This window comes from Ananas comosus, linkage group 2, assembly GCF_001540865.1.
Source record: "Ananas comosus cultivar F153 linkage group 2, ASM154086v1, whole genome shotgun sequence".
Lineage (NCBI taxonomy): Eukaryota > Viridiplantae > Streptophyta > Magnoliopsida > Poales > Bromeliaceae > Ananas > Ananas comosus.
Window position 1 is genome coordinate 3153986 of NC_033622.1, and position 51185 is coordinate 3205170.

Here is a 51185-nt window from a genome sequence, read left to right on the forward strand (position 1 = left end):
GAATGCTGGGGCTACCACCGACACTTAGGCGGCACAAGCTGGACTACTATAATGTAGGGCCTAAGACATGATTGAACAATGACATTAAACCGGGAAGGGACAATCACTACTAGATAGGCCTAGTAGTTGGATTTACTTTGACATGCTCATGACATAGCATTGGGACATATAGTATACTTGTTTGATTTCATTTATTACATCGTAGTATACTCGGTTGCTTCGGTAGAGCTTATTCCTTATGTATTGACATATTGGACTATGACATTTACTTGTTGCCATTGGACATACTTCCTATGATAGAATAGATGTACAACATATTGACATCATGTTTACTTGAGACATAGTAGTATAGCACTTTAATTATACTTTCATAAATGCAATTTATTTACTATCATTATTGCTTTTTGGACTTACCCTTTTCTTTTGGGGCCTAGTGGTGTATAGAGCTGAGGTCAGTAATTGTCCACTGGGAACTATAAATTATAGTTCTCACGCCCTCGTTTTCTTGATGCTTTCAGAGTCTTCCACGCCGGGAGAGGCTAGGGACTGCGGGAAGGGAGTTGCTTCCAGCTAGCTTCCTTCGAGAACGATTCGATAAGTGGTCTACCTCTCGTTGTTTTATTTTGTGAGAGGTCGAGAGTTGTACCCGTATATGTATAGAGACCACCATTTTTGTACTAGAGACAGATATTGTACTATTTTACGTCTTACTTTTACTGTTTTTGTTATGTTTCTTTTACTGTTTAGTTGTATCCTCTTTCTTTCGTTGGAGATGATAGAATCATACTGCTCTGATATCATTAGTTGTAATTCTTTCCTTTCGCTATATTTCTTACTTTACTTCCGCTTTTATTGTAGACACTTTATATGTGCAGACATATGGCGGGTCTGGGCGCGCTACCGGGAGGGCCTCCGCCGGTCCCGGGGCGTGACACGGAGAAGGACCACCAGCTAGCATAGTATTCTGGTAGAACACTGTATATTGGGACTGGGATGACCGGGGCTTTTTATATGTATTTATGTTTTTAGAGTTGTGGTTGTATGGATGTATGTACCGTGATCGTTTGATTGGTTTAACTTACTTTCGCTATGATAGCTGTTAGTTGTAAACTCTTAATATTTGTTTTAGTTGTGGACTTCCAATATTGTTGTGTGCTAAAAGATTTTTTTTGGACACTTTGTGTGCACGGGATGTGTTCTCTCACACGCATCAGATCTGTTCATGCTCCTGGGGGTTTTTGCTGTGCACCCGAGGTGTAACAGATAAGGAGTTTATCATATATATACCTAGTAAATGTGCGGATTGGGCAAACCACGGATGGGTTATTTTACTAGCGAGTTATCTATGCATAGGTCCAAAAGCAAAATGTGTACATAATTTTTAAAAGATCATAACATAACTAATATTTAAAATATCACAAAATATAAAAAATAATATAAAGTCTTAGAACACATTAATTATATAATGCAAATATATTTTATAATCCCAATTTTTGTGATACAAAATTAATATAATTTTCATTTATGAAGACCGTAAATTAGCACGCTGTGGTCCAATGCAGGCCGGGCAGCCAAAGGATAGTAAAACAATACGGCGGGAGAGGCGGCACTCAGAAAAGGTGGCCACAGCAAAATAAAAATGTGGAGACATTCGGATTAGAGTTTTAGGATTGGATAAACAAAAAAAAAAATTATATATATATATATATATATTTAAAATTATATGCAGGTACTCGTCGGTACTTGCGGGTTGCCCAAATTACCCACAAGTTAACCAATATCCACCTCTTTTATTTATAAATTTTTGGTAAGAAAAGCTACTACCTATACCTGTAAGTTTGAGAATAACCTGCGGGTATGGATAGAAATTTCCATGCCTACATATGCCCATTTTAGATAAAAACGTCCAGAACTTACTGAACTATGCGAAAATAAATGTGGAGACAATTGGATTAGAGTTTTAGGAATGGATAAACAAAAAATATACATATTTTTTAATTCAAAATTATATGTGGGTACTCGTAGATACCCGCGGGTTGCCCAAAATACCCACAAGTTAATCGATATCCATCTATTTTATTCATAAATTTTTGGTAAGAAAAGCTACTACCTATACCTGTAAGTTCGAGAATAACCTGCGGTTATGGATAGAAATTTCTATACCTACATATGCCTATTTTTGATAAAAATGTTCATAACTTACTGAACTATGAACCATTCTTAATCGGCTAGATTTGAGTCACTCAACGATATTTTGACTTCAAAATTTAAACTAATAAAAGAGAGTTTCCATCACATCATAGAGCTGTAACGACCCGACCCGCTAGCAATAATAACTCGATAGGCCTAAACCACCGGCCCAAAATTTTAAGCCCTGTTATTATTACTATGATGGAGTCCTCTTATAAACCCAATGACAATCTCATTCCCATCCGATGTGGGACTATTGGAATATTACAGACTCCCCCCATTTAGGGCTAACGCCCTGACGTCCTCGTCAGCCCTAAACACACATAACCCAAGATCACCATGCGATGCGAGACTTATCTCGTCAGCCTTTATCATTCCGACCCTGACTTAGCCTAACAATCACCAACCCTGACTTAATCTGTCATTTCGACCCTGGCTCAGCCAAACTCATCTCACACTTCTGGCTGGTGAAGTGATTCTGATACTAAATATAACAACCCGACCCGCTAGCAATAATAACTCATTGGACCCAAACCACCGGCCCAAAATGATAAAGTTCAATTATTATTATTAGAATGGAATTATTTTATAAATCCAATGACAAACTCATTCCCATCCCATGTGAAACTATTGGAGTGTCACAAGAGTATAAAGCATGAAGGCGACACATATCCTCCACATTCTCCCATATTCACTTCAAAAAAAATTGCGTGCACCTGATCTACAATAATAAAGCACGTACCAAAATTTTTTTCTTAATTTAAAATCAAATTATAATTTAATAAATATAATCTACAATATATAAAAAAAATAATTAGTCTACATATGAAATAGTATAGAGTTTAAATTCAATATTATAGAGTTTAGATTCCAAATATAGTGATTAACCAATACGGTGTTTAAGGCATAATATACGCTCAATTTATGGAATGATTCTCCTCCCAATCCATTCCTCATCTATAAACAAATTGCCTACACCCAATCTATTAATATTACATACAACAGCACCAATTTTAAATAACTAATATTATTAAATAAAAATATAATTTCATAAATGTGATCTATACTATGTAAGAAGTCTTTATATACAAAATTCTAAGGATTTAAATTTTTATATTGAGTTTTTAAAATTTACTTATACACCGGATGCACCAAATAGTGTATCCTTCCTTTTAATGTAGGTAAAAATATGTAGATGCCCCTCAACTATAATTTTTTAAATTAAAACCCGCTCAAGTTCTATTTTTTATTTTAACTTTTATATTTAAATTAAAATGATCAAAGATAATTAAAATTATTAAATCTGGTGTACCTACTAATGAATTTAATAAATTTCTAAAATTTTTGATAAAATTACTTTATTATAAAAAATTAAAAGTTTAGAAAGTCTATATACATTTTCACCATAAAAAATTTTGGTAAAGAAAGTGCAGAGATCCCTAAACTATTAAATGCTTTGAAATAGACAACTCAAAGTTATTTCTTTAAATGATTTTTTATAATTTTTTAATTTCTTGTGATTAATTTTTGTTAATTAAATAAAATATTTATTAAAATTTACATAAATTAAAATATTTAAGTTAGTTGACCCTATACTAGTTTTAATCAATATAAAGTTGTGAGAATAAAATAAAATATACTAGCTAAATATGTAAAAATAAACAACACACATTTGGTCTTCAAAATATGAAGCGGGTGATACTTTGGTTCTCAAACTTTAATTTATTATAATTTCTGACTCGAACTTTCAGGATTGTTGATATTAAATTCCACAACTTAATTTATTGACTAAATATTGACGTATTATTGAAATAAAGATAATATAACATCTTAATTTTTAGCGTATTATTAATCACAACGTTGCTATATTATTTTCCACATTAGCACCATATAAATACTTAGCCAGTTATTTTTAGTTATGAAATTTAATTACAATAATTAAAACAATTAAATAAAAAATTATAGTAAATTAAAATTGAGAGCCAAAATGTCATCCTCCTCGTATCTTAAACTCTGAGCATTAAATTTTAAAAGGTAAACTTCAAATACCACGACTAAGGTTTCGTACTATCATGTAGTTTAAAGCGTATCAAATTAGTATCCTCTAGTTTCATTTTTATCTTTTCGTTAATTTTTTTTTAATATTTTATTAAATTATAAACAAAAAACTTCAAATACTCACTTATGTTTATCAAATATTAACTTTAGTACCCTTTAGTTTTAACTTTGTCACTAATTTAACGAAAAAAATTAGTAAAATCGATAATAAAAAAATAAAAAAAAAGAAAAACTTCAAACCCCGCCCCCCTAGTTTCGTAGTTTCTTACTTTGCCCCTATGTAATTTAAAATGTATCAATTCGCCCCCACGTGGTTTCTTTTTTTTCTTTTTCTTATCAATTTCATTACTTTTTTTTCTTAAATCAGTGATAAAGTTAAAATTAAAGAGTACTAAAGTGAATATTTGATAAATCTAGATGAGTATCTGAAATTTTTTGTATATAATTTAATGAAATATTAATGAAAAAGCTATCGAAAAGATAAAAACGAAATCATTAGAGAACAAATTGATACATTTTAAACCACAGGAGGGCAAAATGAGAAACTACGAAACCACAGCGGGATTTTTAAAGTTTTTCCAAAAAAAAATTATAGAATACTTAATTAATACAGTTTAAATTTTAATGAAAAAGTATGAAACCATTAGAATGGTATTGAAAGTTTTTTCGATTTTAAATTTAATACTTTAAAATATTAGATAAGCAGCGCATAAATTTTGTACATTTTTGACCCGATTTATGGCACAGCGAGATCCCTGTGACATAACTCTGCCGTCAGAATGGCATGTGATGGACCCCCACAGAAGATGTGGGTCCCACTTGTCACTCAGAGCACGCTTGTGGGCCCCACGTGTCAGTAGTATAACACAGAACCGCCGCACAACAAATGTTTATGCGGCCCGAGGTTTCGCTTTCTTCATTTTCGGTGCTCTTCTTCTTCACACTCCCGCTTCCGTGAATGGGAAAAGAAAGGTCGAGTTTGGTTAGTTTGGTAGAGGGTACACGTCACCTAACGCAGACTCCTCAACCAATTTGATTGTAATTTACAATTTTACCCTTCAATCTCTACTTGAAATTTAAAATTTTCTCTCCGCTTCAAAGATTTGAATTCAAATTTTCAAATTTGAAAAAATAAAATAAAAATTTAAATCCACGAGATTCACTTTGTTTACTGATGAGAGTTTCATTTAATTTTTGCCCCCCCGGAAAATTAAATTTCACGAGGTGGTCCGATCAATGTTAATAATAATAATGTCCTCCACCACTGCGCGGACCCGCAATTCGAGGTGCGCGAAATATCAAAGTCCACGTAAATATTCCACCGCACAATGTCCACTATGCCGTTGGATTCTCCTGTTCATTTATTAAATACCGTATTAACTCAATTCAATAATTTTCGTTTTAATTATCAAATTAATTATGCACTGAATTTGTCCTTGCTCCGGAAATTGCGAAAGAGGCCAGTCCATCTCCATCTCCATCCCCTCGCGATTTACTCCCGAAATTAACTCATTTTAATTAAATAAAAGATTTAAATTTTTCCATTTTATATATGACTCCTTTAATCTTACTTTAATAATTACTTATTAATTATTTAATAATTTTCAATTTAATTTGTCCACCGTAAGAAACCGAAACTGAGTCCACAACGGCTGTTTCTCCTTTTGCTTGCTTTGATTGATTCCACGCCACCGCCATACCTGTAACACAAACAAAGAATAATAATAAACAACATAAAATAATAAATAAATACAAATAATAAAATAAAATAAATATATAAAATAAATAAATATAAATAAATGGAACGGGTTTACCACGAAGAAAACGCAACGCGTACACGGCGGCGACGGAGTTAACGGAACGGCGAACGGGAGGCAAACGGCAGTTAACGCGACGCCCCACACGATGACGGAGACGGCGAACGCAACGGCGGAAACACCTCGCACAAATCCACGAAACAATCACGGATCAATTAAACACATCCCAAGTCCAGAATTAATTATGAATTAGTTGTTGATTAATTAATTAAGGAATTACTGAATTAATGAATTAATTAATGATTTTGAGTTTTTTTTTTTCTTGTGGGGTGTTCCAGAGTCCTCGAGTTCTGAAGAATCGTCAAAATCTCCTTCGATAGCCATATCAAACGGCTGTCACAAAAAGATATGTACAATCGGACGGTTCTGATTCCGTCCTCACAGCCTCCCTCTTCGATGATACAAAAAAAAGGGGAAAAAATGAATAAAATCCGAGCGTAGAGTTCTCCGAGATTCGATTCGGACGGCGTTGTTGAGGCCGATGTCGAGAGAAGATGAAGGAGGAGTAGAGTAGAAGTATAGAAGAGGGGCTTGGTTTTTGCCTTTTTCTTTTTTGCTTTTTTTCTTTTTTCTACGAACCTGCGTCGTCGAGATCTAAGGGGATGATGGGACGGACGGTGGAGATCATAGATCGGGGTCGCCGGCTTTGGACATGACGGAGAGGCGGCTCGGGCGGGGTTGGAACGCGGAGCGGCGGCGTTGGTGGTGGGAGGAGGGGCGGATGAGGGCGGCGAGGGCGAGGGTGGTGGTGTTGGTGGTGGTGGTGGCTAGGTGGAGGGGGCCGGCTAGGAAGAGGCACAGGCTGGTCTAGGGCAGCGCGGCGGGGCAGGGGCCGCCGCCGCCTAGGAGGCCGCCGCGCCGCGGCCCCGCCTCCTGCACGTACACGAGCGGGTGCTGCGTGGGGCCTAGCAAGGCTACGTCGGAGGTGTTCCCGAAGGTGTCGCCGTCGGGGGTGGTGGCGAGGAGAAGGGGGGTGCGGCGCCGCAGGAGAGGGAGCTTGGCGGAGTTGCGCGCGGCAGAGGCGGGACTACGCGAGCGAGCAGGCGTAGCCGTGGCAGCGCCCACTNGGACGGACGGTGGAGATCATAGATCGGGGTCGCCGGCTTTGGACATGACGGAGAGGCGGCTCGGGCGGGGTTGGAACGCGGAGCGGCGGCGTTGGTGGTGGGAGGAGGGGCGGATGAGGGCGGCGAGGGCGCGCTTCACGAGGTCACCCTCGACGGTGCCGATGCGGACGAGCGAGTTCGTCATGGCGGAGCGGCGCGCGTTGAGGCGGTTCGAGGGAGAGGACGCCGCGGCGTGGGGGGAAGAGGAGCGGTGGTGGGGGCTGCCGCTGTGGAAGCCCTTGTGGAGGCTGCATCGGAACGATCCGGGGTGCGTCGTGGGCGAGCACATGCACGTCCTCCGCCCCGGCGCCGCGCCGCCGGAGGATCCGCCGCCGCCGGGGACGGGGCGGCGCGACGGGATCTGGTCGGACACGGAGAAGGATCGGCCGGGGGAGGTGGATCGGTGGTGGTGGTGGTTGTGGTGGTGGGAGTAATAGTAGTGGGGATGGAGCGGTGGAGATAGTACAAGCACTAGTGCTAATGCTAGTACTAGTGCTATTAGCCATTACTGCTGATAGCAATAAAAATAAAAACAGAAATAACAACAATATATTAACAACAAATAAAAATACAATAATAACTACAGTATTATTAGTAAGATACTACGAGCTTCCAGCAACAATANGCGGCGGCGGCGGAGGAGGAGAAGCGGCCCGAGGGGGAGATCGATCGCTGGAACGCGCTCGAGATCGGGAGCACCGGGCCACTCGATCTCCTCGATGAGCTCGCCATTGCTAAACCTCCAATGGAGAAGGGATAGGGGTAGAGAGAGAGAGAGAGAAAAAAACCCTAGAAGAGAGAAGAGGAGGAGAGAGAGGAAAAGAGGCGGCTTAGGTCGCTATTTTGCCAAACTTTGCTTGACTCCGGGGTGGTATTTATAGCGAAACCGAATTAGGGCAACGAGGGTAGGGTTCGTAAATAAGGGGAGTTTCGAGGGGGTTTGCGAAACCATGACCGGCTGTTTGGGAATGCCGGGGTTAGGTTAACTCTAACTCAACCGCGGTTAGGGGCTTTTCGGGGGATCCAAAGCAGTGGGCGCGGCGTTGGAGCGGAGTCGGCGAGCGGTGGGGCCCACCGCGTGGAAAAACGACACGTGGCGGTTCGGTTAAACGATTGACGAGAGAGTTTCGGCGGGGAATCTTTAGTTGACGAGAATGCCCTCCGGAATACCGACGCGTGGCGGTCACCGACGGGTAAGGTTACCGCACCCGTGCTTACTTTTTTAAATTTTAATTTTAATTTATTTATTATTGAATTAGTGTGGAAGTGCGTGTCGTGGGGGAGGCTTTATCCTTTCTTGCAGAAAAAGGAAGCAAAACTGTGGCTTCAACGGTAAGCTCTCCAGTTTTTTTTTGGAGGTTTCTAACGCGCTCTTTCTAAGCCTGTGGGACAGAGACTCGTTGGGTCGGATCGGGTTACGATGATTTTATTCGTAACCCAAACAAACTCTTATTAACGAATTGAGGTGAGGTTGCTTAATCTGTATCCGATCCATCAAGTAAAACAACTTGTGTTGCGGGCGAGGACTTTTCTAAACTGAAACCGCCCTGCTAAAAGCTACTGCAATTCTCTACCTGAATTTGGAAAATCAAATATGACTATTTATAGTAAAGTAAATCACTAATATACATTACTTATTTACATAAGTATCATAAAATAATTTTATTTAAATATAACATATTTTTACACGAATTTAGCTTCGGTTGGTGTTTGAACAACAATAATAACAAAAATTATAACCATCAGATATTAGATTTTTATTCTTGTACCCAAAACAATCCTCATTAAGTTGTGATTAAAGATCTCTCGATCAGGTGTTATACCTAATAACGGGAGGTTAAGTTTGGCCAAATTATTTTCAAAATGACGGAAGGCAAAATTAAGCAGAGTCATATTCAAAGTACGAAAAGTTGGTTAGGTCGAGCCATAAGCCACAATCGCGATTCCGAGCGCTGTATTTATATGTTTTAAATGAGCTAGTTATTTTTAATAATTTAAATTTTTAAAATTAATGAATAGTGGTGTCAATAGATACAACACATTCGTGTCAAGTTTTCTATTATATGCTTCCAATAATATAATCATAATAAGAAAATATAGAATAAAAATGTAAAAAAATCTCTAAATAGATTTTTTTAGTAACTACTCCATCATAGCTTTCTTAAAAGTCAAATTTGCGTGTCACTGTACCACCGAAGAAAACCGTATGTCCACTTAATTTTTTATATCAACTTTATATATACTATACTTTATATTATTATTATTATTATTATTATTATTATATACTATACTGCGTATAACTACGACGTGGTATGGGCATATGGAATGCGTTGGAGTGATGTGGCATTATGTACGGAAATACTTTTGCGTTACATTATATGCAACATTGGGGAATCCGTTTAAATTTCAAAAAAAACTTCAAATATCATTTATGTGGTTTGATATTTGTTCACTTAAGTATTCTGTAATTTAAAATATATTAATTTTGTATTATATTATTTTATTTTTATTTTTTTATTATCAATTCAATTATTTTTTTTTGTTAAATTAGTGATAAAGTTAAAATTAAAGAGTATTAAAGTGAATATTCAATAAACCTAGATGGAATATCTGAAGTTTTTTTTTCATATAATTTAACGAAATATTAACGAAAAAACTGACGATAAGATAAAAATGAAACCATATGACACTAATTTGATACACTTTAAACTATAGGATACTAAAGTAAGAATGTACGAAACTACGGGGGTGGTATTTGAAGTTTACCCTTAATTAAATAAGCAACCACCAGTGATATTTAAGCTTTATTGAATTAAACATGGAGTTGTGATTATAGACAATTTTGAAGTAGACCCCTCAACTTTGTTTTTTTCCGCTTGAGACCTTTTCAAATATTTTTTTTTATTTAAAGTTTATTATTTACATGAACTCTAATTGCAAATTAGTTTAGTTTTATTTGCCAAAAATTAATAAAAGTCATCGAATTTTGTAATTTTAGAAGTTGAGGGATCTCAATCAAACAAGTTGAGTGTCAATTCCAAAATGTCTCTATAGTTGAGGGGTCTCCACAAAATTTTACCAACAATTAATAAAGTTTTTTTTTTGAAAAAAAAAAACCTCCAATTCCAAAGCCCACTATCATAGGTACACATGGACCTAATACTGAGATACAACTAGAACTTAGCTGTCATATTTCTTTAATTAATTAATTAATTATTTTAAGGTTAATTGCGCCATTAGTTTCCAACTTTTACCGAGTTTTTATTTGGTCCCTGATATTTATCCAGCTCTCTCACTGCAAATTCAATCTCATTATTCTCAATATCGTTTTTTTGCTACGACCACTTCGATCTGGAACCAAAGGATCGTAACTCTCATCTATATAATTTTGCATGATTTTTACTAGAGTTGATGTTGTCTATTTAGTCAAAATTATTGAGAATTTGTACAGTGAAAAATTCTTAAAATAAAATACAAATATTAGAAATCAAATTGAGAAAAAAAAAGGGGGTTAAAAAAGAAAAGGCAAAAGTTAGGGCCCGCTGGGGCAATTTAACTTTTCCTTTCATTATGGCCCTCAATTTATTTATTTATATATTTATTAAAGTGCATTGCTAGTTGTCTCTTAACAATAGGATGCGCACGCATAACAATGCCTTAAAATTGTTTCCCTCTTGTGTAGGCGGAATTCTACAATATCACACTTGCACCGCGGCATCAATAATAAGTCGATAATATTTTGACTTTTCAAACAAAAGCACAATAAAAATATTTTTTCATAATCATGATGGGACATATACCCTAAAAGGAGATATTTGATTGATTTGTTACGCCACGTCACCAACATACCCATTCCATTCTAGAATTTTTCCTTGTGTAGATACTCATTAATGTTATATAATAATAAAAAAAGTTATATTCATACATATTCTTGCAAATATAGTGAATGACAAATATATTTGTATAAAGTTTAACTTTTATATGTTATTTTCATGAAAGTTCTAATGTTTTTAAATATGTTCCTCTGGCTTGTCACCGTCAGAGAACCGTTTATATTTTGAATTTTGCCATCGCAATATATTCCTCAAAAGACATACTAGTATAATATAAAGGAGTAAAAATGTCAAAACTAACTAGAATTTTAAGTATTTAACCTATGGTTAACTAACTTTTTCTAACGGATTCTAATGGTAGGGACATATTTAAAAATATCTGAATTTTTGCAGGAACAACATACGAAAGTTAAACTTTATAGAGATATATATTTGCTATTCGCTTTGTTTGTAGGAACATGTATAAAATTAACCCTAATAAAAATCTTATTGTATCATCACATATCTCTTATGCACGCGACAATTTGTTTTCATATAGTTGTAAATACAATCTAATTAAAAATATAGTAGTTATATTTATATCTAGTCGTGATATATACAGTTGAAAATATAATAGTTATATTAATATTTAAATCTGTTTGGTATTGAGACTAATCTAGTTATATTGGATAAAAATGAGTTATAGCTAAATTATAGAGAGATATATTTTTTTCGTTTTTTAGTGGCCTCATAGAAATTATATATTAACTAAATTGTTGTGATCTTTTTTCTTTTTTTTTTTTCGTCACACTTCTCACTGTACATAACGTATTCTCTTTGTAATCCCAAATAGAGCCTTTAGTCTATTTGACAATTTGTTGCTGTAAAAGTAATGTAATTACAAAATTCTGTGCTAGGTTGCTTGGAGGTGAAAGATGCATTTGATGAATTTCATTATTTTCTTAGATTACCTTAAGAATAATAAAAAAACAAAAAAATTTACTCAGGAGGCAAAAATTAGTAGGTAAATTTACTCTCTTCAATTTCCATATAAATCAAAATGCAGTGGTAGGATTTTCGACTGCTGATCTGACTGTGGTATGTAAATACAATTACAACAAACCAAATAGAAACTTTGGATTTGACCATATAATTACTTTAGGGGGATCAAGCGGTTCGGGTTGCGGAACAAGTTTAGTCTGTGGTTTGTTGAACCGTTTGAGATCCTCGAGCACGTTGGCCCAGTGGGTACAAGTTGGCTCTTCCTCGGAATATTGCTCGGGTGCACAATGTGTTCCACGTATTCATACTTCCGAAGTATATTTCAGATCTGTCCCCCGTGATCGGCCCTACGACTATTCAATTGCGGGAGGGTATGAGTTATGATGAGGGTCCGAAGCAGATTAGCATATGAGGTGAAGCAATCGTAGAACTGGAACATTGCATATGCGAAGGTTCTATAGGAAAAAGACAAGGAGTGCGAGGCTACATGGGAGCTTGAGACTGATATGTAGGAGCGGTGCCTATAGTTATTTGCAAAGGCTATTTAATTAAATTTCAAGGGCGAAAGTTTTTGCACGGGGAGTGATGTAATAACTGTAAAATCAAAGTCGAAAATAAATTAATTTCTTTAAATTCAAATATTGAATTTGAATTTATATTAAAATATTAGAGGAATGAGAGAGAAAAGGTAAATGCGCAAATTAGAAACGTTCCTAACAAAGTGAAATGAACATTTTAATGGTTTGGCAGTGCCGGAGGTCCTAGTGATGTCTGTTTTCGGATTCGATGCGCTAAAAGCATAAAAAAGCACGAAAATCAACGAAAGACCAAAATAAAAATTTGGGTATTAGGGGAAAAGTTTCAATATTTTATGCATTGTTTTGCGTGAAATCCTGAGTAGAGGGGCCTCTATGCAATTTACATCTGCTATAGAGGATTTGACTAACATTAACAATGTTTGAGGGCTCTTTGTACAATTTTACATGATGTATATTATATATATAGGTATAGGGTTTGATACTGTAGCACCCTTCCCCTCTTTCTTTCGAAACCCTAATAGTCACAGGGATCTCCCCTACTGCACGACCGCCAGCCCTCGACCGCGGTGACCTCTCCCCGACTGCTAAAATCTGATAATCAAGTCCCAACCACCTCTCTCACTCTTTTTCTCTTTCCCCCTCAACTAATCTAACTCAAGATCTCCTCTCCTTGGCTGCACCGTCCAAACCACCACCGTTGGCACCCCAGGGGTTCGATAACCTTCCTCCAGCGGTCCTAACACTGTCAGATCGCCTTCGAGCCCGAGGACCACCTCTCTTCCTGATCCTTAAAGGATTGGGCCATAACTTTGCTGTGGGCCTCGCCGCCGCTTTTCGTTGTCTCCGCCGATGCCAGAGGCCTCCAAAGCACTCCCCGGCGCCGCCCTGACACCACTTTGGCATTCCTTATTGCTGGACCTCACCTCTGAACAAGAGATCAGAAGGGTTGGCCGTAGGCTTCTTGAGCATCGCTGCCATGCTAACCCTGCCGATCCTCCATCATTGGCGGCAACCTCTCTCAGTCGATGCGAGCTGCCCTAGGCCACCGGAACCCTAGTTGAGTTCTCCTTGCTCCAGTTTAGCCCGAGCTAGAGTTCTTTTTGGTTGGCTTCACAATTCTGGTCAAACTCTGGTGACCCTCCAGAAGGTGAGCACAATCCTCCAAAAGGCCTAAGGACATTTGGGCTCACCTTTATTGCAACCTGAGAAGCCTCGGTTTGCGAATTTAGATGTGTTACTCCTAGTGACCTTGGAAACTACGGTTCACGTAGCCTCAATGCGCTCGTCGACCATCCTTCACTCTCCGGACAGTGAGCGCGTGCTTTGACACTCCGAGACGTATCGGCCTACGGTGCTGGTTGTTTCGAAACACACGAAATTAGGTAACAAGTCAAAATTCTAACTTTTCACATAAATTAATGCTAATAGAATGTAGATTAGCTTTTCATATATATAAATGCTAATAGAATGCAGGTTAGGAGTTTTTATGTAATTAAGCCTTGTGGATTGCCTCGGGCAGTGTGAACCCACAGTGTGTAATCTTTGGGCTGATCATCCAAGGTCAAAGGCCTTTGTGAGGTATAATTAGGGTTTAAGTGCTTTTATCGATAAAATCACCGATTGAAGGCGGTTTGGGTTTGGGTTTCATGTTTGATCAATGTGAATACCGCATATTTGCCGCTGATCGATTGCCCTAACTATCTTATGTGTCTAGAGATAGCAGGTGAGCGGCAAAGGGTTTCAAAGTCAAAATCGTCATTTTCGAAAACCTGATACTACCTAGTTTTGATTAAACGCATTTGTTAGCGTTATCCTAGTGTGTTGCTGTCGGGACACCTAAGTCAGTGTGTTTTAGGGCATCAAATTATTTATAATGTGAATTAATAATTTTTGGGACACTTTTGGGTTTTGAAAGTGTTCCGGTGAGTTCCTAAAAAATTCTACCAGGTTTAAGCAAATGGTAAAAGGAATCGTTTTCCCGATTGTTTTTGAAATTGTGTGACTAGTGACTTTGGGTCACTTACGTTTTAGTCCTTCTAGTGGAGTGGTTTGTAACTCCATGAATCTTCCGTAGGTCCATTGATAGAGCACCTTGCAAGTTAGGTGTCTCGTCTGTTACAGGTGGGTGCTCGATCCGAAATCGATATTATGGAGTTAGCTCAGTGACAGTCTCTCATCTCTTTCCTTTCTTTAATTACACACGCATTGCATGTTGAACACTTCACCACTAGACTTCACTTTTTATTGCTCTACTTTTACTCGTATATATAAGTTAATCATGATTTAGGAATAGAGCGGTACTCTATAGATGCCATTGCATGACTTATTATTTGATAGACCTGATTGGTCGGTGATTAGTTGATATCTGTGAGATATGTGCGACTTGGATTGGTCAAGTGATTGTTGGTGGATTTGATCTCAACTATTTGCTAATTGTTGGCTATTGAGCATATTGCATCGATCGTCACAGCTCATATGTATCTTGCGTACACCAGCGGTTTGGCCACTGCAATGGTATTCTTTTCTGAAAGAGTGGTCGTATTTCCGATCCATGAGCCTTAAGCATAGGGATGGCGCATGAGATGCGGTGTAGCTAGTGAGCTTTGGAGGTACCATGCATATTCATTGATTGGCTACAGTTATTCTATTATTTACCTCTTTATGATTATCATTAATAAGTTAGACTTTGTCATGGTTCAATTAAGTGAATATTTGTTAAGTTGAATGTTTATTTTGGGATAATTGAACTACGGATTTGTAATTTTACGACTATGGTACGGTTTGTGGTTTTATGACAAAGATATTTTCTACCTCTTGTGGTAGTCAGTTTTCAAAATAATGAGTTCCCATGTGAGAATGAGTTTCCATGTGAGAAACGGTTTTCAAAATAATTTTTCGGTTTTATCGTATATTTTAGATTTAAAAATAAAATTTTCGAATGAAAATATTTTCAAATGATAGAATGATTAATGTATTGTGCTTCGCATCATCACGCTTAAGAAATGCTTAGATGAATGTGCAAGATATGCATCATATTTGCTAAGAACTAGTTAGCTGTATGAGTATCCGCATACTATACTTGTTGGTTGTGTAAGTGGATATTGTGACTTATGGTATTTTAGCAGATGGTACACCGTACAAATATAGAGAAAATTCTGTTTGTGTGGTCAGAGAAATTACTGTGTTTGTGGCGGATTTGTTTATCTCGTAAGCAAGGTAGTTTAAAAAGAAAAATTGGCATTTTTTTGCTGACTTTGTTTCCAAATTTTATATTTTTTTTAAAAAAGAAACTTTACAAAAATAGCCTCGAGGCGCGACAATTTGAGTAGAGTTCAAACTGTTTTAGTTAGGCATCTTATGCAATTTCAACTGCAACAGTTAGGTTTAAATGTATAGAACTAAATATCGAATTTGGCTTTGTATGTACTTACAATTGCACTGCAATTATAATTATATGCAACCGAACAGCGCCTAAATTTAAGCTTATGCTTCAAAATCATCGGTATCTTCATCAAACCCTGAAGTACTTAACCATGAACGAACTTGTATTAAGCTTCAAACTTAAAACCTCAGATACCAAACATCAAACCTTGAGCCACTTGCGCTAGGAACGGATCCATCCATCTTTGCTGATCCATGGACCGGTTTAAAACCAATAGTAATAAACTTTGGAGACTATAGGTAGTTATAGTTGCCAAAACAATAATAAAATCAAAATGAAGGTAAGAATTTCAATTCATAATTAGCAAAAAACTATTAGATTGTGTTTGGTTCGGAGTTAAAGGGAGGCGGGGAGGGGGCGATAATTACCCCCCCGGCCCGAGGGGTGGGATTAAGTTAATCCTATCCCAATTTAATTTTTAAATATAAATTTTAAAATTTAATTTTAATTTATAAATTTTAAAAATTTATAATTTGTAACCTTAAAATTAATATTAATATTTTAATTTTTAAATTTTAAATTTAAAATTTAAAATTTTATTTTTAATTATTTGAATTTAAATTTGACATTTTATATTTGAAATTTTAAAAATGATTAATTTGTAATCTTAAAAATAATATTTTTATTTTTAAATTTTTAATTTTTAATTTTTAATTTTAAATTGTTATTTTTAACTATTTAAATTTTATATTTTAAATTTTATATTTGTTAGATTTGATTTAAAATTTATAACTTTAATTTTTAAATTTGAGATTTAAAAATATAGATTTTAATTTTTAATTTTTAATTTTAAAAGTTATCTATTTAAATTTAAAATTTTAAATATAAAATAAAAAATTTAAATTCAAATATAAAAATTAGGGTAAAATCATTATTTTCTATTTATAACTATCGAGTTCGGCTACTATGCTATCAATAGCACCAAGCACTTGGTGCTATCAAGTTTTCCGCCGTTAGATTAATCCCTTTGATTATTTTTACCCGTTAGATTATACTATTCAACCAACCATCCACTCAACTCTAAAGGGCTCATATCATCCTAACCACACATTTCTCAATCTACGGGCTAAAAAATCAATAGCACCAATAATTTGGTGCTATTGATAGCATTCCAGCCCAGTTCTATAATACCCACTATTTTTTTTAGTCCATCTTATTTATCAAAACGTTATTTTTCTTAATCCCGGAAACAACTCAATTTTCATCCAAGTGCAAAATTGGTCTATTCCAGGCTTAATTTTGAACTTAACTTTGTCCCTGAAATAACTAGTTCTTACTTAAACCCGAACCAAACGAAGCCTTAGACTACGTTTGGTAACAGAGTACCAAAGCGATTAAACATTTTATCCCATATATTCTACCAAACACGGGCAAATTGGATAGAAATAGTTTATTCTAGTCAAACTTGAGTTATTCCAAATATTCTGAAATAATCTGTATTAAGGTTTTCCTATTCTTTGCTTTATTCCAAAGTTAGGAGATTGGAATTTGTTCTTTTCCTTTGCCTAATTCTCCTTGCCACACTTTATTCTCACTTACTATTTCACCTTGTTCTTTCTGCCATATATTTTTTTAACTATTCTGTACTAGTCTTAAAAAAAATCACCAAATATAATTTTTGTTATCATAAAGTATAAAATATTGTCAAATCAAATATAAAATTTTTTTAATTCCTCTCTATTTTAAAATATTAAAAAATTTAATATTAAAATTATTTATCATCAATTTAAACAGTATGTCATTATCAAGTGTTGTCTCAGTGCTTCTTGAAAAGCTATTATTATTATTATTTTAATTAAACATCACTTTTTGTACAATAATTTCCACTTGTCCAAACACACTCACAGCTCACCAGATGATTAAAGGTGCTCTTTCGAAATTGGGTGATCCCTTTGGAGCAGTACATGATTACTTTCTGATACTTCTTTGGAAGTAGTCAGTGTTTGAAAAGATAAAAGTGGCCTGGATATATGCCCAAATCAACACCAAATGAGTAAGTTGTTTTTTTTTTTAGAGATATATAGTATGTTTGTTATCCGTTTCGTTTATTTCATTTAGAAATAAATTTAGTTAGAAATATAAATCAACTAAAATTCGAATTTTGAATCTCGGATACCAACCATCAAGCTATTTATCACTTACGCTAGGGACGGTCGGTAAGTGAGTAAGTTGTTGGGAGGTATTATCAGTTGAGGAGTTGGTGAGAAATTTCATGGGATTCACAGTGTTCTTGTTTGTGTGTGTGTGTGTGTGTGTGTGTGTGTGTGTGTGTGTGTGTGTGTGTGTGAGAGAGAGAGAGAGAGAGAGAGAGAGAGAGAGAGAGAGAGAGAGAGAGAGAGATTTATGTGGTGAAGGGAGGCCAACAACCCACATGGTTGGCAGTTGGCCAAAGAAGATGGAAGGTATGGAGAAGTTGGGCCAAACACTCACATTACAAGGCAAGCTAGGCTAATTTTGGAATAACTTTTTGTCTCCTTTGCACATAAATTAAGCATCCTCATATTTATTTTTGGATAAACTTCAAATGCCATCCATGTGGTTTCGCATTTTCTCACTTTAGTACCCTATGATTTAAAGTGCATTATCAAGTTATTGTCCTGTAATTTCATTTCTATCTTTTCGTTAGCTTCTCCGTTAATATTTCGTTAAATTATATACAAAAAACTTCAGATACTCCATAAAGATTTATCGAATATTCACTTTAGTATCCTTCAGTTTTAACTTTGTCACTGATTTAACAAAAAAAATTAGTGGAATCGACAATAAAAAGATTGAAATGAAACCACAGGACACTAAATTGATACACTTTAAACCATAGGATACCAAAGTGAGAAAGTATAAAACCACAGGAGTGGTATTTGAAGTTTTTCCTTTATTTTTCCTCCTGCTGTTTCAAGAAGTGAGTTATTTTTAAATTTGAAATACAGACTAGCATATTTTGAAAAGACAAATAATAGAAATCAAAATATCACTTACATATGTTGTTCATATATTGACACCTATAAAATGGAGGCTTTTGCGTTTGTAATTTAAAACTGTCATATTGATTTACTAACACATTAAGATAAATTTTTGAAAGACTCAAATTATTTTTCTTTGAGAAATCTTTAATACAGTAATTTATGTGGTTTCCACAAGATTATTTATTTGTAAAAATATTAAAATTTGCAAGTGAAATATTGAGGTGACAGGTTTGAGCACCAATAAAAAGCCATTTAGCATTCCGTACTTGGGCCATTTGGTCTAGGAATGCCAACAGGTCGGATTCTGGATGAATTTTCAAAAGTTCAAATTCGATCCTGACTTCAAACTCCAAAACTAAACCCGGCAGATTTTAAAAATCTATATCCAAACTCGAACCCGACCAAAAATCCGAACCCTGACCCGAACTCGAACCCGAACCCGAAATAATTATTTCTCTTTTCAATATTTTAAAATATATTATATTAAATATAAATTTTTAAAATACAAATTCAAATATAACATCAAATTTTTATATACATATTATATATAATGTAAAATAAATTCGGGTTCGGATCGGGTTCGGATTCGAGTCGGATACAGTCAAAATCCATCCGAATCAATATCCATCAGGATTTTATTTTTGATATCCATATCCGAAAATATATCTGTTTAGCATCGGATAAACCCGCTTCGTTCGGATTCGGGTTCAGATAAAATTCCGGATATCCGTACCCATTGACATCCCTAATTAAGTCCTAACACTTAAAAGGAAAATATTATAAATGGTTTTTGAGGTTTTAACCTTCAAAAACAGTGATTACTTATAGGATGGACAACTTCAAAATAGAAAAAAAAAGAAAAAAAGATTTAAGTTCAAATTTTGTTTTCTTTTTCTGAAAGAAATTATATTAGGAGCATCTATGTTAAAATTCCAATTTAGGTATTTTTATCAGTACATGGCCCATGTGCACTGTCCTGTGTTTTGTTCCAATTGTAGGAATGGTATTTTTTGCATGATTTATTAGATTACTTGTCTAATTTGCTTCCTCACAAGCTTAAGACTAAGATGCACAAAGAATACTTGGTCTAATTTCACTAAGTCAACTCATTTGCTTTTAGCCAATATGGTTGACCTTCAAATCTATTTTGGAGAACAAGAAGTTAGATAGTTGGCGAATAAGAAAATTAGTATTCTGCTCAAATTAAAATAAGGTTTTGCATCCAAAAGCAAAAAATCTAATCAGTAGCGCCTGACTTGTAACCAAAGTTCCACTTGAGCCTCTATGCTTTAAAAGTGAACTTAATTCGCCCTAATTTTCTCGTAATATGTCAAATCAGTCGATTCGATTATCAAATGTTAAGTTTGTTGATTGAAAGATGATGTATGGACCCTAAGTCAATATTTTTTTGACAACAAATTTGACATTAGAATGTTTCTTTTCATCGAAAAAAGAATAACTGCTGTTAAAATAAACACTGGTGCTTTCATTTCAAAATAAAAGTTAAAAGAAGGAAAGTTTAGAAGACAGTAGATATTGACTAAATTCTAATGCATTAAAGTACTTCAATTTCTTAACTTTTACATATAATATATTTTAAATTTCTAACCATTAAAAATTTTTATTTTTATTTTTATTTTTTTATGTAATGGCTACTTCTGTTCGATCTAAGCAAAGATGAAACAAGCTATTTATGGTGAAAAATCAAAATTTTTCTTACTGTTCAGAAATTAAGGTACAATATATGTTAAAATGCAGAAATTAAAGTGTGTAAATTTCCAGTGCAGGGACCTATATGTACTGTTGGAATAGTACAGGGACTATTTCATACATTTTACCCAAACTTTAAAAGAGAAACAAGGATTAGTCCACTGCATTACATGCTAATTAAGTAATTAACACAACCAAGTTTTCTAATCTTATTTGTTAAGAAATTATGGAGGAGCATGAATCCATGTGCTATGAGTTGAATGGAGGAGGTGGACTTGGTAGTTGTTTTAGTGGTTTTCTTTTTCTTTTCTTTTTTCTTAATTTCTTATTTTTTTATTGTATCTTTTTTTTTTTTTGTTGGTGGTTTTAACCTCCAATCTTTAGGTTTCTTGGCACTTTCTTGGGCCCCAGATGACACCACCAAGTGCCCATTTTTGTCCAATGATATAATAAGGCTAAATTACAAAAAAAAAAAAAAATTCTTATAAATATTCTCTCTAACCGTCAAAAATCTACATTTTATCCCTCAATATTTCAAGTTGTTGCATTTAGCTCTCTCTCTATCAAAGTTTTATTTTTATTTCGCTCATTTCTTATAATTTATACCAGAAACGCCACTCAAAATGATAGATATATATTAAATAATTATTTCTTATAAAAAAAAAAGGGATAATTTGATCATTTTGTACTCTTCATTAGCACCGTATCTTTTAAAAAACATTTTTGAAATTTTAAAGAGAAAAAATATAGATTTTTAAAANAAAGAAAATTGCATTCGAAAATAAAACGAGATTTATTTTTTGCATCAAATGCTAATTGTTAACAACTTAGAATTCTTAACCTCTGTCTCTGTCTCTTTGTTTGTGTCTATATATGTATCTATCTATATCTCTAGTCTAAGATTTTAGGTTTTGATATGATATTTCAATTGTTTGTGTTGTTTTCTTATTTGGCTAAATTATAGAAAACCTCCCTGTTAAATTTTGTTTTTTCACTTTCTCTCCATGTTATTTAAAATCCTACACTTTGCCCCCTTGTAAAATGAAAAATGTGCACTTCACCCCCGCTGTTAGGGTTCCGTTACGGTTCCGTTATAAAATTTTTTTATGCCAAAAATGCCCCTCCGCTCCTCTTCCCTGTTGCTTCAACGGCTTCCGGGACAGCGCCCTCGCCGGCCTTGCCCTCCTCTAGGAGCTCAACCTCAGCAACAACCGCTTCGTCCGAGCGTCGTCCTCAACCTCCCCACCTTCCGCTACCTCGACCTCTGCTTCAACGTGTTCGAGGGTCCCATCCCCGCCGCCCTCTTCGACCGCCCCCTCGACGCCATCTTCTTCAACTCCAACCGCCTCCGCCGCCCCATCCCTGCCAACCTCGGCGACTCCCCGGCCTCCATCATTGTCCTCGCCCACAACCAACTCAACGGCTGCATCCCGCCCTCCATCGCTTCAACCTCCTCTAGGGGCCCCTCCCGTCCTCCCTCTCCGACGCCGCCGACCTCCAGCAACTCGACGTCGCGCACAACCACCTCACGGCCACAGTCCCGAAGCCCGTCTGCGCGTTGCCCTCTTCCCTATTGCTATGCCCTCTATGGAGTGCGCAGATGAGGAGGATGAGGGAGAAGTCGAAAATGGCGAAGGGCAAAATGGATATTTTGTCACACCATACCCCCCTGTGCACATTTTTCATTTTACAAGCGAGCAAAGTGTAGGGTTCTAAATGACAGGGGGGCAAGTGAAAAAGCGGGTTTTGACAGAGGAATTTTCTGTAATTTAGCCTTCCATACATTTTACCCAAACTTTAAAAGAGAAACAAGGATTAGTCCACTGCATTACATGCTAATTAAGTAATTAACACAACCAAGTTTTCTAATCTTATTTGTTAATTAATTATGGAGGAGCGTGAATCCATGTGCTATGAGTTGAATGGAGGAGGTGGACTTGGTAGTTGTTTTAGTGGTTTTCTTTTTCTTTTTTTTTCTATTTCTTTTTTTTTATTGTACATTTTTTTTTGGTGGTTTTAACCTCCAAATCTTTAGGTTTCTTGCCACTTTCTTGGGCCCCAGATGACACCACCAAGTGCCCATTTTTGTCCAATAATATAATAAGGCTAAATTATAAAAAAATTCTTATAAATATTCTCTCTAACCGTCAAAAATCTACATTTTATCCCTCAATATTTCAAGTTGTTGCATTTAGCTCTCTCTCCATCAAGGTTTCATTTTTATTTCGCTCATTTTTTATAATTTATCCCAGAAACACCACTCAAAATGATAGATATATATTAAAGAATTATTTTTTATAGAAAAAATAGGGATAATTTGATCATTTTGTACTCTTCATTAGCACCGTACCTTTTAAAAAATATTTATGAAATTTTAAAGACAAAAAATATAGATTTTAAAAGTCAGAAGAAAAAATGACAAATAAATATTTATAGAAAATTTTCTATAATTTAACCATATAATCTATCTATTTCTATTCTACTACATTAAAGGAGGGTTTGGGGGACCAAAAGGTGATGCGTGTCCCCCCCCCCCCTTTACTCTCTCTCTCTTCCTCTATATATNTCTGAATTTCAATTTTAACTTATAATATTTATTTTCAAATTTTAAACTTCAAAATTTAAAATTTTAAATCTCTAAATTCTATAAAATTAATTAATTAATTTTATTAATAATACACCTGATAAATCGCATAATAAAATCTAACCTGATAGATACAATTTAAATTACATAAAATATCGTTGTATAAAAAAATACAGAATTTAAATTTCAGGACTAAAATTTTAAAAATATGGTATATATGTGTATATATATAATTAATTTTATTAAACAATTTCTTCTACAATTTTATTTTCCTTCTACTTATTGATTTTTTTAAAATTATTTTGATAGATTTATCTCAAATTCTTTTCATATAAATTTTTATAAAATAAATTATTGTATAAATTTACTTTGCGTATATACCAATTTTAATGACTTTTATTTAAATAGATTTAACTATTAAATTATTTTTATATAATTTTTATTTAATTAATAATTAGACTTATAAAACTATATAAAAATATTAAAAAAATAAAATTTATTATAAAATATTTTTATATCCGCAGCATCGCGCGGATATTTCACTAGTATAGTAATAATGAGGGGGTTACCAATTCAAAGGACTCAAAGTAGTTGATTAAAATGGGCCCCAATAAATGCAACAAATTTGAACACTTCTTCATGAATTCTATATATGGAAAAGGTCAATTGGACCACTTAAGCATGTGTTGTGGTCCTTTTCTTTTCTTTTTCTTTTTTTTCTCTCTCTTAATTAAGTTGGATTTGGCCTTTAATGGTTTCAGATTCCCACCTTCCAGATAATGGTTTGCAGATCCGCCAACCTGTTAGCGCAAACCGGTTTGGTAGTTTTTGGATTCGGGTTTGGGACTTGTTATGATTCGCCCAATACCAGATTACTTTATTGGATTTGATTTCTAAACCCTAAACCCTAAAATCCTATTCTAATCTACTTATGAATTGATTGCCACATCCTTCGTGTCAGAAGTTGAAAATGAACTTATGAACTTCAAAGAGCTTCCTTTTTTTTGTTTTCACACTGGTCTTATTAATTTTTTATTTTAATTTTTTTTTTGAGAGAGAAAGGTAACACGCTATCCGCTTTATTTATTTAGCAGATGAATTTAGCTACAAGGGTTGAGGCAACGCGACCTCCTAAAACATTGAAGGCAATCAAAACAAATAAGACAAATAAAAACTAAAATTAAAAAACTATGAAAACTTGATACTTGTACTCCTCACTTAAAACCCCTCACTCAAAACCAAAACACTAAGAGCTGCAAAACTCAGTCCATTCTCTACTCACGATCCGTATTCGTCTAACAGTCAAAAAAGGGTCAAATGATTAGCTTCTAAAAATAATATTATTTCTTTCTCGCCAGATCATCCACCAACAGGTTACGACCCTAATAAGATCTCTCGCAGCTGCCCCTTGGCGGCGGTCTCCAGCCAGAAGCTTCTAAACACTCCTGACCTCAATCCCAGACCCTGGAATGTGCCTACCTTCTAGGATGTTGTACATAAAAAAATCTGCTGATTACTCATCCAACCAGCAGATGATCAATAGTCTTTAAATCATTGCCGCACGTCACGCACTGTTGATTCCCTGACCAACCTCTTTTGAGTAAGTTGTCAACCGTAGGTAGGCGTTTTTTAAGTGCTAACCAAATAAAAATTCTAACTTTAGATGGTATTTTCAACTCCCAAATCTTTATTTAGCGTAAGAAAATTTCAAAATTCCTCTTCTCGGATCTGTATACATCGACTTAACGGTGAAATATCTTCTTGCATTCCATCTCCATCAAATTTCATCAGGCCTGTTTAAAACATGAAAACTTGAAAGGAAATTATTGAATTCTTTGATTCTGTAGTCACCCCTCTCGACCCCAGCTCTCGTAAGATTTTTCTCCACCTCCAACTTTGTAGTGAGCGACACTCCTTCATTAGAAGTCCTTTCATAGCTACTTTCTCATAAATGTCCAATAAAAAGATCTTCAGAGGAGCGTCGTCATATCACTTATGAGACTAAGGGCTTGTTTGATTCAATGGTGGAATTGGAATGGATAATAGAATGAGAATGAATTGGAATGGTAATTGGAATGACCCACTCTCCCAAGTCGTTTGGTTTATTTATGGATTTGGAATTGGAATGAGTTATTCACAGCTCATTGTTTGGTTCATATAAATTAAAAAAATTATAGAATACTATAATACTAATTTTACTTTCAAATATAAATTTATATTATTTAAAATTTATGAAAAATATAATACTATTCTCTAATAAGTTTTTCAAAAAAAAATATCAAATTTATTTTTAAAAATTTTTATTGATGTGGGTTAGGGATAGGTTTTGAGAGAGGATAGGTTTTTTTTTTTTTTTTGATGAGAAAGGAGTGGAGAGAAGGAGGGTGAGATGGTCACATTGGCTTTGAGAATTTAGTGGGCTTCCGGAATGAAATCTCAATCCGGACTAGAAGACCAGAATCAAGTTGAAGGCTAATGGGTCATTCCCATTTCAGTCCGAGAATCCCAAACCGATTCATGCGAACCAAACAAAATTAACCGGATTTGATCAAACCGATTCCCATTCCATACCCAAAATAGATGAACCAAACAAGCCCTGAAAGTCAATAGACAATCCGTCACTGAGATCAAAGCATACGCCACTTTTAAAGGTATCTTTAGTAGAAAGCACACTCTTCCACCATTGTGAAGCAGGTTGAAACGTCCTTCCTTCACTTAAAGGTTTTCTCTTTTTATAATATAAAGTTCTAATAAGAATGCTCCACTATGATCCCTGTTCAGAGATAAACGCCACCACCATTTAGAAAGTAGTTAAAACTTGAAAAGGTGTGTTGAATTCTTAAAAAAGGAGGTTGTACAATTTAGAACCACTTTTTTAATATACAAATAGCATTTATTTATTTATATTATTGTGAGAGAAAGATAACATACTAGTTCTCTTCTTTTTTTTTTTAACATTTCTCTACTTCAAAAGATATGGCAATACATAAGAGCTTCTACTTTTGATCTCAAGAGAAATAAATAAATGAATCTAAAATTGAGCGCAAGTTTTTGCCGTACTTCTGCTTCTATTTTTTCCTTCAACTATAGCAGTTTATATGGCATTTAGCAATTTAGAAAGTAGAGATACAAATTACGGTCGGGCCTAATTTTTGTACATAATGTGACAGATTTTTCCGTCTATCCAGTTTAAGCTTTTGAGTTAAGCTTGAGTGATTCACACTCCACTTCTGAATAAATTGTAATATAGTGCTTTTTCACTATGACATATAACATCATATAATATCATAAAAAAAAATCTACGATCAAAAGCGCCGGTACCAATTACAGACCACAAATAAGAATGACGACTATTGAACTCGAAATCTCGCCCTACGTACTCGACTAGCACTTCTCCAGAAGGTCCAGCTAAGCAAAGAATAAGCCCTCAGTCGACACATCTTCAAACAATTAATTTTTTCCCCAACCATGCTTGTTATTTTCTCTTGGTAGGCACTAGTTGATTCAAGTCATCATCAAATGAGCTGTAACTATATGGAAAAAAAAAAAAAAAAAAAAGAAGAAAAAAGCAATGAAACTTATGAAAGGGTCATGGTTTGGAAAAGATCAAATTACGCGTGTGTGAATATATATGCTTTAGTCAACTATATGCCCTCTTCTAGATCTCTTTTACTGCATTAACTTTGGGAGATGCTAACTGATGGAAACATTTTTGTCTTTGGAAGGAGAAAAGGGATAGCAATATATGGTTCTTGATTCTATTCACATTTGGTCAAGTTCAAATCCGAGTATGAGCCAATTATTACAATTGCGACACCCCTACAATTTAAGATAGTCTTATATATGAGATATAACAGGACTAAGCTTCTTAACTTAGTCATAATATTTTGGATGGTGATTAGACGCAAGAAGCTAAAAGGATTAAGCGTGCTAGAGATAGAGTTGTTTTAGAATAACTGACCCAATAGTTGACAACTGTTGTGGGCGGAGCACGACTACCCACAATATCAGCTAAAGCTAGCGAGACGAGCCTCATATCATCCTGATAGTTGTGAGTGTGCTTAAGTCTGACAATAACGTCAGAGCCTAGAAAAGGAAAGAAATGTGACACTGCTAGAATTTAAAAATAATTTTATATATGAAATATAATATAACTAAATTTCTTAATCCGATCGGATATAACATTTTAGGCGATGGGTAGATGACCTTAAAAGAGTTAAGTGTGTTAGGATTAGAGTAGTCCTACAATGAATGATCTCTTGGGAAATGGGACGTCACAACTAGACCTGGCAAACGGGCGAGTTGGATAACCCGCCGGTGGGTCATTGTACTCGCGGATTACTTGGGTATTGGTAAAATTTACCTGTAATTTTTTGGGTAGCCAACATCTTTACCCATACTAGCCCGCGGATGGGTTGGTGGGTATGTCGGCTACCCGCATTTTTTTTTTCTTTTTTGTTCTCTCTCTCTCACACACACACATCAATACAAATAATGAAAGCCGAGTATGTACGGCGCCCTCCCCGCATTTCGCGGGGGCTTCCGCGCTCACGAGGAAGAGAAAAAGAGAGAGAGAGAGAGGAGAGAGAGAGCAGACAAAGAGAGAGAGGGAGAGAGAGGGAGAGAGAGCAGACAGAGAGAGAGAGAGAGAGAGGGAGAGAGAGAGCAGACAGAGAGAGAGGGAGAGAGAGATAGAGAGAGCAGATAGAGAGAGAGAGAGGTAGAGAGAGAGGGGGGGACACGGGGGCCCCAAGGGCCCGCGTGTAGAGAGAGAGGGGGGACACGGCGGGCCCAGGGTACCCGACCCGCGCCCCCCGCGCGCGGGGGCGCGCGGGAGAGAGAGAGAGAGAGAGAGAGGGGACACAGGGGGGACCAAGGGGCCCGCGCGCGCGGGAGAGAGAGTCTCTCTCTCTCCCGCCACCTCTTTACCTCTCCCTCACCCTCTGCTCTCTCCCTCTCCCACCACGACCCCCCTTTCTCCTCTGCTCTCTCCCTCTCTCTCCCCCCCTCTCTTCCCCTCTTTTCCTCCCCCCCCTCTCTCTCTCTCTCTCTCTCTGCCCCTCTCCCCAGTGCGGGCGGGCGGGCGGCGGCGGGGGAGGAAGCGCGGGCGCGTGGCAGCGGGAGGCAGGGGCGCGGGCGCGGGCAGGCGGCAGCGGGAGGCGGAGGAGCGGGCGAGGGCGCGGGGCCGCGCCGACGCTAACGCGGGCGCGGACCGAGGGCCTCCCTGCGGGCGCGGCGCGGGGCGCCGGCGCCGGCGCGGGGTGGCAGGCAGGACGGGCTCGAGGGGGCTGGCACGGGCGCGGGGCGCGGGGCGCAGGGAGGTGCTTGCGCGCGGGGCAGGGCGCGGCTCGGGGGTGCGGGGAGCTGGCGGTGCGGGCGAGCCGGGCGGGGCGCGGCGCGGGCATGCGGGGCGCGGGCACGGCGCGAGCACCGGGTTGGGGGGGGCGCGTTGGGGAGAGGGGCTGAGGGAGAGAGGGGAAGAGAGAGAGAAAGAGAGACGCTGGGAGAGAGAAAGGGAGGGAGAGAGAGAGCAGAGAGAGAGAGCCAGGTGGAGAATGACAGAGAGGGAGACTGGGAGAGAAAGGGAGAGAGGAGAGAGAGATTTTAAAATTTTAATTTCTGAATTTTATATTTTTATATTTAAATTTGAAATTTAACTGTTAGTATACAATATTTTTTCTAATTTTTAAATTTTAAAGTTTAAAATTTTTAATTTCTAAACTCTATAAATTTAATTAATTAATTAAATTTATCAATAATGTTATATAATATATAATTATTAATAATTATATATTAATTATATATTAATAATATATAATTATAATTATTAATAATTATTAATAATTTTTTAAACTAATCCTCGCCCGCGACGGCGCGCTCAAGCTCTCCGACTTCGGGCTCGCCGCCCTCGCGGAGCGGTCGCCGCCCTCGCGGAGCAGCGCGGCCGCGACGGGCGCCTATGTACTGCGTGCGGGGCCTCGGCCTACGCGGTACTGTTTATTAATGGCTCTGAGACTTTCTCTTGGGTGTGTTAGATGCCATAGGAGCTTTAATTTCATTTATTTATTGTAAGGGCCCATAGGATTAGTTTGTTTTAATTGTACGAACATATATTTTTTCTACGGCATTTCATCCTCTCTCTCAGCTTCATTTTTTTTTTAATTTCTTTTGAGATGCTCTTTGTATGCAAGATAGTAATTAGTGCTCATTTTGTGAAAACGGAGTTGCTTTTCCAAGATAAATTATGTGAGATTTGGACTATGTTTGTAGAATTTATTAGTGTGCAGCGAAAGAAGTTAACTTGAAAATGAGTTTTTATTCCCCCTTATTTGTGTTAGTCCCCTGGATTATTTATCTGAGTATCAAATTGTAAAATGAAGTGAATCGTACACTTCTAGGCTTTTTCAAGCATGCGGTAAATTTCTGGGTTTCACTTCTACTGCTACGGGTACGACGGGGCACGCGCCGAAGCGTGGTCGTGCGGGGTCATCCTCTTCGTGCTCCTCGCGGGACAGCTCCCCTTCGACGGCGCCAACATCCCACTCATATATCGGAGGATCCACCGGCGCGACTGCGCGTTCCCGCCCTGGGTCTCCCCCCTTCTGCAACCACCTCATCTCCCTCTACGCGCGATGCCGCCTTCCCGTCGCCGCCCGTAAGGTGTTCGACGAAATCCCCCCATTATAAATTTATATATATATATATATATATATATATAGAGAGAGAGAGAGAGAGAGAGAGAGAGAGAGAGATAGAATATATATTCTCTCATTCTCTTCTTTTTTTTTTTTTCCCTTTCCCAAATTTTTTTTAGTATTGTGATTCACATACAAAAAAATAAAAATTTAAATTTAAACTTTAAATTTAAATACAACAATTAAAATTTGAATATTATATAAATATATATATATATATANCCACCTACCACCATCATTTCAACCTCACATCTCTCCATCCAATGGCTAAAAACTCAAAAGCACCACTCACATAATACTTTTACAAGTATTCTAGCTCAACTCTATATATATATATATATATATATATATATATAATTATAAATTGAATTTTAAAAATCTAAATATTAAATTCTAAATATTGAAATTTTAATTTGATATATTAAAATTTAAATTTTAAGCTTCAACATTTTATATTCTAAATTTAAATTTAAATTTTGAATAATAAAATATTTTAAAATTTAAATATTTAATTATTTATTTTGATTTTTTTTCGTATATTTCCCGCTGCGAAGCGCGGGTCTTCACTCGTATATATAAAACGTAACATAACTCATTACTTAAAATATCATAATATACAATAAAAATATTTAAAAAAATTCATAATATAAAATCCACTTGATAAGAAATTAGGGTTAGAATTTTTTGGATGGGTAAATCAAAATATATTTTTTTAATTAAAAAATAATTTTAATTAAAAAATATATGTGCAGGTATTCGTGGATTACCCAAAATACCCACAACTTAATAGGTATCCACCCGTTTTATCCGTAATTTTTTTTGAGAGATAAAATTAGCTAGAAATGATCAGTCCTTTGCCACTTGCGCTAGGGACAGTCGGTGCTTTATTTGTAACTTTTTGGGTTACAATAGTTGGTACACATACTCGTAAATTTCCGGATAACCAACGGGCATAGGTTGAGACTACCAGGTCTAGTCACAGCAACACCAGTGGCGAATCCACGCTCTACGCTAGACAGATAAAATATTTATAAAACAATTATATATATTATTTTATAGTTTATAAATTTATAACTGGTTAATTTTGCATAACTGTATAGATAGAAATTGCATTTTATATGTTATAAATGCCTAATCCTTACATGACCAATACCAAATAGTTTGCATACGATATTCAGAAAAAGCAAATTCTGTTAGCACTTTTTATAAGGCTGTAAGTGTAAGACTTTTCTGCAGCAACATATATAAAAAAAAGTTGCATATAATAGAAACAACAAATTTAAATAGTGACTTTTATAGAGCAATAATAGTGTAAGACTTTTTTACAGTAGGAAATATACAAATACATTTTATTAAGTATTTATATAAAATTTTAGGTAAACTAAATAAATAAATTTAGAGTGTTATAACCGTAAAATTCTTCTTAATATCATACACAACATATTTTTTTTCATCATATATACAGGCAAATATTTAACGTAATTAAATAGCATTTTATAGATGTTACAATGTAAAACAACTTTTTAATTAACATACTATTGATGGAGTTCTATGTATACAAACATTTTTATGAAGAAGCATTCACAATTTTTAAAATTTCTAAAAGTTCAATAAACTTACATGTAAATAGTGTGTAAATACAAAAATTTATAAATACTTATATGTAAATACTAATTTTAAAGAATTTTTATTTGTAACAGCAATGCTACAAATACACTGTAAAACATAGTTAGTTAATTCTGATTTCGGCAAAAATTCAGTACGAGTATAATTTGAATAAAATTCGTATCTTAATTTCGAAAATCGTTGAAAATACGGTTTAAAAAAGAGTTCGCCAATTATTCGGATACACGATTTATACGAAAATTATACATTCACCAATTGAAAATTCAGGAGGATAAAAAATTCGGCTATTAAACTAAGCTTTTTTCTCTACATTTATGCTACTAGCATATATAGTTATAAATTTTTAAGAATATAAAAATAAAAAGGTACAAAATAAAGTAGATTAAGTAAAGAAAGCAATAGCAAAATTTATTGTCGTTTCTATCTTCATTTCTTTTCATGATGTACATATTCCGGAAGTTTATAAAATATTTCAATAATTCGTGAATAATTCGTAAATAATTCGGCAATAATTCGCGAATAATTCAAAAAGGAATTTTATTAAAAAATTTTGCACTTTTTTTTGGTCGAATAATTCGACATATGCGAATTGTTCGCAAATAATAAATCTAACCCAAAAATCCACGTTTTATTCCGATTTTTTGAAAATAAATTGTATATGAACTGTTTTATTCGGATTTTTAATAATTCATAAATAATTCCCGAATAATTCGCGAATTAACTAACTATGCTCTAAAGTGAGGTGTACATCTTACACCCACTCCATCTCAAGACGATTAATATTTTTTACTTGTCACATTAATTTTTTTTATTTTTATTAAAAATTATTTGAATTTTTATTAACACTAGGATAGAGGATGTAAGTTCTATACTCTTTTTTTTAAGTATTTTCCGAGGACAAAAGAGCAATGCTCTTTATATATGGATGGATAAATATACCGTCAAATTTAAAATTTTGGCATATTTGGTATCGGCTTTATTTTTTATTTTTTTAATAAAAATTTCGTATAAACAGTGCAACAATGAGTAATGAATTGCTCGTAATTCTTATATTTAAAGTTTTTATTTAGAACAAATATAAAAATGCAAACATGCTTCTCATTTAAAAGTTTTTTAACAAATATTATGAGCTATTACTTAGCCCGAATGCATTACAAATTAATCAATCATGATAACAACCATAAAATAAATACGAACATATTAAATTACTAGCTGAGTGTACGTGCAAATGTATTTAACAATTAAAAAAAAATTAAGAATGATTTGAAATTTAAAAATAACTTACATCTCTATTGGCTCCCCTTCCTAATTTCTTAAAAATAAATAGAGAATATGGACAATATGCATTGTGCAAAAAAAAAAAAGAATGATTCAACTGTCGATCCATATTTATTTATAATTAACTTAAATTTTAAAGTTAAAGGTTGAATAACCTATTTAAAATTATTTATAGTGTAAATAAATTTTGTACGTTATATTATTTTGTTATAAACCATCTCATTGGATTCTGCTAGGGAAAAACCATACTAAAAATTCAATTGTGATTAATTATCTCACTAATTTTATAATAAAGATAAAATCAAATTTACAAATAAATGCTAAAATTCAAATAAATTATTTGATTGATTCGGAAGCGTGTGTTGCACTGCCCTAAGGCCTATTCCCATCCTCCGAATTCCCGTCCTCCGCGCGGGATTAACAAAAACACCGCCCCAGGGTACAACCGGAACTCCTCTTTTGAGCACGAGGGCATGTTTGTTTCAACGTAAGTAGACTTGGGGTGAAAGTGAACTTTGGGTTGAAGTGGAGTTTAGGTGAAAATTAATTTACTTCCGCTGTTTGTTTCTAACTGTGGAAGTGCTGTTTTGTGAGTTCTGTTGTTTGTTTGGTAGGAAGTAGAAAGTGTAGCTCTCCATCTCCGGTATACTTACCTCCGAAGTGATATTATTGTCTATTTTGTAACTTAGTGAATACTAAATTATAATAAATAAAAATTAATATAATTATATATGTATATAATTATATATATGTATAATTATAAAATAAAATTTTTAAAAATTATATTATTTGTTTGCATATAAATTATAATAATGCAACAAATAAAATTCTAAAGTTAAAAAATTATTAACATTTAACAAATTCATTTTTTATCATTTTCTAAATATACAAATTAGACAAAAAATATATTAAAACTTACCTAACCAAATTTGATCACATTACCTAACCAAATTTAACAAGCTCCTTTGCCTCTTTGCACTTCACCGAAATTGAGTTCGCCCCGTGGGAGGGCGAAGTCAATTATTCTATTTTGGATGAACTCGACTTTCGGCCGTAATAAAATTAATTACGGCAAAACAAACAACGGAAGTGATAGTTTACGGCGTAAATAACTTCCCTCTTCTCCACTTTTCCCTCACTTTCACCCAAACAAACACACTCCGAACGCAGATGAGGTTAACGGTGAAACTTTCAACACCCGACGATGAAGAGATAAAAAAAAAAAAAAAATAGAATTGAAATTGAAATAAAAAGAAAGTTCTTTTCCACTCACTTTTATTTTTCTCACTTAATCTCTACACAGCGTTCATATCTATGAACAGTAGAGAATCAAGTATAAGAAAAGGTTGCCCATAAATGCCATAAGCTCCATCAATTTATGAAAATAAATATTAATAAATATTAATAAATAAGAATAAAATAATAACAAAAATAAAATAATAATAATAATAATAATTAGAAAATTTTCTCCAATTCTTCATAAATGGCATGTTACCTAACATGTGCTGTCGACGGATTGCTAACCATTCATTAAAGTCCAAATTGGTTTGCAAATTAATAAAGTACGTTAGTTAGCATGTCACTAGGTTCATTATTATATTAAAATTATGAAAAATAATTTTTCGTAAAAGAAATTTTCAGTGGAAAAAAATGTTACATTTGTAATGTTTGGTTTATAGAAAAAAAAAATAATTTTTCATGAAAATTTATTTGGTTGAAAGCAAAAAAATATATATTTTTGTTTGCTTCGGTGAAAAAAATGAATGAAAATAATTTCGCATAGCTTGAATTTTTGTTTTCCATCAAAAACTGCGAAAAAATGAAAACTTTGATATTTTTTCAAATCCATAAAAATATTTTTATGAAAAAAAATAATTTTACTTAGAACCCAACAAGCGTAACCTAAAATATGGTAGTGAATGAAAATATCTGCTTCGTAACAATTATAATACCAACCGTCCCTAGAGTAAGTGGCAAAGGGCTTGGTGGTTGGTATTCGAGACCCAAATTCGAATTCTAGTTGATTCACATTTCTAACTAAGTTTATTTCTAAATGAAATAAACGAAGCAGGTAGTACCTATCTGTCAAGAAAAAAAAAAAAAAAAAAAAAAAAAAAACAGGAATTGAAGCTTACTGTGGTCGCTTGCTCTATGAAGGATCCCATCATACACGCCCTTTTTCTTATTTATACCAATATATTCTTCCACCTGTAGTTACTAGGAGATTCTTATTGCAGAGATTTTTTAGCCATGTCCCTATTTCTCCGGATTATATTTCGGCTGATATTTTACTCGTCAAGGAACTCTTCCTCCACGTCTCTAACCGTCCCTATCTAAACCGCTCTTCTGTTTTGGCGTTCTTCTCCTCGGCTCCTCGTGTACCATATATCACCTTTTGTTTGTTTTCGCTGTTTGATCATATGGCCCGAACGCTTATCATGTGGTACTATTTTTCAAGCGCCAAGAAGACCAAATTAATTTGGAATCTTGTTTAAATGCATGAATATTTAGTTCCCTCTCTCTCTCTCTCATCTCTCTCTCTCTATATATATATATATATATTCTTTTATTTAAGAAGCTCACAATATTAATTAGCAGATTAGAAGACTATGATCAAATGTCTAGGAAGGCATATTATATTTATTTTTCAATTCATTTTCTCATAATCAAATAAATCGTTTCGTAGATAAAATGTACTGTGCGATTGAATTACATACGGATACAAAGACCATCTCATAGGAGTTAAATCAAACTCTTGCCTTCCAATCTCGGAAGGAATTTTCTGTATACTATTTGGATGTCAAAATATTTAGTTATCTAGTGCTATTGTGTTTGATATAAAGATTTTTTTATTTATGATTTGACGTTAGGGGTTTGATTTTTGAAGGCTGAATATGTTTTTTTTCGAGAGATAGGTAGCACGCTATTCGTTTCGTTTATTTTATTTAGAAATAAACTTAGCTGAAAATGTGAATTAACTAGGATTTGAACTTGGATCTCAGATACCAACCACCAAGTCCTTTGCCACTTGCTCTAGGGACGGCTGAATATGTTAATTAAGTTAATGTACTAGACATTTTATCATATTCTTCATTTATGAAAGAGGAAGTTTTGCTGAAAGCATAAAAAATATTTGTTGAGTGAGATGATTATGCCTCCAAACACTACAATAATTTGTTTTTCGATATCGGAATAGATGATAATTTATTTCATATGAAAATTTTTACTTATGCCTTTGGTTCGAATATAAGTAAGAATTGTTTATTTCAGAAATAGATACAAGTTCACGTACAAGCAAGAATTAGACCAATTTTGTATTTAGATGAAAATTGGATTGTTCCTAGAAATAAAGTAAATAGTGTTTGAATAGTTAGATTGAAATAAAGAAAATAAGAGTTTATAATTTTAAATTAAAATTATTTTATCTAATTAATTAACTTCAAAATATTACTTAAAAATAATTTATTAATTAGTAAATTTATTAGCTATGAATATTGTATAAGATAATAAAAATATATTAATTAATTAATTAAATATAAAACATAATTTAACTTTTTAATTAGTTAATAAATTATTTTAGCTAGATAACTAGCAAAAAAATTTAATTAAATTAATATAAATATTAATGGTTGATCAATATAAATATTAGTTTATGGATAAATAAATTAAATTATTAATAATTAATTATAAATAATAAACTAATTAATTATTTTATTGTTTAAGTAATAAATAATAATTTAAATATATTAATTAGATTAACTAATGATTTAATACCATAATTAAAACTAAATTTAGATTTTAATTAACTTCGTTTCCACCTGGGAACAAACTTGTTCCAAGGAAAAGGGAGGAACGGCAGTTCCAGCCTTATACCAGTTTATTCCAGAAATCTAAGAACTACTGTTCTCTGGTACCAAACACAGCGTTTGAAAATAAAGAGGGGAACAAGAACTTATTCTTTCCCTTGTTTTCAAACCAAACACTGCCTAAGGTCCCGTCTGAATGTTGGAATAAGTTATTCAATGATAACTTGTCTAACATAAGAAGTTTCTTGTGTAATTAAAGCAAACAGTTTAATTTTTGGAAGCAAAGAGCTTTTGCTTTGTAAAAGATATTGGCCAATTTGCATAAAAAATTCACTTATTTTGGGCTTTTGCAAAACTGGGCCACATTTTTCATTTTTGCAGATTCGGTCCGCTTTTTCAGCAAACTGACAAAAATACCCTTATACCTTTTTCTCTCTCCTCTTTTTTTCTCTCGTTCTTTTTTTCTTTCTCTTCCTAGAGAGCGGCGAAGGCGAAGGAGGCGGCTTGTCCGGCGCATCCTTACCCTCGCCCGCATACCCTCGCACCTTCCCCGCCTCCGATCCCCTGATCGATTTTTGCTGCTGATCATATATACCAGCACCTTTTTTTTTTTTTTTTTCTTCCGCTCTCCTGACTGCTCCTCCGCTATTCCGATCAGACGACGCTCGATTTGCTACTTGCATGAGTCCACAATGCACTACGCAACCGCGTCCTTCCTTTTCGCTTGCGTCTCTCATTTTCCCCTCATTAGTTCTCATCTATTCCAATTCCTTTTCCCTCCACCCCTCGACTGCATTTTCTTCACTCCTCTGCCTCGCACGGGGCCTCCTCCCTCCTTGGCACTCCGATGGAGACGTCCAGACGCATCTTCGAACCGGCAGCCCTGGCCTTTCTGGACCCTTCCCCCATCCATTTCATCATTTTGTACCTATTACCCTTGGATCTTTATCCGGTCGACACTCTGCTCCTTCGCTCTCACATACAGCATTACTTGTGCATACTCCCCTGGGCCACCTTCTCACCGCTCTGGCGATCCATTGCGAGCCTCGGCTTGGTGATCCGGGATGTCAAGTGCCCTTACGTTTCTAACCATCTCTGATTGTATATTCTTTTTTCCCCTTACGCACTTCTCCTACTGTCACTCGTTTCCAGAACCGACGACGTCTCTAGGGTCTCTTTCGTGCCCATTGTTCCATTTCATTAATATTACCGTTTTTCACATCAATTGATTGGGAGTGCCGGCGGTTCCTTTCCTCCATATCACATCTAATTATTGGCCCGCTTCCGTGCCTTCTACAGCCACCTCCAGCTCTCCCTCTAACTCATGGTTTAATCTCGTCCCCTTCCGCGCTTTGCCCGACCCTACACTGACCCCCCCCCTTTCCATATTCATACCACTCTGAACGCATATGCTATCACTTCCTCAAGTGTCATTGGTTCAATCTCCATCTTTTCCTCATACCATCTGCTCATGTTTTCCTCATCTACTTTCGCCTACACTTTCTATCTCGTTTTCTTTAACTTCCCGCGTCAATATCACCTGCAGGTTTCTTCGAATATTGACACTTGATTATCCTCTCAGATATCCACTTGAATTTCTCCACTTCCTTTACTCTCATAGGCCATAATCGGTCTAATCCAACATGCACGAAAGTAACCTCTTTCTAACTTTGTGACCTTCTTGGCTCTCTACTCTCACGAATTGGCTAATAACCTCGTACTGTTCATTTTTCATTTTTCTTGGCTAAATACACCCAAATTTTCTCGCAGCCGAAATGTATAATATTCGCGTTTGCTTAGGAGCAATAAAATGAGGAATTTGATAAATATTCCTATAACTCAAAGCTTCTGTTTCGTAAAAATTCTCGTCCTTTTAGCGAACAATGATAAACGCCTATCAACACCATTGAATACTACAGTTTACCTCCCGCAAATTCAATATAATCCCTCCGTGCCCCCTCGTAAACTTAACCTCTATTTTCACCCAGAGTCCAAACTTCGCAACTCCTTATTATTTGCCTGTATCTTGAATGTCATCCATTTCTCCTAATCAAAGTTCGCACCTTCCGGCCGCATCTTATGTTTTCCAATTGTTGATCCCATTGACATTAAAAAAATCTAAAAATTATATAAACTCCAAAGGCACCTTTTAAGGATCATCTTTTAATTATTTTCATCTCTCCAAAGGTGAGCTTTAGATCAATCCAATTTGCTTGTTTGGAATTTAAAGCTATTCACGATAAACTCAACCCTGCCGATAAACATAAAAATAAAATTATTATTTTTGATAAACTGCATTTTTCAAGCCGAACTGGCATAACATCAAAGACTATCGAGAGATCGAGTACACTTGCGCCCGCGGCCAGCCTAAAAGCCGGTTGTAGCTAACACAATGCATAACCTTGAATGCGGGGGTCCTTAGGCGCCATCATCAATGAAATTCGAGACCCACCACAATTCCTGAAGACATTCATTACCGGCGCCAGCTGAATACTACATATCGGTTATGGAGAGGGAATGTTAGGCCAAATTACAATTAATTGTTGATATAAAAACTAAAGCAATTAAATAAATAATAACGTAATAGAAACATTATAGAGTAGGTTATCATTCTTTTTTCGTATAACATTAAAATACAACACATAAAAAAAAAGATGGAAGATAAAATTCATCGTTAACTGCACAGAAAAACACTATACAGTTGGCAGCTATAAAGAATCTGTGGAAATCTTCCTAGATGGCAGCTTAAGATGTAAAATTTTTCTATAAACTTTCTTTTTAAACTGAGAAACTCTATACACCTCAACTACACCTCGTTGAATATGATATTTAGTCACTAAGTTTCCTTTAACAAACCCTTCTCTTATAGCATCGCCTCTTCACAGCATGTTACACATTACTCATATTCTCACCACTCCACAGAATAAACAATTTACAACTTCTTTTTAATTACATCGAAAATGTACACTGTTTCTCCTCTTGTTGCACTATTTCTTCTCTTATTACACTATTTTTTTCTTAAACTGCACCCATTTAAGAGATATTTATACTGTTTCTCCTTTTGTTGCACTGTTTTTTCTCTTGTTGCACTATTTCTCCTCTTGTTATACTGTTTCTCCTCTTAAAGGATGCAGTTTAAGATAAAAATAGTATAATAAGAGGAAAAATAGTGCAACAAGAGGAGAAACAGTGCAGCAAGAGGAGAAACAGTATAAATATCTCTTAAATGGGTGCAGTTTAAGATAAAAAATAGTATAACAAGAGGAGAAATGGTGCAATAAGAGGAGAAACAGTGCAACTTTCGTTTAAAGAATATAATTTTCATCTTAGTGGGTGCAGTTTATAGGAGAAACAGTGTAACAAGAGGAGAAATAGTATAACAAGAGAAGAAATAGTCCAACAAGAGGAGAAACAGTGCAACAAGAGGAGAAACAGTATAAATATCTCTTAAATGGGTGCAATTTAAGATAAAAAAATAGTGTAATAAGAGGAGAAATGGTGCAACAAGAGAAGAAACAGTGCAACTTTCGTTTGAAGAGTGTAACTTTCATCTTAATGGATGCAGTTTACATCTGAAAGAGTGCAATAAGAGGAGAAACAGTGTAAATATCTCCCAAAGAGTGTAATTTTTATTTAAAGAGTGTAATTTTCATCTTAAAGCTGCAGTTCACATTTTAAGTAATGCAACTTATAATTTTTTTTTCAGTTAACGATGCAATTTCATCTTCATCCTTCTTTTTCTATAATTTTTTATCTTTATTTTTTTTTTTGCTTTTTTTATAATTTTTTTGGTCACCCCTCTCCACAACGCCGGCGACGATGCCGCTAAGGACCCCCCGCTCCGAGGCTACAGCGCCGCNGTGCAGGGGTGTGTAGGCGAGGGTAAGGATGCACCGGCATATTGTCAGCGCCAGCGAAGATGCGTCATCCTCGGAGACAGCAGAGGAGGAAGGAGAGGGAGAGGACAAGAAGGGCGGGGAAGGGCGAGAGAGGCGTCGTCGTCGGAAACGGTGGAGGAGAGTCAAAGAGGAAAAAAAAAAAGTCGCGGTGCGGCCTCGGCAGGGTCGGAAGCGAGGAAGGTGGGGGTGTGTGGGCGAGAGTCCTCTCTCTCTCCGCCGCTCTCTGGGAAGAGAAAGAAAAAAAGAACGAGAGAAAAAAAAAAAGGAGAGAAAAAAATGTTTAAGGGTATTTTGGTCAATTTGCTGGAAAAACGGACCGAATCTGAAAAAATGAAAAAGGTGGTTTGGTTTTGCAAGTCCAAAATAAGTGGATTTTTTATGCAAATTGGCCAAAGATATTCGTCTCCTTGTTTTAGCAGAATCTTATATTTCACATGTTTGGTGATTTATCATATTCTGAAAAATATTTGAGGGCAAATATGCTATTTTATACTAAATTATTTGTCCATACTTTTATTTATCAAATACTTCAATTAGTTTAAGCAATGCTATTTATACAGCCCAATTGGGATGCACAAGTAGCATTTTTCATAGTGGAAATTGCTATTTGGACACCTACATAAATGTGTAAATGTTACACCCATTCATCTAAGGATTTAAAAGTTTTTATCAGTTTGTATAAATTTTAAAAAAATAATAAGGTAGTGAAAAACATAGTCATCTTTAGATGAGTAGAAGTACAAAAATTTTACCCAGTGTATAATATGTATAAATAGCATTCCACGTAACGCATGAGTTAATCCTGAATTATTATGATATGTATACTAACAAGTAGGGTCGCCAACGAGCCGAACGCAGTGAGTTGGGGCTTGCTTATGTTCGCTCATTTATTGAATGATTCGATCACGTGCTGATTCGTTAAAATATTTAACCAAAAAATTAAGCTCGTTTTTAATTTATTTGTTAACAAATCAAACACAACCTTGATTACAAATTGTTAATTATATCGTCAACCCTATTACTAGGTGAAAATTTTTAAAAAAATTTAAAAATTAGAATTTTAATCTAATAATTGAAATTAACAAAATATATATATCATTACATTTGGGTTGGCCCAAAATCCAAAAGGTGGAAAATGGTCAAAGAGTTAAAATTGTCGATAGGTTAAATCTAACGACGGAAAACTTGTTAGCACCAAACAGTTGATGTTATCGATAGTATTTCAGCCAGACTCTATATGTAGAACTAGGCTAGAATACTATCAATAGCACCAAGCTATTGGTATTATTAGGTTTTCGGTCTTTTGAAGAAAAAACGTACGGTTAGTATGATGTGGGCCTCCTAGGGTTGAGTAGGTTATTGGTTTAATAGTATAATCTAACGGGTAAAAATAGTCAAAAGGTTAAATCTAACAACGGAAAACTTAATAGCACCAATCGCTTGGTACTATAGATAGTATCTTAGTCGGACTATATATATATATATATATAGAACTAGGCTGGAATGCTATCAATAGCACCAAGCATTTTGTGCTATCAAGTTTTTCGCCCTTGGATGAACAACTGTATGGTTAGGATGATGTGAGCCCCCTAAGGTTGAGTGAGTTGTTGGTTGAATAGTATAATCTAACAGGTGAAAATAGTCAAAGGGTTAAATCTAACGGCGAAAAACATGGTAGCACCAAGTGCTTGGTGCTATCTATAGTATCAAACTCTTTATACTATCGAGTTTTCTGCCGTTAGATCTACCATTTGATCATTTCCACCCATACTATCGATAGTATAATAGCATATATATATATATATAGTCCAGTTACTATACTCTTATGAGTACAGAGCCTCTTGTACTCATAAATTTTTAGTCGTTAGATCTACCCTTTAATCATTTTCACCCGTTAGATTATACTATTCAACCAACCACCCACTCAACCATAGGGGGCTCATTATCAACCTAACCATAACCACTCTCATCCTAGCCGCACATTTTTTCATCCGAACGATCGAAAATTTATGAGCACAAAAGGCTCTATACTCATATGAGTATAGTAGCCCCACCCTATATATATATATATATATATATAGAACTTGGCTACTATACTATCAGTAGCACGGAGCGCTCCGTGCTACCAAGTTGTTTTCGATGATGCGGCTTCTAAATCAACGATCGGCTCCGTTAGACTTGATCTACACTATTGAAAATATTTAGAAACTAAATTTCATAATTTTTCGATATTATTTACCTATCAAACAAGTAGTCTAAAATTGAATGGCTGAAAATAAAAATCTCATGAAAAATGATGATAAAAGATTTAAATTCAAGATCAGATATACTGATCTTACTCTAAATAGTGAAAAGAATTTTCTATAAAATTTTCATCGCATTTGGATTGTTTTACACCGTTAAACTCACAAACACACCACATCGGCCATTAAAATTGTCAATTTTGAGATCTTTTGATCACTAGTCAAATGATGTCGAAAAAATCTGAAATTTAGTTTCCAAATACTTTCAATAGTGTAGATCAAGTCTAACGGAGCCGATCGTCGATTTGGAAGCCGCATTATCGAAAACAACTTGGTAGCACAGAGCGCTCCGTGCTATCGATAGCATAGTAGCCGGACTCTCTCTCTCTCTCTCTCTCTCTCTCTCTCTCTCTCTATATATATATATATATATATATATATATATAATCGAACTATTATCCTTTTTGAAGGACGGAGGCCTTCATCGCCCTAAATCCTTTTAGATGCTAGAGATTTGAAATCAATGATCAAAATGATTAAAATTGATTTAGAGTATTTAAAATGTTTAAAAACTAAATTTTATGGATTTAAAAATTATTTACATAGTAATTAATGGATCATAAAATCGACAGTTTTTTATGACCTATATGAGTCGTTTTCTTCTTTAACGGTAGAGAACAATTCAAACAGTTTGAATTTTTAATAAAAAATTATTTATACTATATAGATAATGTTTGATAATTCCGATTGTGAATTGAAAAAATATACTATCTAATTTCACAAAGTTTTTTTTATTTTTGATTATTTATTTTTTGACTCTTCAATGAACTTGATAACAAATTTTAAAATTTATGAAATTTAGTGTTTAGATGCTATAAATATTTTAGATCAATTTTAACGGTTTCGATCATCGATTCGGAATTTCTATCATCTACAAAAAAAAAATAATAGCTGGACTATATTTAAACACTATCGAGCTGAAAGCCAACGCGCCGACTCCAGCTTGTGCTTGACTCGCATATTAAACAGCCAGTCGATATCGACTTCATACCGAGCTGAACACAAGCTAATTCGCTAACAATGAGTTAATTAGCTACCACTACTGCGAAACAAACGGAACTCAGGATACCATCCCAACTATCTTCTCCATCCTTATCCATGATCCCGGCCAAAACACGGGAGCCAGCAACGGTGACGGCGACGGCGACGGCGACGGCGATACTTTTCTGCAGAGTAGGTGGGGCCCAGTTCCTGGCTTGGTGTCACGAGGTATCATAAAAATCACACGGATAAGGCCACGGATATATAATAACATCGGCCCCGCTGGCTGTAGTTAGTCTCTGCGTGGGCCCCAGACCACGTCGGACGTCGCCATCGACATCCATCGGCATGATCCCAGACAGCTCTCATGCCTGCCCCAGCGTTATTATCCAGACCATCTAACAGACAGCAGATGTTTATTGTGGGGCTGCCCGGCTGCCGTCGGCTACTCCCCACTGGTATCAATAATTGGAAAAATGCAACTTATTACCCGAGGAGCTTCTCATAACATAATATTATTTTTTTTTTTTAAAGAAAAAAATTTAGATCGGAATAGATTTTTAAAATTCAAATGCGTGATGGGTCATATAGCATATATCAAATTTTATAGCGAGAATTCGCGGAGTTCGTTGAGGAGTTCGAACTCTTCAATAAATATTGGAAAAACTTCAAAAAACCCCCCTGTGTTTTCGTGCATTCTCACTTTGCTACCCTGTGGTTTAAAACGTATCAATTTGCCCCCCTGTGGTTTCGTTTTTATCTTTTTGTTATCAATTTTATTATTATTATTTTTTTAAATCAGTGACAAAGTTAAAATTAAAGGATACTAAAGTGACTATTCGATAAATATAGATGGTTATCTGAAGTTTTTTGTATATAATTTAACGAAATATTAACGAAAAAGCTTCCGAAAAGATAAAAATGAAACCACAGGGGGGTAAATTGATACGTTTTAAACCACAGGGTAGCAAAGTGAGAATGCACGAAACCACAAGGGGGGTTTTTGAAGTTTTTCCATAAATATTTGATGTGTTAGCATATAAAAATAAATAATTATTTATGGAGTGTTTTTGGGATGGTGCTATTCGGCCCCCTCCGCTTATTAGTGTCGGGTGTAGATTTTTTTTTCGGGCACTAAGAAGTTGTAGAAAATTTGCACTTTGTGACATATAAATAAAATATTAAGCTGTTTTTGTTGATTCAAGCACGCACTCAAAATGAGGATTCTTTATGTGAGACTTAAAATAATATCATGACGTTTAATTTCATTTGGATACGTTGAATATAAAATATGAAGAAATATTTTTTTAGAGAGAGAGAGAATGCTACAAATAAATTTAGCTGGAACGCTATTAATTTATACATATGAAAATATATATATATATATATATATATATATATATATATATATATATATATAGTTGAGCTAGATACTATCGATACAAATGGCTCGCACACATCCATTTTTTGATGATAGAGCCTTCAAATCGAACATCGGCACCGTTGAACATGATCTATACCACTTGAAGTGTTTAGAAATCAAATTTATATATTTTCGATAGTTGTTCTCTTATCCATCGAGTAGACACAAAAACTGAACGGCTAAATAAATATGTTTTAAAAAATTAATGATAGGACGTCTGGTAATCAAAGAATCACAGAGTTATAGATCTTGTTTTAATAGTTTAAAAATTTCTAACAAAAATTTAATTGATTTGATTCTTTACACCACTAAATCGAGAAAACTTCATATCGACATTATTATCAAATTTTTGAAACCTATTGATCAATTAGTCAAATGATTATCGATAAACGATTTTACAATTTGATTTCTAAACACTTCAAAGTGTAGAGATATGTTCAAACGGTGACCGTGATCTCGATTTGGAGTCGTCTATCCTGAAAACAAAATGGGGTGGCAACTGAAACCTTGTTGTATTCGAAAGTATGTATGTATCAACTCTCTCTCTCTCTCTCTCTCGATCATCTCTCTCTCTCTACTATATATAATAATATATATATATATATATCTTGCGATTGCTAAATATCAATCTTTCCACTCCAAAGGAATGTTCATGAAGTTTCTCTCTCTCCCATAAATTATGGCCAGAAAACTAAAAAGTAATTTGGTGTGTATATATCCAAACCATTTTTTACGATTCTTACATCGAGCCATTTGCTAGCTGTGGATAAAAATCCTGCCTGCCTTGTTCCATCAGTAATCCCACGTCTACCAATAGATCACATAGGGTTTGTTGTCTTAACTGATGTCCGACGATCTTTAACGTTTTGTGTACAGTTGCTGAGGTGAGTGGGCTGCCGGGAAGGCGGATAAAGAGCTCACCGAATTTCTAGATCTGTTATTGGCAATGATGAAAAAAAAACAAAATATATATATATTATATATATATATATATATATATATATAATATATATATATATATTAGTTTGAGTTAGATACTATGCGTAGCGAAATGGCATCCTGTGTCATCTTTTCAATTTTTTTTGTATTTTACGATGATGGGTCTCCATAATTGATGAATCGGCACGCTGTTAATGATGATCTAATACTATTGGAGTATCTAGAAATCAAATTTTAATGCTTTGTGAGATGGTGTTCTCTTGTCCATCAAGTGGGCGTAAACATTGAACGTTGAAATTAATATCCTCAAAAATAGATGATAGGAATTTGTAATAATGATCAGGAGTATTAGATTTGATTCTAGAATAGTTTAAAGAATTTTTAACCAAATTCAATTGATTTGGATAGTTACAACTGTAAACGAGAAATACGCTCTCATATCTATCATTAAAGATTATAAATTTTGAACTCTTTACATTAAGGTTAACTGATGTCGAAACTGATTTGAAATTTGATTACTAGAATACTTCAGTGGTATAGATCATATCAACGTGCTCGAATCGTCATTTAAAGGTTCGCATCATCGAAAACAAATGAAGTGCAACGGAGCTAGTTTGCTACGATAGCATTCCAGCTCAACTCTATAATATAATATATATATATATATATAATATATATAGTCCGGCTACTATGCTATTAATAGCACAAAGCACTTGTGCTACCAAGTTTCCGCGTTAGATTACCCTTTGATCATTTACCCGTTAAGATGCATACTATTCAACCAACTACTCACTCTAACCCTAGGGGCCGCCACATCATTCTAACCACACATCTCTTAATCCAATGGCCAAAACTTGTGAGCACCAACGACTTGGTGCTATTATACAATAGTCCTATGTTTCTATATATATATATATTATATATATATGTGCGGCTGCCTATAACTACGGTCGCGACCGAGGCCATTCGTACTAGCAAGTTGTTTTTAATGATGCGGCTTGGCAAATCGACGATCGCTGGCCCTTAGACTTGATCTACACTATTAAAGTATTTAGAAACTAATTTTTATAATTTTCGATATCAGTTACCCTTCAATAAATAGTCTAAAATTAAGCGCTGAAAATAAAATTATAAAAATATGATAAAAGATTTAAATTCAATATATCTTATCTTACTCTAAATAGTGAAAAGAATTTTCTATAAATTTTCATTGGATTTGGATGTTTACACCGTTAAACTCACAAACACCACCACATCCGGCCATTAAAATGTCAATTTTGAGATTGTTTGATCATTAGTCAAATGATGTCGAAAAAATCTGAAATTTAGTTTCAATTGCTTTCAATAGTGCAGATCAATCTAACCCAGAGCCGATCGTCGATTTGGAAGCCGCATCATCGAAAACAATTTGGTAGCACGGAGGCCTCCATCTACCGATAGTATAGCAGCCTAGTTAATATATATATTAATATATATATATATATATATATATATATATATATATAATATATTGTAATAATGTAGAGCTACTGGTGCTATTGAAGTGTAGAGTCGATGCTTTCAACTTTTTGACCATTGGATTAAAAATTATACGGTTGAGATAATTGCGGTCCCCCAGGGTTGAGTAGTATCCTAGGATTGAGTGGTCACTTCTTCTGTAATTTTTACTTTGTTTTAACATTATTCAGCACATTTCAGTTAAGTATCTATTTTGCAGTTTTTCTTAGTTTTTATATGTTGATGCTTTAAAATAGAACATATTATTTTTATTTTATTACTTAAATATAAAGCAAGTACTAACTTTTTTTCTTAGATGTCTTATTGTTCTCAGGATATGGTACTTGAGTTTGATTCTATAAGTGACATCACTCCTCTTGGAGACAAATATAAGATCAAAGTCAGAGTGATTTCTCTGTATACTATGTCTGAATTTCATCGTCTAGAGGTGGTGAATAGCCTAGAGTTAGTTCTTTCTGATCAAAATGTAAGATACGACTGTCATTTTCAAATTGAACATACGTTTTCATGTAACATGAAAACCTACTATCGTTATTAGTTCTTCATTTTTTTTTTATTTTTCACTAACAAAAGATATGATCCAAATATTTTGTGAATGAATTACATGTAACATGAGTCCTTGCATGCATATAAACTTGCTGTGTTATGATATTTGGTGAAAACCATTATTTATATTGAAGGCATATTTATGTTCTGTATTACATGATGCACGTCAAATGGGTGATGATGACTTGAGAGTACTTATAACTTTTAGGATCTTACACCTTTTATTTGCTGAATTATTACTTGCTTTGTTTTTACTAAAAGATACTACATAATTGGTTTATTTTCTATTTTAGGGTGCTAGGATACAAGCAACTGTAAGAAAACCTTACCTGAACAAATTTAAAAACCTTTTTACGGAAGGAAAAGTTTATGTGATCAACCAGTTTGGAGTGGGACAGAGCAGTGGCTCCTATAGGACCACTAAACATCCTTACAAAATCAATTTTCAATATTCTACGGTTGTACGTGAGATGGAAGATGTTTTGACAATATCAAAGTATGAATTTATATTTATCCCTTTTGATGAAATACTTCCTAATGTCGTTGATGACAAATATTTAGTAGGTAAGAGTTGTTACATGCATCAAATATTTGATTTTTAAAATTCAATTTTTAATATGTGTATCTACTATATTGATTCTTACATTTTATTTTTCTAATTTATCAGATGTCATTAGGAAGCTTTATGGAATTAGTAGAATGGAAGAAATCTGCAAGGACGGTAAAGAAACAAAAAAAATTACGATTCTACTTGAGGATGACAAATAGATGCTCATAATTATAAATATGTCTTTTGAATGTTTATATGTTTTTGTTCAGTTAGCTGCTTATTATTATAAAGTAATAATTAGATTGACAGTTTTATCCAAAACAAAAGTATATTGTATTTATCAATCTGATAACTTTATAATACGACACTCATGTCTATATCTTAAATAACAGTACTTTACGTTATTGGAGTTTTCTTGCTAATATAAATATAAATATAAAAATTATCTATCTGATTAAATATAAACAAAAAACAAGTAGGCACATATATTATATAAAATGAATTGTTTTATAAGTAGCATTTGTAGTACAATGGTTCTTTTAATTTGTAAATATAATTTATATATATGTGTATATATCTATTTTTTAAGTAGGATAGCAACTCTTTAATGCTTCTTTTTATTATCTTTTGGTTATTTAGTAATTTTTTTTGTAAAACTTATAGCAACAAGAAGCTGGGTTGCACATTATAGGGAAGGTTTGCTGAAGAACTTCATACTTATTGACAAGTAGGGAATGAAGGCTCTGTCATAATTATAATACAATGTTGCAAGATAAAAGACTTTACAGGTATATCATTTATTCAAACTTTGGATATTATTTATATTCTTACTAATTATACTAATTATTGTATATCTATGAGCAACATAAGTCCACGTAGTATATCAAACTCTCTTTATGCAACCAAGATGATGATCAACACTGATATATCAGAAATATTGGAATTCAAAAATATGTAAGTTAATCAATAACCTTATTATTTTTTTTATATATATTGTTCATTTATATTAAAAAATAAAATTTAGGATTGTAAGCGGAGAACTAAGTCAATTTATGGTGCTTAGTGAAATTTCAACTCAATCCACTATTTCTCTAACTGATGACTTCCTAAAAGTATCTCAAAAGAAAACTCTTGCTGAAAAATTTTTGAAAATTTTTTCAGAAATATATATTTCTGAAATATATATTTCCTAAAAAATTTCTGAAAAATTTCATGAAGACCAATTTATGATATTTCCAGAAAAATTTCTGAAAAATTTCACTAATATTATGATATTTATCATTTCACTTATCTAACAATTTATGTATATTGCTATTAGAGCAGATACTTTTCATCTTCATACAACAAAGTTTTTTTTTTTTCCTTCATATTTTCTTGAAAACCAACATCTATATATATATGAATCTTGGAAGTTGGTATGTCTCTCATATACATGTGCTTACTCTAATTTGTGTCAAATATGGAAGTTTAATTGATCTCATTATATACTTAAATATTAATGTCATTTATAATTTTTCATATCAATTTGAGTTCTCATTTTGTTTTGCACATTAATACGTAAATATAAATTATTTTGCACACCAATTCATAGATAAAAAGTATGGTTGAATTTTGCTCTTTACCTGAGTATTTACTTTGGTCCTGTAAGGACTGAGATTTTTTGACTGTGCAACTAAACTCTCTATTGATGATGTTTATGTGTGTAATTTAATTACATAAGCACTCGTCAAGTTTCAGGAGAAAATGAGCTAAAATGGAGAAGTTACGCGATTATTAGTTTTCACTTAAAGTGAATAGTAACTCCGGTTTTCCAGAGAAGCCACGGAGTAGAGTTGGCTTCTAGTGCGTATCGGACTCCGTTCATAGCAGTCCTATAGCTCGTTTCGACCGGTTCAGCTATTCTGGAACTACTGGCGCTGACGGATTTTGAGTTTGACGCACGGATTTCGAGAAAATCCAAAAAATACATGTTTTATATGTATTTAGGTGTTAATTTCTTATGTTGGAAAGAAGATTGGATTGTGTCGTGAATCCGTGGTTGATCGAGGTGAAGCGAAATCGCAGCTTTGTTGTCTCCGTCGTGCTGAACGCGATGGCGCTGTCGGATCGAAAATCCGATGGACGGATTTTCGGGAAACACGAAATATTCGCTAGGGGGTCGAGAGTGGAAAATCGGGAAATTCGCAAAAGTCGTAATATTTTATGCACCGTTTTGCACAAACTTGAACGTAGAGGGACTTTGGCACATAATATACGTGCTGGTGGGGGACCTAACTGAAAATGTGTGGCTTTGAGGGGGTTTCTTGCAAATGGCATTTAGTATATAGGTGGCAACTAGGGTTTCTACGATCCTTTTGCTGCCCATATCTTCTCATCTAACCCTAGCCGCCCCACCTGC

At 34.6% G+C, this 51185-nt stretch overlaps 1 protein-coding gene and 2 long non-coding RNA genes across 4 annotated transcripts; all 3 read right to left on the minus strand.

Moving 5' to 3' along the window:
• LOC109706662 lies at positions 4898–6803 on the minus strand. Of its 2 annotated transcripts, none has more exons than XR_002215285.1 (2): positions 6066–6803; positions 4898–5948 (listed from the first exon to the last, which is right to left on the minus strand). It is a non-coding gene; the product is annotated as an uncharacterized LOC109706662 (long non-coding RNA). The 2 variants fall into 2 exon arrangements; XR_002215284.1 differs by having other exon boundaries at positions 4901–5948; positions 6063–6803.
• LOC109706957 lies at positions 7136–7903 on the minus strand. The gene is made up of 2 exons (XM_020227986.1): positions 7792–7903; positions 7136–7666 (listed from the first exon to the last, which is right to left on the minus strand). Exons 1-2 carry the CDS (start codon positions 7901–7903, stop codon positions 7149–7151), a joined length of 630 nt encoding a protein of 209 aa, XP_020083575.1. The 3' UTR covers positions 7136–7148.
• Positions 26507–35325, minus strand: LOC109725520. The gene is made up of 2 exons (XR_002220293.1): positions 34958–35325; positions 26507–26753 (listed from the first exon to the last, which is right to left on the minus strand). It is a non-coding gene; the product is annotated as an uncharacterized LOC109725520 (long non-coding RNA).